We start from the raw sequence: 65,203 nt of genomic DNA on the forward strand, positions 1-65,203 counted from the left end.
TCAAATGCACTAAGTGAATATTTGATGTGTGTTGGGAAATAAATTTAATTGAATTGGTAAAAGCCCAATCCAATTAAATTTTAGAGGGGGAGGTGAGCATTTGCTTACTACACCCCATTGCCACATCATATAGTCACACTTTGTGCACGTCCTTCATGCTTTACATGTCTCATGACACCTAAGCACACTTAGTGGAGAATCTTGGAATTGATCTTGGATTAGTGGGCTGAACCATAACTGAAATTCACTAATCATAATTAGTGAAATTTTGGCTCCAAAATTTGGTTCCACAAATTCAATTTCAAATTCAATTTGGTGAATTCTCTTTAATTCCTTATTCTTCATCTTATTCTCCATGTATATCCTCCATTGTCTTGTGGTTTGGTGTTGTTTACAGTAGATTCAAAAAAAATAAACCGATTAAATCTTATATCTACACTTGTTCTTGCATTTCTATGATTCAAATTTTGTAGATCTATTCTTGAATCATGTTTTTTGTGTTGATTTTAGGTTCTATCATTTTTCATTCATAATATTCTTGTGTTGAACCTTTAGATCTTAATTTTATTCCAAAATATTGATTATAAAAAAATACACAAAAATCTAAGTGTAAATCACTTAATCCATGTTGTCTTAGAGTCATGTTTAGTCATAGTAATTGTCACATTATGTTCTAAGTTTGTGTTGAATTTTTATTTTGTTGATTGAATTCTAGCTATATTTTTTCATGTATTCATGTCATTCTTTGCCTATCTTTTGAATTTTGAGTCTAACTCATGCATGTTATTTAGTTCATAACATGTTCTAAATCATCTCCTAGAAGTAGTCTTGTTGTTGAACTCTTTTTTTTGTTTTCTAAGTTTCCTACATGATGCCTATGATGAAGTTGAGTTGTGGTGCTGAGTTGTAGCTGGATTTCTGAATCAAAATAAGTCTTAAGCTCTCTTGAATTATGTTATTCAAGATAATTGAGCATAAGTAAACACAAATTGTAACTATCCAAGCTTTAAGCAACATAAACACTACTCTTGATTTCTAGGTTGAAATCGTTGGTGCTGGCAGCTTGAACATATGAACTTGTATAAATTACTAGGAATTGGTCACTACTTTTCAGCTGAACCTTTTACTGAATTTTCTAGACATCTGGACCAAAATTATGAAAAAATAACCAAGCGATTTGGATTAAAGGAAAAAAATAAGAAAAATCACACAAGTTGGAAGAAAAATCAGTGTCCAGGAAAAAAAAAGTGAAAAGGAAGTGTGCTTGTTGTTTTGGCTCAAATTTTGTTCTATAATTGGTGCCTATTTTATACCAATCCTAGTTCTAAAATTTCAATTGAAAATTAGTGTGAAAAAAAGTTCCAAAACTAGTGGTTTCTTGAGTCTTTTTATTTTAGTTCTTTTACTCTACTCTAGAGTCATTCTAAGTTTCTCTTTGAGTCCTAGCTTGCTTTTATGTGCTTTTCATTGCTTTAATTGTTGAAAAATCCCTGAAAATTTGTCTTGTTAAAACTCTATTGGTTTAGCTTTCATTTGATTTTTTGGGTCTTTGGTTATTGCTTGCTCTTTGTTTCCTTGTTTGTGAGTTGCCATATAGGGAATTGGAAAGGGGGAATGGTGTCATCCCTTGAAGAATTTGAGTCAAGAAGCAAGGGAAAAACCACCTCAAGAGCTATTGGACTAAGAAGCACTCCAAATTGGGTGAATCACCAAAGAGAGAACAACCACCAAAATTGAGGACCTTTTTATTATTTTGTAGTTGACAATTTACTTACTTTTATTGCTTTCAAATTTTATAACAAAAAAGCTTTTCATTCAAAGTAAGTTGGGAGCCTCCAATAGGCCACCCTACTTCCATTTGTGTGTAATAATTTTTAGGCAATTTTCCCTTAGGATTGTGAGTGTTTTGTTGGGAACCTTAAATGTGGCCATCCAAACACTCTTAGGATTCGCCTAGTTTACATTTCTTGCTTACTTTCATAGCTTATTTCCTTTACCTTCCATTATCAAACCACCTAGATAGCTTGCATTTTACCAATTAGTTTCTACCTTATTTTTCACACCTCTTTTAGTGTTTATTTTGGCTAGTTTCAACCATAGTTTCTTTTACCTTTTGTTTTCAAACCCTCAATAAGAAAGAACCATAATTTAGGAACCAACATGAGTCTTCATTCTTCATCTAGTGTTAATGGTGAGGGTTCTACTCCTAAGGACCCCTTGTGTAAGATATTAGATGAGTTGAGATCCCTTAAGTTGTGGAAAGAAAAACAAGAGAGAAAATAAAAAGGTAAAAAAAGAGTGGAAGAAATAAGTCAAGATGAAAGAGAGAAAATAAAAGAGGAAGAAAGAAGAAAAATAATGAAAGAAATGAAGAGAAAAGCATGCCTCCTATAGTAGTCATGACTCTTGCAAGAGTTTAAGTGAAGAACTTAGTGACAATTATAGAGGGCACCATATTCACATACTAAACATCACTCTCAAAGAAGAGAAAAGGATAGAATGCCTCAAGAGGTTAACATTAGCCTCCCATATTTCCATGGAAAAGATAATGTTGAGGCCTACTTAGATTGGGAAATGAAGGTTGAACAACTCTTTGTTTGTCATCATATTAGCGAAGAGAGAAAAGTTCCATTGGCTACCTTTAGCTTTGTAAAAGCAAGCTTCATGATGAAGAACCAAGCAATTTTGATGATTCCAAAAGCCCAAGTGATTGCTTCAAGACTTCAAGATCAAGCATCAAGAATCCAATCCAAGATTCAAGATTCAAGAGAAGAAATCAAGAAGCAACAAGTTAAGACTTCATATAGGATAAGTATTGAAAGATTTTTTCAAAAACCAAATAGCACAGTTTTGTTTTACAAAAGAATTTTCTCAAATTTTCTAAGTTACTAGAGTGGGTACTCTCTGGTAATCGATTACCAGTTGGCAGTAATCGATTACCAGTGACCAGATTGGTTTTCAAAATATTTTTCAAATGGTTTGAAATGTTTCAAAATGATTTTCAAATAGTGTAATCAACTACACTATATTAGTAATCAATTACAAGTGAATCTGAACGTTGGAATTCAAATCCAATTGTGAAGAGTCACAACTTTTCATAAAATATATTGTGTAATCGATTACACCATTATGGTAATCGATTACCAGCGAATAGTTTTGAAGAAAAAAGTTAAGAGTTATAACTCTTAACATGGTTTTCTCAAAAGGTATCAAGATTCTATAAATATAAGACCTTGGCACGCATTTGAAAGACACATATCTCAGGGAAAAAAAAACAATCTTTTATGACCATTACCCATTGGTTTTCTTTGCCAAAAAGCTTTCAAAACTTCTATTTCAAAACTTTGTTTTTCTGCAAGTGGAAATTCTGCAGAAAACAAAAGTGTGTTACCTTTTCTTCCTCCTCCCTCTATACAAAAGATTTCAAAGGACTAACCGCCTGAGATATCTTTGTCTTAACACATTGGACCGTACATCCTTTGTGGTACAAGTAGAGCGTACATCTACTTGGGTTGTAATACTGAGAACAAGAGAGGGTACATCTCTTGTGGATCAGTTCAAGTGGAGCGTACATCCACTTGGTGTTAAACTGAGCACAAAGGAGGGGACATCCTTTGGGGCTCATTGCTTGTAAAGGATTTTACAAGGTTAAAGGAAATCTCAAGAATCGGTGGTTGCTTAGGGACTCGATGTAGGCACGGGTTGTTGCCGAACCAGTATAAAAACTTGTGTTTGTTTCCTTCTTCCCTACGCTCTTTAATTTCCGTTGTGCACTTTTTATTTACGCTTTACTTTTGTCTAAGTTATTGTTTCGGTTCCTTACTTTCTAATAACTTAGTAGTAAAGCCTAATTGAATCTAGTAACATTAAGAAGGATAAGTTTTTTAATTAGTCAAGACACGTTCATAATAAATTCAACCCCCCCTCTTCTTAATTATTTCGAGGCCACTTGTTCCAACAAGTGGTATCAGAGCAGGTTTCTTGAGAAAAGTTTCACAACTTCAAGATCAATGGCCTCTTTAAATTCTCTTTTTTCAAAAGTAATTTCAGGTATAGATCAAATCTGAAATCATTTCAAGATTATGATGAAGACCAAAGCCAACTTATGTCTCATGACAAAATATCATGAGAACAAAGAGGAAGAATTTGTAAGGAAAAAGTGGTACATCGACAGTGGATGTTCCAAGCATATGACGGAAGATGTATCCAAATTTACAACCATTTCCCCCAAGAAAAGTGGACATGTTACATACGACGACAATAACAAAGGCAAAATTATTGGAGTCGGAAAAATAGGTACGAGTTCCTCTACTTCCATTGAAAATGTGTTACTTGTAGAAAGTTTTAAAGCATAGTCTATTAAGTGTTAGCCAATTATGTGATAAAGGATATAAAGTATCTTTTGATTTTGGAAAATGTGTTATCAAGCACAAGCATGACAAAGATATTGAGCATATAGGTTTCAGAGAAAATAATATTTACACGATTGATTTGAAACAAAAATATGAAAAAGATAAATGCTTTCTAAGTAAAGATAGTGATCCTTGGTTATGGGATAAGAGAATTGCTGACATTAACATGGATAATCTAAATAGATTAGTCTCAAAAGACTTAGTTGTTGGTTTACCAAAATTAAAGTTTGAAAAAGATAAACTATGTGATGCATGCCAAAAAGGTAAACAAACAAGAGCATCTTTTAAATCTAAAAATATTGTCTCTACCACTTAACCATTACAATTAATGCACATGGATTTTTTTGGACCCTCTAGGGTCATGAGTTTTGGTGGTAGTTACTATGCATTAGTAATTGTTGATGACTATTCTAGGTATACTTGGACTTTATTTCTTACTCACAAAAATGATGCATTTCATGCATTTAGGAGACTTGCCAAAGTCATTCAAAACAAGAAAAGTCTCAAAATCATATCCATTAGGAGTGGTCATGGAGATGAATTTGAAAACAAGGATTTTGAAATATTTTGTGATGAACTAGGCATAGAACATAACTTTTCTGCACCTAGGACACCCCAACAAAAAGGTGTAGTAGAAAGGAAAAATAGGTCTTTAGAAGAAATAGCTAGAACTCTCTTAAATGACACTCCACTCCCAAAATATTTTTGGGCTGAAACTGTCAACACCGCATGTTATATTATGAATAGAGCCTTAATAAGACCCATTCTTAAGAAAACCCCATATGAACTATTTAACAATAGAAAACCAAACATTGCTCATTTACATGTTTTTGGATGTAAATGTTTTGTCCTAAACAATGGTAAAGAAAGCCTAGGTAAATTTAATGCTAAGGCGGATGAGGGAATCTACCTTGGTTATTCCCTACATAGCAAAGCCTTTAGGATATACAACAAAAGAACCATGACAATTGAGGAATCAATACATGTTTCTTTTGATGAAACTAATATTACCTCTTCGAGAGAGGAGTTTCTTGATGATATTGCAGATTCTTTGGAAGATATGTACAATCAAGAAAGGAATCTAAAAAGGAAGAGAAATGAAGAAAATAAGAATGTTCAAGATGGCATAGCCCAAGAAAATGATGATCTTCCCAAAGAATGGAAAACCTCAAGAAATCATCCTCTTGACAATATCATCGGAGATATCTCAAAAGGGGTAACTACTAGACTTTCTCTTAAAGACTTATGCAATAATATGGCTTTTGTTTCTTTAATAGAACCCAAAAACCTTAAGGAAGCCATTATAGATGATCATTGGATAGTAGCCATGCAAGAGGAACTAAACCAATTCGAAAGAAATGATGTATGGAAATTAGTAGAGAAACCTTCAAACTATCCAATCATAGGAACTAAGTGGGTATTTAGAAATAAACTAGATGAAAATGGTATAGTAATTATAAATAAAAGCTAGACTAGTTGCAAAAGGGTACAACCAAGAAGAAGGTATAGAGTATGAAGAAACCTTTGCACCCGTAGCTAGATTAGAAGCCATTAGGATGCTTTTAGCCTATGCATCTATTATGAACTTTAAACTATATCAAATGGATGTCAAAAGTGCCTTCTTAAATGGTCTAATTCAAGAGGAGGTATATGTAGAACAACCTCCCGGGTTTGAAGACTCACAAAAACTAGAACATGTCTATAGATCAAAGAAAGCACTTTATGGGTTAAAACAAGCACCTAGGGCTTGGTATGAAAGATTAAGTAAATTCCTATTAGAAAAGAATTTCACTCGAGGGAAGGTAGACACCACCTTATTCATAAAGAAGAAGGATAATGATATCTTATTGGTACAAATTTATGTTGATGATATAGTCTTTGGATCTACTAATGAATCTATGTGCAAGGAGTTTTCTATTGACATGTAAAGTGAGTTTGAGATGTCCATGATGGGTGAGTTAAATTACTTTCTTGGATTATAAATCAAACAAACAAATGATGGGTTCTTTTTCAACCAAGAAAAATATTGCAAGGAACTCATCAAGAGATTCGGAATGGAAAACTATAAACACATGGCTACTCCTATGAGCACTAGTTGCTACCTAGAGGTATGATTGGATCTCTACTTTACTTATCTGCAAGTAGGCCAAATATTATGTTTATTGTGTGCATGTGTGCTAGATTCCAATCAAATCCAAAGTTTTCACATCTAACTGCAGTAAAAAGAATCATAAGATATCTATTAGGAATAGTTAACTTAGGATTATGGTACCCTAAGAATTCCTTATGCAATTTAATAGAATACTCAGATTCGGATTTTGCCGGATCTAAAACAGATAGGAAGAGCACTAGTGGCACATGTTAGTTCATAGGGTCTGCTCTTGTCTCTTGGAATAGCAAGAAGCAAAATAGTGTAGCATTATCCACAGCCGAAGCAGAGTACATCTCTGCTGGTAGTTGTTGTGCACAAATCCTATGGATGAAACAACAACTATCTGATTATGGGATTGTATTAGACCATATTCCCATAAAATGTGACAGTACAAGCGCCATAAATCTATCTAAGAACCCAGTCTTTCACTCTAGAACCAAGTACATAGAAATTAGGCATCATTTTCTTAGAGATCATGTCCTAAAAGGTGACTATGTTTTAGAATTTGTAGATACCAAAAACCAACTCGCAGACATCTTCACAAAACCACTACCCAAAGATTCTTTCTACACCATTAGAAGAGAATTAGGACTTCTAGATGCTAGTGACTTAAACAAATGATTTATTTTATGATGACTTATGACTTATTTGTTATTTATGCACATATGCTTCTATTATAATGTATGAATTATTGTCTTCCTTGCTTGTTGTATGGAGTAAATGCTTGGATGATTATGAGTGAATGTATGATTTTATGTCTCTATACGCACTTTGGCTTTTTGTTGATGCCAAAGGGGGAGAGAAAATTGGGATTAAATCAAGAACTCATATAATTAAATAACTTAACTTCAAGTGAAGCTTAAACTCAAAAATAAAGGGGGAGAATTAAGTGAATGATTGATTAGAAGATAGAGCTTGTATGCGTTTCTTGATTTCAAGTTTGTCATCATCAAAAAGGGGGAGATTGTAGAAGCAAGCTTCATGATGATGAACCAAGCAATTTTGATGATGCCAAAAGCCCAAGTGATTGCTTCAAGACTTCAAGATCAAGCATCAAGAATCCAATCCAAGATTCAAGATTCAAGAGAAGAAATCAAGAAGCAACAAGTCAAGACTTCATATAGGATAAGTATTGAAAGATTTTTTCAAAAACCAAATAGCACAGCTTTGTTTTACAAAAGAATTTTCTCAAATTTTCTAAGTTACCGGAGTGATTACTCTCTGGTAATCGATTACCAGTTGGCAGTAATCGATTACCAGTTGGCAGTAATCGATTACCAGTGACCAAATTGGTTTTCAAAATATTTTTCAAATGGTTTGAAATGTTTCAAAATGATTTTCAAATAGTGTAATTGATTACACTATATAACTTTTGATTTTCAAATAGTGTAATCGATTACACTATATTAGTAATCGATTACAAGTGAATCTGAACGTTGGAATTCAAATCCAATTGTGAAGAGTCACAACTTTTCATAAAATACATTGTGTAATCGATTACACCATTATGGTAATCGATTACCAATGAATAGTTTTGAAGAAAAAAGTTAAGAGTTATAACTCTTAACATGGTTTTCTCAAAAGGTATCAAGGTTCTATAAATATAAGACATTGGCACGCATTTGAAAGACACATATCTCTGGGGAAAAAAAACAATCTTTTCTGACCATTACCCATTGGTTTTCTTTGCCAAAACTCTTGCCAAAAAGCTTTCAAAACTTCTGTTTCAAAACTTTGTTTTTCTGCAAGTGGAAATTCTGCAGAAAACAAAAGTGTGCTATATTTTCTTCCTCCTCCCTCTATACAAAATATTTCAAAGGACTAACCACCTGAGATATCTTTGTCTTAACACATTGGAGTGTACATCCTTTGTGGTACAAGTAGATCGTACATCTACTTGGGTTGTAATACTGAGAACAAGAGAGGGTACATCTCTTGTGGATCAGTTCAAGTGGAGCGTACATCCACTTGGTGTTACACTGAGCACAAAGGAGGGGACATCCTTTGGGGCTCATTGCTTGTAAAGGATTTTACAAGGTTAAAGGAAATCTCAAGAACCGGTGGTTTCTTGGGACTGAATGTAGGCACGGGTTGTTGCCGAACCAGTATAAAAACTTGTGTTTGTTTCCTTCTTCCCTACGCTCTTTAATTTCCGCTGTGCACTTTTTATTTATGCTTTACTTTTGTCTAAGTTATTGTTTCGGTTCTTTACTTTCTCATAACTTAGTAGTAAAGCCTAATTGAATCTAGTAACATTAAGAAGGATAAGTTTTTTAATTAGTCAAGACACGTTCATAATAAATTCAACCCCCCCCCCCCTCTTCTTAATTATTTCGAGGCCACTTGTTCCAACAAGCTTTCAAGGGTATGCCCTCTATTGGTGGACTTCCCTTGTTAAGGAACGAAGGATTCATGGGGATCCTCCAGTAGAGTATTGGAATGATCTTAAGAGTGCCTTAAGGATGAGGCACATTCCCTCCTACTATGAAAGGGAGCTTTTGGACAAGCTCCAAAGGCTTAGACAAGGGAGTATGAGTGTTGAAGAATATAGACAACAAATGGAACTACTCCTTTTAAGAGCTGGACTTAGGGAGGAGGAAAGAACAAGCATAGCTAGGTTCATTAGTGGGCTTAATATGGAAGTTAGGGAAAAAGTTGAACTTCTTCCATATAGGGACCTAGATGAACTAGTCCAACTTTGTATAAGAGTGGAGCAACAACTTAAAAGAAAGCCTTCTTCAAAATCTTATGGCTCTCACTCTTATCCAAGGAAGGACCAAGCCCATGGAATTTTGGGGGCTGCACCTTCAAAACCCAAGGAAGATAAAGGTGAGACCATAGAGAAATACACCCCTAAGAGTAGTTCCCAAGAAAGGACTAGCAACATTAAATGCTTCAAATGTCTAGGGAGAGGTCACATTGCCTCTCAATGCCCCACAAAGAAAACCATGATCATGAGGGGTCAAGACATTTATAGTAGTCAAGAGGAGACTACTTCTTGCCCTTCCTCTAGTGGAAGTGAAGATTAAGTAAGGGGTGAAGAGTCTAGTGAGGAAGTCTACCCTCATGAAGAAGGTGGCCTTTTAATGGTTAGAAGGCTCCTTGGAGGTCAATCTTGTGATCTATCTCAATCCCAAAGAGAGAACATCTTTCATACAAGATGCGAAATTTTAGATAAAACTTGTTCTCTCATTGTGGATAGTGGATCTTGTTGCAATTGTTGTAGTACAAGATTAATTTCCAAGTTGAACCTCACTATCATTCCCCACCCAAAACCTTATAAACTTCAATGGCTCAATGAGCAAGGGGAAATGATAATTAACCAACAAGTGAAGGTACCTTTCTCCATTGGGACATATAAGGATGAAGTTAATTGTGATATAGTTCCCATGGAGGCAGGACATATTCTTTTAGGAAGGCCGTGGAAATTTGATAGGAAGATCATTTACAATGGCCTAACTAATGAGATTACCCTCTCCCGTCTTGGCACTAAATTTGTGTTGCATCCTCAAACACCTTCACAAGTGGCCAAAGATTAACTATGAAAGATAAGAGGGATGAGGAAGAAAAACTAGAAAAACAAAAGAAAAAGAAGGATAGTAAGGCCTTGTCTTCAAAGGCCAAGGGGAAGCAAAAAGAGGAAAAAGATTCGTCCAAGAAGATTGTTAAGAAGGAAAATCATTTTACAACAAAAGGTGATATTAAAATAGCACTTCTTCTTAAATAGTCTTTCTACCTTCTCCTATCAAGGGAAACATCCCTTAGCACTGCCACAATTCCTACATTTGAGACCTTACCCCCAAAGGTCCAAGAACTCTTACATGAATTTGCTGATATATTTCCCAAAGAGATACCCCTTGGGCTACCTCCTTTAAGGGGAATAGAACACCAAATAGATTTAGTCCCAGGAGCAAACCTTCCTAGTAGGCTAGCCTATAGGACAAACCCTCAAGAGACTAAGGAGATAGAGTCTCAGGTTAAAGAATTGTTGGAGAAGGGTTGGGTCCAAGAGAGCCTAAGCCCATGTGTTGTGCCAGTGTTGTTGGTGCCCAAAAAGGATGGTACGTGGAGAATATGTACAGATTGCAGGGCCATCAACAACATCACTATAAAGTATAGGCACCTCATTCCTAGACTTGATGATTTGCTTGATGAGTTGCATGGTGCCAATATCTTTTCAAAAATTGATCTTAAAAGTGGTTATCACCAAATCAGGATGAAAAAGGGTGATGAGTGGAAAACTACTTTCAAGACCAAGTTTGGTTTGTATGAATGGCTAGTGATGCCTTTTGGGCTCACTAATGCACCAAGCACCTTTATGAGGCTTATGCATCATGTCTTAAGTGATTTCATAGGTAGATTTATAGTTGTTTATTTTGATGATATTTTAGTGTATAGTAGGATCCTAGATGATCACTTAGGATATCTCAAGCAAGTTCTTTTAGTCCTTAGGAAAAACACCCTCTATGCAAATATAGAGAAGTGTACCTTTTGTGTAGATAATATAGTTTTCTTAGGGTTTGTAGTTGGTAGAAATGGGGTCCAAGTGGACCCTGAGAAAATCAAGGCCATCCAAGAATGGCCCACCCCAAAAAGTGTGGGAGATATTAGGAGCTTCCATGGGTTAGCAAGCTTCTATAGAAGGTTCGTTCCTAATTTCTCTACAATTGCATCACCTTTCAATGAGCTGGTGAAGAAGAATGTGGCATTTACCTGGGGTGAAAAACAAGAGCAAGCCTTTGCTTTGCTCAAAGAAAAGCTTACTAAGGCACTTGTTCTAGCTCTTCCTGACTTTTCTAAAACTTTTGAGCTAGAATGTGATGCCTCTGGAGTGGGAGTTGAAGCTGTATTGTTACAAGGTGGGCACCCTATTGCTTATTTTAGTGAAAAACTTCATAGTGCCACCCTCAACTACCCCACCTATGATAAAGAGCTTTATGCCTTAATAAGAGCCCTCAAAACTTGGGAACATTACCTTGTTTCCAAGGAATTTGTCATTCATAGTGATCATCAATCACTTAAGTACATTAGAGGGCAAAGCAAATTAAACAAAAGGCATGCAAAATGGGTAGAGTACCTAGAGCAATTTCCATATGTTATCAAATACAAAAAGGGAAAAACAAATGTGGTAGTTGATACCCTCTCTAGGAGACACACATTGTTTTGCTCCCTAGGAGCTCAAATTTTAGGATTTGATAACATTAAGGACTTGTATGCTTTATATGAACATTTTTCTCCCATTTATGAGAGTTGTGGAAAAAAGGCCCAAGATGGATTTTATTTGGCTGATGGGTATTTGTTCAAAGAGGGAAAGCTTTGCATACCCCAAGGATCCATCAGGAAATTACTTGTGAAAGAGAGCCATGAGGGTGGGCTCATGGGCCACTTTGGGATAGACAAGACCCTTGTCTTACTCAAAGAAAAGTTTTATTGGCCCCATATGAAGAAAGATGTTCATAAGCATTGCACTAGGTGTGTGGCTTGTTTACAGGCCAAGTCTAGGGTGATGCCTCGTGGGCTATACACACCCTTACCCATCCCATCTGCACCTTGGGTAGACATTAGTATGAACTTTGTCCTTGGGCTTCCTAGAACCCAAAGAGGTGTAGACTCTATCTTTGTGGTGGTGGATAGGTTTAGCAAGATGGCACACTTTATACCATGCCACAAGGTGGATGATGCTTCCCACATCTCAAAACTCTTTTTCAGGAAAGTTGTGAGACTCCATGGTTTGCCTAGGACCATTGTGTCAGATAGAGATGCTAAGTTCCTTAGCCACTTCTAGAAAACCTTATGGGCTAAGCTAGGAACTAAACTTTTTTCTATACCACTTGCCATCCACAAACTAATGGGCAAACAGAGGTAGTGAATAGGTCTTTATCCACCTTTTTAAGGGCTCTTTTGAAAGGAAACCATAAGTCTTGGGATGAGTATCTTCCTCATGCAGAATTTACCTACAACAGGGGGGTTCATAGAACCACCAAGTAGTCCCCTTTTGAGGTTGTCTATGGGTTCAATCCCCTAACACCGTTAGACCTCATTCCCATCCCACTGGACACTTCTTTTATACATAAAGAAGGGGAATCTCGATTAGAGTTTGTAAAGAAGTTGCATGAGAGGGTTAAGAACCAAATAGAGAATCAAACAAAGGTGTATTCAACTAAATGCAATAGAGGAAGAAAAGAGCTAATTCTTAATGACGGACTGGGTTTGGCTCCATCTTAGGAAGGATAGATTCCCTACTAAAAGGAAATCCAAGATTAGCCCTAGAGGGGATGGACCTTTTCAGGTTTTAGAGAGGATCAATAACAATGTCTATAGGTTGGACCTCCCAGAAGAGTATGGAGTCAGCACCACTTTTAACATTTCTAATTTAATTCCTTTTACAGGTGGAGCTGATATTGAGGAGGAGGAACTAACAGATTTGAGGTTAAATCCTCTTCAAGGGGGAGGGGATGATGCAATCCTCCCTAGGAAGGGACCAGTCACTAGAGCTATGAGCAAGAGGCTCCAAGAGGATTGGGCTAGAGCTACTGAAGAAGGCCCTAGGGTTCTCATGAACCTCAGGGTAGATTTCTGAGCCCATGGGCCAAGGTTGGGTCTAATTATCTTTGTACATATTAGATTAGGATGTCATTATATTTGGTCCTTGTATTTAGGGCTCCATAATGTATGTAGGGTACCCTAGAAATATAAGATTTTTCGACCCTTGTATTTTAGGGTACCTAGACTAGTTTTTGTATTAGGGGTAGTTTTGTAATTTCAAATGCACTAAGTGAATATTTGATGTGTGTGTTGGGAAATAAATTTAATTGAATTGGTAGAAGCCCAATCCAATTAAATTTTAGAGGGGGAGGTGAGCATTTGCTTACTACACCCCATTGCCACATCATATAGTCACACTTTGTGCATGTCTTTCATGCTTTACATGCCTCATGACACCTAAGTACACTTAGTGGAGAATCTTGAAATTGATCTTGGATTAGTGGGCTGAACCATAAATGAAATTCACTAATCATAATTAGTGAAATTTTGGCTCCAAAATTTGGCTCCACAAATTCAAGTGAAATTTGAATTGAAATTCAAATTTTCCTCCAATTTTGTGTGACGCTTAGGCTATAAATAGAGGTCATGTGTATGAATTTTTTCAACTTTGATCATTTGAGAATTAGACTTCAAAGTTCAGACCTCTTTTGAAGCACTAAATTTTGTGCTCCTTCTCTCCCTCTCCCTCCATTCATCTTTTCTTACCTTCGAGCTCTTATCCATGGCTTCTTATGGTGGTGAGCTTCTTCTAGACTCATCTTCTCCTTGAATTGGCGTCTCCAATCATCCTTCTCCTTCTCCATTCCGCTGCCATCAGACTTTAAGAAGCAAAGGACTCCATTGATGAAGAAGATCCAAGGCTTACAAGCTCCACATGGAGCTACATCAAGTCTTATACTGGAAATAATGAAAATATCCAACAACTCACATCTTGCAACAGAAAAAATAGAAGGATGGTCTGAAGAAGAAATAGTGACAGCTGCCATGTTAATCACTGACAAAGGCAACCTTTGCAATTACACAATGCAAAAGGAATTTGTGAATTGAGTTTTAAAAACCAATCATGTTTAATTGAATTTAGAAAATATATCTTCTCTCCATAGACAAGATTTGTTTTTCTAGCTTACTATATTTTTATTTTGCATTAGGTGGTTTACTGTAAACTTAGTATCATTGAACTAACTAATTTTAAGTTGTTAGTTTTGATGTTTGTCTTTGAATGATGTGGACTCTTTGTTAGCTTTTGAGCGATATATATATAGAGAGAGAGAGAGAGAGAGAGCAAATCAAATTATACTAATGTAATTTTGATAACTATTACATCATACTATAACTTTGAGCTGAATAATGTTTTCTTGAAACTCACTGTTGGATTGAAAGTTCCTTTCACATAGATCACATATGCAAAATTTCATATTAATCCAAAAGCATTTGATACCTTGTTCATATATATTAAAATCGACATAATATAAACATTTCAAAATGTACTAAAATATGGATCATTTGATTGTCTTCTTATTATTGTTTAGATTTTATAAAATTTGACGCAAATGATCTTGGTAATATTTATATATAATTTAACAATTGTAAAAGTTATAAAAATTATATTTTATATCAAGTTATAAAAATAGTGTAATAGTTGTCAAAGTTATACCGGTGTAATTTGATCTCACTTCATATATACATACATATGTGTGTGTATTTTCTATTCTTAGCTTCCAATATAGTATACCTATATGCTAGGGAAGAGGGTATTTGAATCTTGAGCTTGAATTGCATAACAGAACAAATGAAGGAAATGTTGGTCCATAGAGAATAAATCCAACACATACATACATGTTTTTCTTTTGATCATGATCTTCAATTTTCATGAGCTTCATCTTCAATGATAAGCAAAACTTGTAAGTTAAACTTATGGACAAATATTTGACAAAAAAAAAATGGGACAAGACTTGTTGATTGAAATAGAAAACAAAATAAACATATTAGTATTATTATTAATAAGAAAAATGTGTATAGAAATATTGTATATATTCATGTTATCATAAACTGCTTCTTAGATATTTGTAAATTCTAGTTTTATCCTTCATCACACTTTGTGTTTTGACAAGTTAATATAAAAGGTTTATTTGGCTTATTAAGGAAAAGAAATTTTTTAGTAAAAATGTTGGGGTTTTCCTCACAAATGATTATATTATAGAAAACATCTCACTCTTAAAGGTCAATGAAGCTATAATAATCAGTTACGAGATCATGCCCATGTTTAATTTGCTAAATCAAAAATAAGATATAAGATTTTTTTGTATAAACTAAAAGGAACCATAAGTGTTAACTGTTAAAAAAGGATATTAATAATTTTAAAAATATAGATGATCTTAAATCTTAGTTATAATTTTTTTATAAAATAATTTATAAATATAAAGGAGTATTAATTATAAAATATCTATAGTTGTAATATTTTATTTTATTTTTTATTTATGGTAGTAAAATTTAATATCTTTTATATAATAAGTGCATTTTGATAAGTAAAATATTTATTTATAGGAAAATATATTTTGAGCCAAACACTTGTTCATTGATTCCTGAGAATATAAAAAAGATTTCCATGAACTTATGAAACATGTTTTATTACATAACTCTATAATGTTATTCCTAGGAATGTTATTCGGGAATAAAAATAGACAACTTGAAACAAATGTAAGTGCATAATTGAAATTCAAATATTCGATCAATCTTAAAATTAAAAAAATACTCAATCAATCTTTACAAGATAGAGGCAATTACTATATTGCGAGGTTAAAAACAATTTTTTTAAAATATAAATACTAAACAAAATTAGTATTTACACAGTTTTTTAACTTGTTTTTAGTTCTTACTATTTAGTAAAAAGACAGGTGTTGTCACGCCTGTGTGGCTGTACTTTTATTTTCCTATCGCCTTTCTTTGAGTTAAAATTGATATATTTTTACAACTTATTTCATTATATCTAAATATTAATAGTATTTTAATATTTTTTATATTGCGCGCATGTGAAGGAGCTCAATGATGAAAATAAAATTTAAAAAAAAAATGAAAGAAGGTAAAATCCACCAAGTGGCCACTTTGAATGACTTAAAATATTAGTAACTAAAAATAGTAAAAACAGGTACTACTCAAAGGATAGAAATATAATTTTGAATAGCTTTTTTAAATTTTATTATTTTGATTTTTTAAAAATTTTATTCAAATATAATTTTGAGATAACTAGTTATCCACATGTGAAATTTATGTATTTGATCATTATTATTTAAATTTTTATTAATTTTCTTATTGTTTCATCTTAACTTTATTATTTCGTCCTATTATTGTTGTTCATCTAAACTTTATTGATTTTCTTATTGTTTCTATCTAGTGTTGTACACATTTATATTTAATCATTACCTATTTACACAATAGTTAAATTAGTAAACCATAAATCAATGCCTTCAACTTATGATTATCATTGATGTGATTTATAAAACGATGATTGCATTTGGTTGCATTTTCTAGTTTATATTACTTACTGAGTTTAATATTTAAAAGTATCCTTAATTCCCTTGATAAAAATAATTGCTCCATAATTTAAGTGCTGAGTTTTTGTCAAAAACAAAAAATCAAGTGTAGTGTTAACATGTAGTCTTGCCACTAAAGAAAAAATTAAAAAATTAAAAAGTGAGATTGTTCTCAAGCAAACAGAGGGCATGTATTATAATCATGATTTGAATGGAAGTAATGATAGAAGAGATTTTAGGAAGGAGATTTCTCTTCACCAATACAATACACATCAATACACCAACTACAACCATACAAAAAATGAGAAAGAAAAGAAAAAAGTAAGATGAAAACAACAAACTTGCGGAATATATTCCACTCAATTTGTTGCAACAAGAATGAAAAAAAGTGAGGTTGAATTAACCCCATTGATGTAAAAGTGTCGGAACATGTTGCAATGTTCATTTCCTACATGATAATCGCACAACATAAAAAAAAAAAAAAAAAAAAGAGAGAGAAAGCCAAAGACAAGAATTTATGTGGGTGAAAAGAACAAACCCAATGAGATAACACTTCCTGCATAAAAAAAAAGGCAAAGACGAATTAGAACACAAAAATACAACAAAATATATTAACATTAGGCATAAAACTTCTCTTTCATGCATAAATTAATTAAAAAAAGTGATGTAAAAAAGTTAAGTAGAAATAAAAGGATTTTCCCTTTATAAAGAGAAGCCAATGAAACAGAGAAAACAAAAATAACTAAAGAAAGAAAGAAGATAGTAAAAATGAAAAAATAGAAGATGGAAGAATCGAGAATGAAATGAAGGAAAATATCCTATCAATCATCACTCCCCTAATTGACACCTTTTCATTTTTACTCTCCCCAAGAACATGTTGTTTAGCAACGTATCAATACTTACAAAACCACACTGTGAATGTATCAATACTTACAAAAGCCTAGACTCACAAACCAAATTGTGTCCTATTCCATAACACCCTAGGTATGCATTTTCCATTTGCAAGATATAGCCATTCAAATTAACTAAGGAAAAGATCTTTCTGAAAAAGGTAACAGACAATCAAACTAAGCATTACCTAGTGGCTGCCACACTGTTCACAAGTGGAGGTACGAAACAATAAGAACAAACATATGCGAAGGAGTATCGATTCAAAGCCACAATGTGTAGTACCTAAATCATTTAGTCCCTAGAGAAAATACACATGAATCTCGATTATTTAAAAAGAAAAGGAGAATAAAACAAAGAAGGAAATTCATGTGTCCAACACATTAGTGTTGCTAGCTTGTGTAGCACCATCCACATGGCAAGAAATTAAGAAAAAGAAGAGTTTCATAAAAATAATGAAAAGAATGCGAGTGAGGAAAGAATTTCATAGGAAGAAAGAAAATTGGCATGCGTCATCGTAGCATTTATAGAATCTTCAAAAAAACTAGTGTTTGCTTTTGATTTGAACATTTAAACCACAAATTCCCATGTTGAACAATAAGAATATACATTTGAAGTAGTTAATGGGTACACTAGGAAAAAATTGTGTACACCAAAGCTAATAGTGTTTCCTCTATTATGATGGGTTCAAACAATAAACAAATAATGAAAAAAAAAACATGAAACCCACGTTACAGAGGGTGTAGTTACATATGATTTAAAGTATTTAAAGGGTAAAATGGGACAAAAAATGTGTACACAAAAAAATACCAAAAGTGTACTCCCTTTGTATAAGGGTATCAATTAATTACAATGACTAAACCAATAATTTGTTGATCCAAATGATATTGGGTTAGGTCCCCTTAAGTAATACTTCTTATTCGAGTTTTGTGAATGGAAAAATGTGATTAGGAGGAAAGACCTCACTAAAGGTGGTCAATTAGATTTTTCAACGAAGATTAGTTATCTAAAAAAATTGGTGAACACTTTACACCAATGTCATGGTGATCCAAAAAAATTGAAAATTACAAATGATATGTATTTCATTGTCATTCTATATGATCATAATCAAAATTACCATGGCATGTATCTCATCCATCTTCAATAACCATGTTTGCAAGATAATGCATGTCAATATTAGAGCAAGCACATGATAGATAATGTATAATTGTGAATCAAGATTGGACCATACCAAATGTTTATTCCACATCCTTTCTTGTTGATTATTAACATTTTGCAATTAATTTTCTTTTTTTATCCTTGTGACATTGGGATGGTCTTAGCAAATGTGACCCACTTTAGATAAATACCACCTGCAAGATAGTACCTCATATTATATGGGATTCTATTAATTGTAAATTGCACTAGACGAACTTGTTCATGCAAAATATCATTAAACACATTAGACTTGTTTTACATGTTAGTGACATTGTTTGAACTCATAGCTCTAAAAAATACATGTCAAATCAATAAGTCTTGTGATGTGACTATTTCAAGCATGATTATGTGTTTGACATGATCACCTCAACAAAATTAATCTTTCGATGCAACTAGACATTTTTTTCACTCTTAATGCATTTAATCAATAAAACCTAACATACTTGGAAAATCACATGCCTCCCTAATTTGTAGTAGACGATTGATGTCATTGTTGTTAGGCATTCTCCAATACTCAATCCTAAATATCACGTTCATGATGGCTAATAATGTCTACAATCTAAAAGAACACATGTCTCCACATTCAAAACCTTCATCGAAACTTAGTCTTTGTGTATACAGAATTTTTTAAAAAGTAGTCATTGAACAAGTAACTATGTCATTCCTCACAAGTTTGTTGTTGCCTCTCTAAGAACCTCATGATTTATTCTTTAGTATTGTTCATCAATAATTTTTTTCCATAGTTTATCAAAGTCAACTTTTTGATCCATTAAACCAAACGTATTTCAATATTTTCAATTAAAAAAAATATATCAAGTTAAAATAAACATATTTTTTAAATCTTGACAAATTGAAAACAAGAATCTAAGCATAAAATAAAAACTTTTTTCCCTCAATCAAAACAAACACCCTTTTTTGTCACTTTTTCCTTATTCTCACAAAAGAAAAAAATAGAATAACCACATTATCATTTGATAAGAAATGTTAATAACACCTCTTCTTTTATTAATTAAAACTTATTAAAGATTTTATAAAAAAGATATGGGTCCACGTATTGTTAAAAAATATTCTGATAATCATCATAATTAGGGTCTTTGTCTCTAAATTTCAATCCTTTTGATAAATAATAAGACTAATCATCAATTTGAGATTTAATCACACTTAAACTCCTCGTCCTTCCTTAAGTATTTTCCACAAACTCACTCGACGTGTATTTTTTTTTTGGGAAAAATGTAAATTATATTAAACCCAAAATGATACAACAATAAACGGGGCATACCTCGCAGCTAGAGAAAATCAAAAGTCTTCTTAATACAAGAAGGCCTATATCAAGATGCTAAAACAAATGCAGCAGGTGCGCTTGTCTATACATAAGAAACTTAATCTTGCTAATAACCTCTATACAGAAAATTGATAATCTTCAAAAATCAGCTTGTTCCTAGACAGCCAAATGCAATAGACTGTAATTGTTATAGCCAGACAACAAAATTTTCCTTGAACACCTAATGTGGATCTGCCCCTAATTAAAGAGTCAGTAATGTGCTGCAAAGAAATGAAATGCCTGCGGAAAGGAGCCAAATCACGAATGTGAGCCCAAACTTGGAGAGATTTCCTACAAGAAAAGAACAAATGAGCATTTGACTCAGCCTCATTTGAACATAAAGGGCAGAGGGAACCTTTGTTCAAAAAAACAGCTTTGTCAAGAGTAAGCAGCCGATACCTTTTAGCAAGCCATAGAATGAAAGACATCTTAGGGAGGATTGCTGGGTTCCATATAACAGAACACCAACTAACAGTAGGCTTGACACCTCTAATGTATTCATAGACTTTGCCAACAAGCAATTGTTCATTGGTGCTCCAAGATTGAATCCTCTTTTTGGCCTCTTCCATACTTAGCTCTTTGGAGATAATAAAGTCCCTTATTTGAATGATTTTCTTTATCAAAACTGAATTTGATGAAGAAGTATTGTAATTCCACACATCGCTCCCTCTGAAATAGTAATAGTGAACCCACCGAACCCATAGAGAATCTTTCTTACAATGAAAGTCCCACAGGATACGGGAAAGAAGCGCAAGGTTCTAGTCCTTAAGATTAAAAAGGCCTAAACCCCCTTCTTTTTTCGGAGAACAAACTACTGATCAAGCAACCAAGGGCTTGTTTTTGCCAATATCCGCTTTGCCCCACAGAAAATTACGGCACGAAGCATTGATTCGGTCCAGAACAGATTGAGGCAAAGGAAAAATCCCCATCCAAAAATTCACAATTCCTTGAATAACTGCTCTGATCAACTCTAGCTTACTTGCATAAGATAAAGACTTCCTGCTCCATCCCTGAATCAGGCCAGTAATCTTGGAAATCAATGGAGCATAGTGGCATACATTTAATCTAAATGATAAAAAGGGAACACCCAAGTATCTAAAAGGGAAGCCACCCAAGCTAAATCCAGTAAGCTGCTAAATATGAGAAAGCTCATGAGGCCTAATACCGACTGAGTATATGGCAGATTTATCTGAGCTGATGGAAAGCCCTGAAACCCTACAGAAGTGCTAAAGCTTGGCAAACATAGCTGGCACAGAAAGGATATCTCCTCTAGATAGAAGCATAATATCATCTGCAAAAGCCATATGAGATAGTTGAATACCTGCACAGTTGGGATGAAATTTAAAATTGGCATCATCCTTGAGGCTGCTCATATCTCTAGAAAAGTACTCCAAACAAAGCACAAACAGATAAGGGGAGAGAGGATCCCCTTGTCTAAGACCCCGCTGCCCTTTGAAGTGGCCATAAATGGATCCATTGACTGCCACACTAAAGGAAGTGGAAGAAACACATTCCATGATCTAAGTACAGAACTGGGCTGGGAAGCCAATGGACTTAATCATCCAATCCAAGAATTCCCAGGAAATGGAATCATAAGCTTTATGCAAGTCAATTTTCAGTAGGCACTCGACGTGTATTTTCAAACAATAATAATGTGTGTTAAGAGGAGTGTGTCACTAACACAACTCCTTATGAAAAAAATGCAAGGGCATTGCTATTGGCACTACCAAACCTTATCAAATGACCATTTTACCCTTCTGGCTTTTCCTACACCACCAACCCTTCTCCTTTCCTTTCTCACTTCTCTATCATAACACCCACATCATTTCTCTTCCTCTCTCACACTATTTTCTTCCCCTCCTTTTCTAATTGTAATCAAATTATGATAATATCATAATTTGATTTGATTACTATTAATAAAGGTAAGTCAAATAATAATTAATATGGTTACGTTTATAAATGGTAACTTTCATCCAATTAATTCAATTTTAATTAAAAATATTTTGATTACCATTAAAAAGATAAATTATATTGCAATTATTTTGATTACTTTAAAAAATATAACTTGCACTTAAAGTTAAATTTTAAAAATTCGTGAAAAATACACAACGAAAATATGTTTTTGTTGTGTAAAAGGAGGTGTAAAAAAATACACAACAAAAATATGATTTGGTTATGTATTTTTTTTACACCCCTTCTTACACAAGGGGAACATGATTTCATTGTGTTTTTTGGGGGTGAAAAAATACACAAAGAAATTATGATTTCGTTGTATTTTTTTGGGGATAAAGCAAAATCACGATTTTGTTGTGTTAGGTGAAAAAATACATAATGAAAATGCAATTTCATTGTACACTTGTAGAACAAAATTGTGTTTTCACTATGCTTTATTTTTTTCACCCCCATATATGTAAAGGAGTGATTATTTCATTATGTTTATGTCAAAAGGACATTTTTGGGATACTGCTAAAAGAAACCTATGTGGGTAGTGCCAATAGCAACTTCCAAAATGCAATGGCAGATGACAATGCAGTGTTTGAGAGTGCTGCTAGGTGCACCCAGCATTATTGCTGGTGCACCCAGCACTTATTGTGAAAAGTCACAAATGCCCTTATTATTTTTTTAAAAAAAAAGGCTCTTCTTCTTCTTTCTTTCCCTCCTCCCGCGAGACTCTTCTTCTTCTTTCTTTTCTGCGAGCATCTTCTCCTTCCGCGAGACTCTTCCGTCGGCGGCCCTTTCTTCCTCCTTCCTCATTCTTCCGCGAGGTGGTTGTGCTTCTCCAACACGAGCTACTACTTCTCCCTCCTTCGAGTGCGCTTCTTCCATTCTTCCACGAGCTTCTGCTCTTCTGTTCTTCATCGAGGTAAGCTTCCATTGTTCCTTTTTTTGTTTGTTATTGCTTGCATTGTTGCTTCCATTGTTGCTTCAACTGTTGCCGGCCATGGCGTAAACGGAAAGTTGTTGTGCATACTTTACGGATCACCTGATCTGTAAGCATGTTCCGGATCAAGTTGGTCCAGAAGATGCTTACGGATCAAGTTGATCCGTAAACTATTTGTTAGTAGCTTACGCATCACTTGATCCGTACGCATTTTCCGGATCAACTTGATCCGGAAGATGCTTACAGATCAGGTGATCCGTAAAAGTCACAACTTTATTTTAATTAGGAATTTTGGTGTTTTTATTTACATATCCATGTGAAAAATTGTTTGTTTCTGTTCATTCAAGGTTAATTTAATTCCCTCAACTATTTAGGAGTTTTTATTTAGGTCTCTAAACTAAAAAAATAGTAATTGTGTCGTTGATCTTGTAAAATATTTGTAATTGATCTCTTAAGATTTTTAAAGCCACCATAAATTGTCATTTTCTGACAATTTCATGCTATTATACGGCTTCAAAATAGAAAAACATATTTTAAACAAAAATGTGGCTGCTCCCAAGTAAGGCCTATACCCAAGTGCCAAAGATATGATTTTTTTATAGTTCAATTAGTTGAGAAGTCTTGTGCCTCAAGCCCATGAGGACATGAACAAGCTTATGACCTTTGTCACTTGAGAGCCAAAGAAAAACCATACAATTCTTGTGATATAAATAAATCTTGTGATATTCAATCATCACTATCATAATTTTGTAGGAATGTAACAAAATTTGGTGGTATTCTAAAACTGTTGAGACTATCTAGCAATTTCACCCAAGATTATGACATTTTAGTATAATATATAATGTCACACCTATCTAGCAATTTCACCCAAACTGTTGAAACTTTTCTAAACTCCCATTCCTTCTTTTTTAGTGGATAGTTAAACTTTTCTTTATCCCATCACATATAATTCCTTCTCTCTTATTGAAGGTTGTCCAGACATTGGTATACTTAGTCATCTTTTCTTTCAATTCTACATAGCTTCTTTATGATAGGCTAAAAGATCTTGCTAGTTTTTCTTTTTTTTTGCTTTTATCAATTTGTTTAGATAAGGAATCTTCATCTTCAATATCACTAGTTAATTAACAAAGACCATACTTTTGAATATGTTGTTCAAATCCAAGAGGAAGAAGGAGTAGATGTTAATGTATGAAGTGCTAGTATATCTTTGAGAGGAAAGGGATTTTGCTTTTTTATTGGGATAATCTATGAGAAGTTGTCTTCTGTTTTGAATGTTGATCGGTCATTCTTTATCTAGTTGCTCCAAAAATTATAGGTTGAACCAAATGAATAAGCATAAAGCTTGACCAGTCCACATAAGTGAGGCTTCTATTTGCCAAAAGATGAGGAGTATTAATTGTTAACATTGTCTGAAAATAGTGAGAGCCTTTGAGCTTAGGATAGTAAGTATTGTCTTCAACTATCCTAAGAACTAGTTCTCGGTTAATTTCAAACCACTGAGAGCCTTTTCGCCAGTCACTCATGTTGATTTCAAATTATTTTGTTTGTTATTAGAAGCATATTCCCCCAATGAGTCAGAAAAGTGTACAAAACCTATTAAAACATGCACACCTCACTGAAAAAAGACTAAGGATAAGATCATGAACAAAGCATGAGCCAGAAACCCAAGGATCAAGAGGGAATAAAGGATCATCAAGAAACAATATGGAGTTGCTTCCATTTCAAGAAGATTGATTTCTTCTTTCTTTGGCTTTGTTCATCTAATATCAATAATATTAGGATCCATAATCAATTTCCATTCAATCATATAGTGTACTGAATAAAAACTAACCTGATAAAAGCCTAACATCTGTAGCCTTTCTTGACATGCCTTTCTTGAAAGCCTGACAGCTTGCGCGACTTTCAGTCAATGAAATTTGCGTTAGACCAATGAAATTTGAGTGAATGAAATGGGTGATTGAATTTGTGTCACTCATTTGCAGATCATGGTTAGGACCAGAGGATTAAGTCATGCCTTAGGTCAGGTTACTGGTAGAGGTGTGGGCAGAGGAGATCGTGATGATTCTGATGATGCTCCGCAGCGTCGACGGCCTACTGCATCCGCACGGAGGCAGCGAGTCGCTGTGACTGCGGATCACATCGATGAGTCAGTCATCCCTGTGCCAGATGTTCAGGATGACCTGATGGAGGCACTAGCTGCTGTAGAGGACATTCCTGCGGACGATGCGGTTCAGATGCTGGTGGACTTGTTGATGGTCTCTCCAGAGTCTGCTAGGGCTGAGACAGTCCAGTGTCGCGGACCGTACGTACGCCTGCAATGGGTACGTGATATATATCAGCGCTGATGCCAGGCAGGTCATTGGACAGCTGCGGCTCGCGCATATCTTCTTCACCTACTGGGTTGCACTCTGTTTGCTAACAAGAGTGCAACCAATGTCCATGTTGTCTACTTGGAGGCCCTTCGTGACCTTAGTATGACAGAGAGGTACGCCTGGGGAGTGGCTGCTTTGGTTCATATGTACGACCAGCTGAACGATGCATCTATGAGCCACAGTCGACAGCTTGGCGGTTACATCACACTGCTGCAGGTAACAAATATGTTTTTCATTCATTCAGGCTAAACAATGTTCAACTTTAAATTTTGTTACACTTTCATTATTAATGTTTATAATTTGAATGTTACATCTGTAGTGATGGATTTACGAGCACTTTCCCTCGGTCGCGGAGTCCACCGCAGATCAGGACTACGACGAGGCTTCTCCGCGTGCGTGTAGGTGGATTGCGATGAAGAAGACCGTGAAGAGCATTCGCACGCCGTCATACAGGGAGCGCCTGGACTGACTCCGGATTCCGGATGTCTGTTGGATCCCTTATGGGGAGCATCGGGAGGTCCGGGACTTCCACGTCAGATCATGTTATTCCGGTCTCTTGCGCTGGGGGCCTGTTGCTGTTTATTACCGACCGGAGAGGGTCGTGCGACAGTTTGGCTACACGCAGACCATTCCTGCTCCTCCTGTCGATTCATGGGTCTCGTATGATGATATACACGACAGGTGGATGCACTACGAGGATCATATCGTACCTGTAGGTGAGGTGTGCATTGTGCCAGGGGCGTGTTCCAGTGACTACATCGATTGGTTCTTCCGCATCTCCCATCCTTTCATGACACCAGGCCACGCATTAGATCCTTTGCCTCATGGTCACGCCCCGCAGCCCCGAGTCGTCCCTCAGGCCCCGCAGACGGATATCCCTCGCGTGCCGGAGCCAGAAGCATCGTCGACATCTGCGGAGGAGCCCAGACATGCAGTGGTAAGTAATACTAATAATTTTTGTCATTTACCTCAATATTTGCATAATAATTTGTGTAATTAGTTTGTTTTGTATGTAACAAGAAGTTTGTGATGACATTGCTGAGAGGTTGGAGCGCCATCTGAGTCTAGGGGTGGTCACGCCTGGCTCATCGACACATGAGGTGATCGAAGAATGCCTCAGATTGGCCAGGAGTGTGATACATGACCATCTAGTATACGTTAGGTGTAGACGCAGGCGGCGCACTGATCAGGCGTAGTTTATGTACATATTTTACATTGATATTCCTTGTATATACATATATTGTACATGAACTCATTTCATGAGTATTGTTGGTTTTATTTATTTTCATTACTAATGTTAGTTTTATTTATTTTCATTGATTGTGTATTCCATTTGTGTCTATATACACGTGTGTTATTAAAATGGTCTAGTTAACTTAGTTTACCAACTAATAAAAAATAATTTAAAATATAACTTTAAATATAATTGAAATAAAGAAGTTGAAAAGGGTGTAAAAAAAAATTAAACAAAAAATGGACATCATTCGTTATCTAAGATCTTATATAATGTACTAATATTTTTAAATTCTCTTATAATTACTATTTTCCCACTTATACTAATGATCATGTAAAAAAATGTATTATAAAGTAGTTAGTATTTTAATTTTTAATATAATACTAATTATTTTTTTTATATTCTTTATAATATTAATAATGATATGATTAATTCTTTATAATATTATCTTTTATGTATTTATTGATTTTTATTAATATGTATAAAATAACTTAACGAATAATTATAATGGGACTGAGTAAGTATTTTAATATCATCTTCTAAACAAATTTATTCTAAAAAAATATATTAAAAAGTTAATTATTTATAATAAATCAATATTTATAAATATATTATAATTAATAAAATAAAAAAATAGATTAAGTTGATTCGTAAGTCTCTTACGGATCAAGTTGATTCGTAAGTCTCTTACGGATCAACTTACGAATCAAGTTGATCCGTAGGAGGAAAACCAAGCAAGGGCAATTTTGCCATTTTTTAAGAATGTTGGGTGCACCAGCAATAATGATGGGAGCACCTAGCAACACTCAGTGTTTGATAGTTATGGGCCGCGATAAGGCCTAACCCACCAACCTCTAACTGACCCAAGAGTGTTGCTAGGTGCACCCAGCAAAGCTATTAAATGCCAAAAGTGCCCCTGCTTGTTTTTCTTCTTACGGATCACCTTGATCCGTAAGAAGAAAAACAATTTATTAATTAGTTTGTTATATATAGAAATCTATTTTTTTAGTTGAGATTTTTGTAATTGAAAACGATTATGCAATACATGAATTCAAACAGTACATTAACTTCAACATAGTTGAATGAAATTAAATTTCCATCAAATACTACAACTAACTAACTCATGCTAATTTTGCGACAAGGATAACTCGTCTTCCATTTGCGGTAAAGGTTTACTGAAAACAACTAAAATTTCTATTGGCCCAATCTTTTTCCAGTAGTTAAACTCAATGAGCACCTTCATCACGTCCTCGTTGGTTTTGAGTTCAATTATTTCAAATTTTATAACTTTTTCTGACTACTCATGGTGACTTGGTTTCCGAAAAAACAATCGCGTTACCATTTGTGTTTCATCAACACCATAAGGGGGAATCCCACGAGGCGCAACTTGTTTGATCAAATCTTTCAGTTCATCCATGGTACATCCGGTGGGAATGTCAAAGTTTTTGGGATTTTTTCCTGTGAACGAGTAACCAACAAACTCATTTTGGCGTGACATTTTCCACCTCCCATTGTAATATAGCAGGGCATCATGAGTAGGGGTCATAGTAGTTTCAAGTAAGTTTAAAATACCATATGGGGTTCTAGCAATGCTACATAATAACTCAATCGGACCAACAAACGAAAATTCATGATTACACATTAACATTGTGTTAACATCAGCATCATCTTTCAGTTGCATACATTGAAACCGAAATTGATTACCTGCATACGTGAAAGGCTGTTGGTAGTAAATTTCATCCAAAAATTGTTTGTCGGTTAGCTTAAGGGTATTGTGTATTCTGGTTTTTAACGTTTAAAAATCACACCCGTTAGGTACTCGAATGGGAACTAGAGTGGAAGCTTGGAAGGAAACACCACTGTCGTTGTGAACAATGGATCCATTTGGAAAAATAAAACCTAATGTGGAGTTCACAACTATCTAACTGCTTGTCTCTCCCAAGAATGCCATAGTTTTTTGTAAGATTTGGGTTGATACTGAAACTTGTGCTTTCTTACAAGGTTAGGTTGTGCCATAGATATAGAAGAGTTTTAATATTAGTGCTGCATTTTTTAAAGATTGAAAATACGCATGCACATGCTTTCTGTATGTGTTGTCAACTACACGAATGACATGACATGCTTTAGCTTGCATCAGATCTGCATGTGTAGTCATGCTGTGCAGGGTCCTTTCACGCGCTTTATGTTAATGCAGACAATAATTTATCATACACGGTTTTTAACAATGTATAGTCAAGTCAGACAACGATATATCATACATGTTTTTTTAGAATTAAGTAATAATTTTGTTGTGGACGTAACAAATAAATTACATGTTCAAAACGATCAGGCATTTATAAATTACATGTTCAATCATCATTTATGTCAACATAGTCTCTCTTGAACATCACGAAGCTCTTGTAATGCTGCATTCTGCTAATATATGGATTTGGCCATGACTTCGCCTGCGGATGACAATTGCTAGACCATAACAATGATACAGGCGGTAAGGGACAACGTTCTTTTAAATAAACCTGTTGTGTATGCGAAAAAAATGTTAACTCAATCCTACAAAACTCATTGCATAATCATAAAAAAAAACACTTCATATCTACAATGTACCTCAACAAAATGATTGTCATACACATGACAGATACAAATTATACGATGCAATGAAGAATTTGTCAGCGGTTGACTTCTAAGGGGAAAGAATGTCATGCTTTATTGTTTAGACAAGGATACAACGATTACGTTATACCTTGATGCAATGACATGTCCCATGTCCGTTATATCCATCCACTTATCCGTTGTCAGCTGAATAAAACAAATATACACGTCAAACTTAATTTCAAACTAAAGTCTTAAAAATCAAATTCATAAATTACATACCTTGGTTAACCCATCAACAAGTAGTGACATCCTTAATTCCTCAAATCTCTCCATTCCAAGCAGCCTCCTGTATAAGGTTTTTTGGAACACATGTCCAACGACATGTGTACTTGTTTCAAATGATGCTTTAATCTGTGTGTGCTGCAACGTAATCATGTTGTTCACGGCATCCCACACACTGCATAAGTCTCCAATACTATTTTGTAACAGTCTTTTTAAAGACGAGTGAGCAGATTCAACCCTACATTTCAAATACACAAATAAAAATAAACATATATAATAATACAATTCCATAAATTTTTCAACGTTAATAGAAATAGTTTAACAGTTTCATACCTGTTTGTTGTTGTGTTTCCTAAGTGCATCACCTTATTAGTCCAGGCGGAAACAAATTTTTCCTTGTGTGGTATTATCCATGTTTCCTTGACATAGTCAACAAATATTGGCCAAGGTGCGCAAGCTACTTCGAACTTCTTCAGGCATTCATCAAACTGTTGTTCTGAAGGACAATCAGTTAGAGATCCCCAACAATCCATGACATAATCCCAAGCATTTTTTTGCGCAATTAGTGATTTACATTTAGCCTTCACATTCTTGTTTATGTGAAAGATGCACAACAAATTTGTGCATTCAGGGAATACATCTTTCACTGCATTCATCAATGCTTGGTCTCTGTCAGTGACAATAACTCCAGGGAGGGCATCACGCTTTAAAAAAAGGCCTCGGAAGCGTTGTAAAGCCCATACCAAATTATTAACGCGTTCACCCTCCACATATGCAAAACCGGCAGAGAATGTCATCCCAGTCGGTGTCACCCCAACAAAATCGAGCAATGGAAGTCTATACCGGTTTGTTTTGTAGGTGCTGTCTATCAAAAACACCAAATTGCATGCGTTGACTAACTTCACTGAATCAGGGTGACACCAAAAGATATCACGAACCACATCTTCATTCTTTATTCTGTGCCAATAAATATATTGATCACGTTCAAGAAGCTTCATCAGATGTTGCATTTCAAGATCGCTTCCTCTTATGGAAGAACATAATGCACTTCTTGCATTGTATATCTGTTTAATAGTCGTACAACTATTGGCATTGTGTTCCTTCAGAGTTAGCAGAATGTTTCTTGGCTTCACCATGGACTTCGTCATATCAGCAATAAGTGTTTTTTCAGCTTTAGTCAATTGCCCTGCATATGGATGTCCAACTAATGACTTGGCCAATTCATGATTATGCACTCCACAAATCAACTTCACCATCCAGCCTTCTCCTCCAGCCACTGGCTTGCAACGAAGCTTGAAGGGACACCCACATTTCCTAGTCTCAGTGTCTCTTCTGATAAATTCTTTTTTCCTACACTTATACTCGCCACTCCTTTCACAGCCAATTAACACAAACGTACTCCTTCCTCTACTACCTGTGTTTGTGTCCGACCTTAAAATCATCGCCACAAATCCGTTTTCATGAGCCACGAATCGAGCCCACCGCAAAACATCCTCTCGGCACTCAAATACCTACAAAATTCACATAATTTAAGTTTTCTACCAGTATTCATTTTATTAAATATGTGACAAACATTAACATTATAACCTGAGAAGTCTTGAACGCATCCGAACAATCAACATGTAGTTCATTCGCACCACATGATTCTGCATTTTCATAATCCATATCCGCTCGTTCAGACATTATTTCATACATCCACTCATCTTCATCCATCTAACCAAATCAAACAAAAGATGGCCATACAAAAAAATTAGTAATTTAAAAGAAAAAAGGAAAATAAATGGAAAAACAGATGCAAAAACAGCAAATACAAAAAATAATACACTTACGGATCAACTTGATCCGGAAGTCATCCGTACGTCTGTGACGAACAAACACCATCTGCGTACCTTGTTTGCCGCCACCGACCACCACAAAGCTTGACGCCGGAAACTTCACCTTCACCGCTGCGCTCAACGTTGCTACCCCCACGAACCAGAGGCAATGCCGCACGAAAAAGTGAAAACAAGAAGCAAAGCTTTTTTGAAAATGGAGGTAAAAAGCTTTTCCAGAAAAAAAAATGAAATTTTTAAGGAAGAAAGGTGATAGGGACAATTTTGGCATTTCAAAAGTTTGTTGGGTGCACCTAGCAAGACTCCCGACCCAAACAAACCGTGTTACATCATTCCTATACATGAACGCCCGGATCCGACCCAAATTTTAAACCCGACTAGCGGGCCCCTTCCCCTATGAGAAGCTGTGTGTTCCCCTTTAAGGCTTTAACACATTCATAGAGAGAAGAAACAAAGCGAGAGCATTCCATTGTTGTTATATTGTATTGTAGCCGGAGAAGAAGAGAAGAGATAGCGGCGAAGAAAGAAAGATGACGGAGGCATATATAAGGAAGAAGCCCGGGATGGCGAGCGTGAAGGACATGCCGGTTCTCCAGGACGGTCCACCACCAGGCGGGTTCGCTCCGGTCCGGTTCGCCCGGCGCATCCCCAACAAGGGCCCCAGCGCCGTTGCCATCTTCCTCACTGCTTTCGGCGCTTTCTCTTGGGGCATGTACCAGGTCGGCCAGGGCAACAAGATCCGAAGGTAGATACCTTCTTCTCTTTTTCTTCATCACTCCTCTTTCTTCAGGATCGTACTAGAAATTCAAGTTTATACATTCTGTAGTAGGAGGAGTGAATTCCATTTTGAAATTGAACAGTTTGTCATCGAATCGAGGAATCAAATCAGTCTTAGGTTTCCTCATTCTGATTTCGTTATGTTATTTAATTAATTAATTGTGGTTGTTAGTCCCATTGATAGAAGGATTGGGCTTGTGCTACTGCTCGACCTGATTCTTAAAATTAATAGGTGTGTTAAGTTTTAGTAGTTTTTCTATCACTTTACTCACTGATGTTATTTTCGGTAATATACTCACTATTCAGTGTGTTGGCTGTGGTGTTGTTGTTAGCCGTCTTTCCCTCTTTTCTGTGTCTATCCTATATCTATTATTCTTTATGAGGAGTGCTATGAATACAGTCTCTAACACTCGCACTCTTCTATTGGTTGAAATTTATTGAAAACTACAAAATCAGAAGATTTATTAAATATGAAGTTAGAGTGATTTTCCCACACAATTTTGTATAACTAGTTATTTTGGTTTTTTTCTAGTGGTTTTAATTATAACCTCATCTCTATTTGTTGGTATGAGTAAAATATAACTTATTTGACTTTGTAATTTTGAGAGGAATAGTAAATTTTGGGATAAGACATTCTATAGTTCCTTACTGTGTGAATTTACAATTCTTGGTCGTTGAGATTCGTGATTGATACAGATTAATGGTTAAGGATAGATATTACCTTTCAAACAAATAAAAATGATTGAATTTTTTTTATTTGAAATCAAGTTAGGCTTAATTTCAACCAATAAAAGAAATTGTCTACAAAAGAATGTCTGAGAGTGTGAACTTAGAAATGTGTATTTTTAAATCTTATATTTGAAGTGTTGTTGAAATTTTTTTGGGATTGAATTGAACGTTTTGAGCTCCTAATTTGTTAATCAAGGATCATAGGCATGAAAGGTTTTCCGTGGCAGTGACTTGTACATTTAATTTTGGTGATTAATTGGTACTGTGGGAATCTGCTTCTCTCCTTGATTTCAAAATGACTACCTTGGAATCTGCATTTCTTTACTACATTTGAATTTGAATGAAATTCTAATTGGAGTTTGTACCCTCTGTAAGAGTGAGTTCCTCTTTGCATTGAACAGTTAGTCATCTAATCAAGGAATCAATCTTAGGTTTCCTGATTATGTTATATTATTTATTTAATTTAATTATTTGCGGTTGTTAGTCCTATTGCTAGAATTAATAGGTGTTTTAAGTTTTTGTGTTTTTTGCATTACTACACCAATACTATTATCAGTAATAGATTCACTATTCTGTGATGGTGGTGGAGTTAGCCGATTTTTCTCTCTTTTCCTTGTTCGTCCTACATCCGTAATTCTTTAAGTCTTCAACACATCCATTAGTTTAGGAATGTGTGTTTTTTAAATCTTGCATTTGAGTTGTCGACAATTTTTGGGATTTAATTGAATGTTTTGAGCTCCTAATTTGTTAATCTAGGCTGTCTATTAATATAGAAATGTGTATTTAAATCTTATACTTGAAGTGTTGTCAATAAATTTTTGGGATTGAACATTTTTGAGCTCCTGAGTCCTAATTTGTTAATTGAGACTGAATCATAACAGGGAGAGATTTTCATCAGTGGCTTGTATGTTTGATTATGGTGATGGATTGTTACTTTTGGAATCTGCTTCTTTCCTTGATTAGTTGATGTCAAACTGGCTGGCTACCTTGGAATCTGCATTTCTTTAATGTACATGTATTTGAATGAATATTCGGTTAACAAATGACCCTAACAGAACAATTTTGGTTTGTTTGCTTCCTCTGTGATTTGGTTGTTTTCTTGATTTCCACTTTGTATTTTCATAATAACCTGGTTTGGATATAGCTTATATGCAAACCATCTCACGAAAAAATGCTTTACTTAATCCAGTTAGTAGGAATAATCAAAGATCCATTTTTACAGAAAATAAGTTGACAGTAGAAAATGATTTCGGTAAAAATTAGCTTCTTTTGAATTAAATTATTACATGAAATACTTTCCCAAGAAATATTTTCAGGTGAAGACATAGTATGAAGGGAAAATTGAAAAGTCTTTTTCCCTTTCTTTGGTGGGTTGTAGCAGTTGGCCAGGAAAATACTACTGTGTATTCTTATTAATCTTATTTCCATAAGAAACTAGGTTGGATCAATTCTGAGTTTGTCTGGAAAGTAGAAACAAAGGAGCCTGTAGTTTCTTGGGTAAGTTAATTTGATAATGGAAAATTGCTCATCTCTTATGTGCATGTGGGAAAAAAGATATACACGAAGGACAAAACTTAGGTGCAATACTTTCAAGTGCTTTCGGTGTTGTTTTTCAAATAACATTGGAGTTTCTGTTGGGTAACAAGTGCTGACCTTTAATGGTAACCTTTTTTGTGTGAGTTATCACTTATCACTTATTACTCCAATTTTGTTTTGAAAAAAGTATAAAAAATACCCAAGGTACTACACCTAGATTTTGTCCATTAAGAAATGGATATTAGTGCATATTCACATATTCTTGTTTATTTACTTCTCACTGTGACAGTCTCTGATTTTTCTGTTCTTTATTCTCCCCTCGTGATTGGTTTTGGGGATTGCTGGGGTGTTACATTGAAAAATAGAAGTAGCTGTTTAAGGAAGAACCGGATCACATATGTTTGTTTTCAGTTCCCACTCAAAAACTAAAACTGATGTATCATATAGGGCACTGAAGGAAGAAAAGTATGCTGCCCGCCGATCCATACTGCCTGTGCTACAGGCTGAAGAGGATGAGAGGTAAATGAGATTCTCTCACCAAATCTGTATTGTAAGATAGATAAGTGCTATTGTGCTAATCGTTTAACATCTTCATTTTATCTGTTTCCTTCTCTAGATTTGTTAAAGAGTGGCATAAATATCTCGAGTATGAGGCAGAAGTGATGAAGGATGTGCCTGGTTGGAAAGTTGGTGAAAGTGTGTATCACTCTGGGAGATGGGTGCCCCCAGCAAGTGGTGAGTTGCGTCCTGATGTATGGTGATGTTATTTCAGCCATCTCTATCTGCTTCTTTCATTACATGCTGCTGGTACTTTTGTCCAGTCTCTAAATTACATGCTGGTACTTTTGTCCAGTCTCTTAAATAAATTTGTATCTGGAACATTTGTAACTGCTTTGTGAAATTTTAAAACAAGAATGCATTTTGAATTTGTACTTCATGTGACAATGGCAATCCAACCTCTGATATATACCATTGTATGAATGCGCATTCTTGGCATTGGAAATTGTACTGTATTTAAGCTCTGATTTCTAGAAGAATAAGGTGGAAACTTAATTGGGGTAAAATTCCAACATTTCTCAGACCCTCTTGACCATTAAGCGATTTGGAAAATCTTTCATGTTCCTTGTTTAATGTTTCCTAAGTCACTAGTATGCAGTGATTAAGTGAAAATGAAATGCTAGAACTTAAATTGCATATAGTCTGGTTTAACACTACTTTAAGCCGCTTGTACCTTTTTTGTCAAATCTATTCAAGCCATTAACGGACTGGTGCCTGACTCCGGATATTCAAATGTGTGATTAGAAGTTTGAGGCTGATAGTTTTGAGGAATCAGAAACCAAAGTGGCCGAGAGCCTGAATCATTTGTAGTTCTCTGTTGTTACGCTTTGGTGAACGTGGTAATAATTTGTCTTGTATGCTAACATGGTTTCAAAAGAAAAGGTGAACATGCTAGAGGCAAAAATCGGGAATTTAGAAAACAGCACACTTTGATTTTGTTGGATTTACTTGTAACCCAGATATTTCCTATATATAGATAAGAATATTTTAAAAGAGATAAATTAGATTTAAATTGAAAAAACTTAATTTTTTTTATGTCATGAACATTTTTTTTTTGAAGATGTGATGAACATTTATATTTTTTGTGATTTACAAAATTACTTTTTTTTCTTTTTTCCTCCAATCTTATATTAAAGTGTTATATTTTTTATAAGTGTACTAATTGTCACAGTTTACATAATTTGTAGTTAAGATAGTTTTCTCATAGACTTGAATTACTCAGTTCCTTGGATAATAGGAGAAAGTTCAATAATTACATACATGATATTTGATTGAGAATTAATTGGTTTGTTGCGACAAAAATAAATAGTGTAAAAGTTGCAAGCATATAATTCTATATAATTCTAAGTTATGAAGAAGGTTTTAATTCAATCAAGAAAAACATAGGATTGGATTTCATCCTTCAACTCTTTAGTATCCTAATGAAATTTACACGAATGAACCATTCTCTACCGTTGTTGATGCACATGCTAAATCATATTATATCAATTCCTCGCATACGACATTTCTAAGAGTAATTATAAAAAATTGGCTCCTCGCATATTCAATAATTATTCCAACATTAAGAACAGATGTAAGATTGCAACAATAATTATTCCTAACAAATGTAAGATTGCAATCAACAAAGGAAGTGATGAAGAACACCTCCATGATCCTTCCTCTTGATCTCAAATGATTCCCCATGTTTTTCTCTCTCTAGGAAACACTTGAAATTGAATCCCATTTTCCTAGCTTGCATCTTTTCAAGCTTTTAAACAAGTTGGTTTAATGAAATTTCTCCTAGGTGAGACATTCTCACCTAGGCGACGGGAAGACTTTAGATGAAGAAAGCTTGAGCCCCCCCCTCTCCCACGTGACTAATTTTCACTTGGACGAGTCTTTGATAGCGAGTACATTTGTCCAGACGAACCCTTGTCATAGGTTTCACTTGTCAATCTTTTTAATCTACATGAGAAAGAGTTGGATAAACCTTCAAATTATAAACAAAACATTTAAAATATTTTAACTACCAAATAACTCAAAATTAAAGGAAGTTTCTAAAAAAAAATCTTGAAATCATAAGATAAGTGACAACATTCAAATCACACACATGCAAAATTAGGTTTTTTTACCAAGGTGCACACTCTCTCACCTCCAAATTCTCAAACTATACCTATTTCAAATATAATTTCCAAACTACACCTGTTTTACTTGGTTCACGGAAGTCAGGTTTGGCCACCACCCCGACTTCCCTTGCTGATGTTTTTTTTTATATAAATTAAAATATCATTAAAATTAAATATTATATTATATAAAAATATTTTTAATTGATTTTAAAATTATTTATTTATTAAATTAATTTTTGAAGGATTATTTTATAATTTTTTAAAGAGAAATATACATATAAAGAAAAATATAAAAATTGGATAAAATTATAGTATAATTTTTTATTTACGTTATATGTAATTCTGTAGTCAAATTTATGTTTTGTTGATTTTTTTGTTATGTTCTTATAATTAAAAAATAATAAAATTAGTTAGTAATATTAACATAAATTAAAAAAATACCGTAAAAAAATAATTGATACATTTATCTTATAAAGTAGACAAAATTTCAAATTGTAGTAACTGAGATGATAGTCGACAATAATGCAACATATCAAAAATTACAATTACAACACAAATATGACAAAACTAATGATGATTTGAAATATGTTGTGCAGGATACATGTCTTCTTCTATTTGGATTACAAGTTTGCTAAAAATATCCAAAATTTCTATTATGCAGAATCGTTTCCAATAGTTGGATTGTGCTAACACCTTTAACACGTTTTCGTCATTTTTCAATTCTGTTATCTCATATTCAATTAATTTTTTTGAATACTTAACATGACCTAGTTGTTGAAAGAACAATCGTCTAACCAATTGTGATTCGTGAATTCCATTAGGGGGAACCCCTATAGGTGCAACTTGCTTGATTAAATCCTTGAGTTTGTTCATGCTACATCCCAAAGGAATGCCAAATCTTATTGCATTAGTGGTTTGCTAAAAATAGTCAAAATTTCTATTGTGCAGAATCGTTTCCAATAGTTGGATTGTGCTAACACTTTTAGCACGTCTTCATCATTTTTCAATTATGTTATCTCATATTCAATTAATTTTTTTGAATACTTAGCATGACCTGGTTGTTGAAAGAACAATCGTCTAACCAATTGTGATTCGTGAATTCCATTAGGGGGAACCTCTATAGGTTCAACTTGTTTGATTAAATCCTTGAGTTTATCCATGCTACATCCCGAAGGAATGCCAAATCTTATTGGATTAGTTCCAGTAAAGGAGTAACCCAAAAACTCTCACCTTGACGTGGTATGTTTCACTTTCTGTTGTAATACATAAGTGCATCATGAGTAGGAGTGATAGTTGATTAAAGCAGGTTGAGTATAGCATATGTTCTAATAATGGTACATGATAATTTTATAGGGCCAACACATGAGTATTGTTCATTACACATTAACATTGTGTAAACATCATCATTTTTCAATTGTAGAGATTGAAAAAAATATTGCTGACCTACATCTATGAATGGTTGTCGGTAGTAGATTTCATCCACTAATTGATCGTTGGTTAGTTGAAGGGTATTGTGCATTCTACGCTTGAGTGTATCAAGAGAACAGTTGTTAGGAACTCGCATTGGTGTTGGAGTGGGACTTTGAAAATAAACACCAGTTTGGTTGTGAGTGATTGATCCATTTGGAAAAATGAAGGCTAATCTAGAGTTAGTAATGGTCTGGCTGCTTGTTTCTCCCAAAAATGACATAGTAATAAGATTGAATTTGGTTTATGAGAGTATGTTCTGTGAGATTGTGCATTTGTATTGTGTGTTGTGTTATTTATAGTTGTACGAGTATTTTGCCGTGTTGATGTGTATTGGAATCCAATGTTTCTTTTTCCCTAGTAACTGATGTAGCAAACGTCCATTATAATTTCAGAGTGAAAAAAGAGATTGAGTTGTCCATCTCATGTCAGTTTTGCACACGTCTCTAAAAATTAAATGTCTCACCTATAAAACTGACATGAAATGGACAGCTCATAATGTAGAGTGTTGTCAATTGGGACTGTGATTTTTCCCATGTAATTAAAGCAGCAGACGTTCATGATAATTTTCAGAGTGAACAAAGAGATTATGAGTTGTCCATTTCATGTCAGTTTTGCAGGTGAGACATTTAATTTTTAGAGACGTGTGCAAATTGCAGGGTGTTGTCAATTTGGACTGTGATTTTTCCCTTGTAATTAAAGCAGCAGGCTTCCAAGATTATTTTCAGAGTGAACACAGAGATTATTAGTTGTCCATTTCATGTTAGTTTTTTCGATGAGACATTTAATTTTTAGAAACAATGTAGTGTAAATTGCAAAGTATTGTGAATTTTGACAGTTATGTTACCATGTCAACTATTGCAGTAAAAGTAGGTAAACTGAAAATTACTAATTTAAATTTAAAGGAAAAATTATTTCAATACGTAAAGTGATAACTGAAGATAGACATAAGACATTACATGAAAAAGTGTGTCATGAATATCATTAATGTGTTTGACATAATTTTAAAAAAATGCAGAACATGGGTACTTACGCATAGTTGCAAGGGTGCAAATCATAGTTTTTTTTTTATTTTGTGCTTCTATTTTGAGGTGTTATTCCATGGAACTGGTACACGATATAATTTTTTTTGGATTCTTTGAGGTTCAAACCATGAAAAAGTGTGTCACAAATATAATTAAAGTGTTGGACATAATTTGAAAAAATGCAGAACATGGGTACTTAAGCATAGTTGCAAGGGTCCAAATCATAGTTTTTTTTATTTTGTGCTTGTATTTTGAGGTGATATCCCATGGAACTGGTGCACGATATAATCTTTTTTGGATTCTTTGACGTTCAAAACATAGAAAAAGTGTGTCACGAATATCATTAATATGTTTGACATAATTTGAAAAAAATGCAGAACATGGGTACTTAAGCATAGTTGCAAGAGTCCAAATCATAGTTTTTTTGATTTTGTGCTTCTATTTTAAGGTGTTATTCCATGAAACTGGTGCACGATATAATTTTTTTTGGATTCTTTGATGTTCAAACCATGAAAAAGGTGTGTCACTAATATCATTAAAGTGTTGGACATAATTTGAAAAAAATGCAGAACATGGGTACTTAAGCATAGTTGCAAGGGTCCAAATCATAGCTTTTTTTTATTATTTTGTACTTGTATTTTGAGGTGATATCCCGTGGAACTGATGCACGATATAATTTTTTTGGATTCTTTGACGTTCAAAGCATAGAAAAAGTGTGTCACGAATATCATTAATGTGTTCGACATAATTTGAAAAAATGCAGAACATGAGTACTTAAGCATAGTTGCAATGATCCAAATTATAGTTTTTTTTTTATTTTGTGCTTCTATTTTGAGGTGTTATTCCATGGAACTAGTGCACGATATAATTTTTTTTGAATTCTTTGATGTTCAAACCATGAACAAGGTGTGTCAGGAATATCATTAAAGTATTGGATATAATTTGAAAAAAATCCAGAACATGGGTACTTAAGCATAGTTGCAAGGGTCCAAATGATAGCTTTTTTTTTATTTTGTACTTGTATTTTGAGGTGATATCCCATGGAACTGGTGCACGATATAATTTTTTTTTTGGATTCTTTGACGTTGAAAACATAGAAAAAGTGTGTCACGAATATCATTAATGTGTTCCACATAATTTAAAAAAAAATGTTGAACATGGGTACTTACGCATAGTTACAAGGGTCCAAATCATAGTTTTTTTTATTTTGTATTTCTATTTTGTGGTTTTATTCCATGGAATTGGTGCACGATATAATTTTTTTTGGATTTTTTGACATTCAAACCATGAAAAAAGTGTGTCACGAATATCATTAAAGTGTTGGACATAATTTGAAAAAAATGCAGAACATGGGTACTTAAACATAGTTGCAAGGGTCCAAATAATAGTTTTTTTTATTTTGTGCTTCTATTTTGAGGTGTTATTCCATGGAACTGGTGCATGATATAATTTTTTTTGGCATTCTTTGATGTTCAAGCCATAGAAAAAGCGAGTCACAAATATCATTAATGTGTTCAACATAATTTTAAAGAAATGTAGAACATGGGTACTTAACCATAGTTGCAAGGGTTCAAATCATAGTTTTTTTTTATTTTGTGCTTCTATTTTGAGGTATTATTCCATGGAACTAGTGCATGATATATTTTTTATTATTATTCTTTGACGTTCAAACCATGAAAAAGTGTGTGATGAATATCGTTAAAGTGTTGGACATAATTTGAAAAAAATGCAGAAGATGGGCACTTAAGCATAGTTGCAAGGGTCCAAATCATATTTGATGATGTCATCATCACAACATTTTATACTTCAATGACCAAGATGATGACCAGTCCCACAAGGTGGTGGACGCCGATTACGTCGCGAATTTCTTCTTTCCAGTATGACCGGTTCTCCCATGTCATGATGATGTTGTTGTTCTATGTTAGTATTTGCAATGTTGGTTGTTGCAGCTGAAGAACTTTGACCATGTTCTCCAAACGAATGTGGTGCATCGAACTGTTGTAAAGTAGATAAATATGATGCCGCTAAATTTGGTGTATTGAAATCGACGCCAAATAAATCGGTCATCCATTCATGGGTGGTTGCGGTGACTGACTCGCCAGTGTGGCCAAAAGTTTGATGAACAGGTGAAGGAGTAGAATACATTGACTGAGGATGTGAAATTTCAAAATGTGTTTGTTCAACACCTGGCCCTGCAACATTATGGGTAATTGTTGTGCATGGATCATGTAGTTGTTGTACAACATACAAGAACAAAGTAGTGTTTTTCCTATACAATTCCATGTACATTGGTGTATATGTCACTATTCCTTCAACCCATTGCCCAGCTAAAACATCACTGCGTTTTTTTTTCAGATATTAATCCACCCCGCATGGTACTCCATCCAATCAATGTAATGATTGTCTCGCATGTCAATTTGGTGAAGTAGATCAAGATTCATGGGATCAACAGGGATATCTTCTTGTAGTCCAAACTATAGCTTCACCCGATTTGTTTGATGTCATTCGACAATCGAGAAACAAATAATTGCAGTACATGCAGACCAAATCTCTGTCTCTATATGCATGTCTGGGTAGGTGTTATTCAAATCCTCTATAGGGGACCCAAGAAAACTGAAATATATGCCAACAAGGCAACATGTTAGTATGTTTGTACATATTTAAGGTGCAAATCATGATAGTATTATACCTCATGGCTCTCCATATGATCTATACGAGACCTATATCCGACCAAGTCACCATAAGGTGTGGCCCTATATTCTAATCTACCACCACTCCATCTGAAATGTAAAACATACAAAATCAATATTCATTGTAATGTTATAATACACGTCATTGAAATAAAAAATTTACATTTCGCTATATGTAAATAACCTTTTAGCTAGTGGAAAAGTTGTTTTGGGTCGTGGGACTCTTGGTGCAAAAAAAGGCATGCGGTACCAAGCCCATGACTGCAATAGTATGGCACAGCCACCCATAACTTTACCAACCTCCGATGATGCTTGGCATAGTTCTCTATACAGGTTTGCTAAACAAGTCGAACCATGTCATGATGATGTGCAACATCTTCGAGTGTGATGGTGCACTTTCCCCATGGCAGGTGAAAGGTATGTGTTTCAAGCCTCCATCGTTCAACCAATGCAGTGATCAATGCAGGATCAATTTTACATTGTTTGATTAGGGCAATATGTTGGAACCCGGCACATGATAATAATGGTATAATTTGTAGTTCTGGTTCAGGTATTGTATGGTAATAGGAAGTGATTAAGTCATTAATCATAGTATGTGAACGATGAACGTGTTGATGACGCGATAAAGGTTTATGATCCATGAGAATGATGTCAAATGGTAAACCGAATACAAATGATATAAAATTTGAAGTTGGGTGATGCAAATGTGGTATTGACATGCACCTCCCATCTATTTATCGTTTAAACTGTGTTCAGTTTTGCAAGCACAAATACACTTAAGGTAACTGTAATGCCTCGAGATTCCAAAGCACATTTATAATTTGTCTCGTTGTAAGGCCTCGAGATTCCAAAGCACGCTAACACGGTTATGGTACTGTGATGCATCGAGATTCTAATTCACGTGAATCAATGACATTTTCGTGCACATTATTCACCCGCATGCGTACATTAACCGCATTAACTTGGTTCTCAATAATTCGCATGTCCTCAACATTAAACTTAGGTAACTTTAATGCCTCGAGATTCCAAAGCACATTTATAATTTGTCTTGTTGTAAGGCCTCGAGATTCCAAAGCACGTTAACACGATTGTGGTACTATGACGCATCGAGATTCTAATTCACATGAACCATGGACCCGTGATTGATTGCATATATAAACGTACCATGTCACCCAACACTTTGCACAGTTGTGTCAAATCAAATTGTGAGAGAAAGCAAAGAGGGCAAGCAATGAGGTCAGAGCCTATTTATGCGTACATTTATATCAATGGTGAAATCATTCAAAGTTCAAGTGCAAATGCAATTTTTCAAAGGTGACAAGACAAAGTCGTTACTCTTGAATCCAACAATGACGCTGCCAAATATAATCACCGCAATACAGTCATCAATTGCAGATAATGGTGTTACGCCTATAATTAATGTCCTTTGGTATCGTTGTCCTGTATATCAATTCAATGGTGAAGTTCAATATAGGGCAATTCAAATTATTGACGAAGAAGGTGTTTTGTGCATGTTTCATACATTTCTCAATATGACAAGTGTAATATGTATGGAACTTAAAGTTGATGTTCATAACTCATTATCACCTACTCAAGTTAATGACCTACGTTGGGTCAACATGGAGCAAAAGTTGGAGAATACCCTGAAATTAGAATGAATAATTTAACATATTTTGTTGTTGTATTGTGTTGAAGTTTTTCTCCGTCTTTATTATCTAGTTGTAGTTGTTGCATGCTTTGAAGTTGTTATTTTCAATTTACTTTAGTAATAATAGTCTACATATGCATAATTTCAGAGATGCGGAACAATGTCAGACATAACCCTCACATGCACTGATACCCCATTAAAGTGTGGTGTTACACACTGTTCACTCACATGCGTATGTTTATCCCATTAACATGTTTTTGAACAATCCGTGTGACCTTGGCATGCGATGCGGAACACTGCGGTCAACAATCATGATGAAACGAACAGTCTGTCATGTATATTAATGTGTGGGGTTGCACATTGTTCACTCACATTTGTACACTGTTCCGCAGTTGCACAATATTTACTCACATGCACTTAATGTCCTACCTAACCCTCCCACCTAACCCTCATAACTAACTTTGCTGCCTAACCCTCCCACCTAACCTTCCGATCTAACTCTCTTACCTAACCTTCCAATCTAACACGCCCACCTAACCCTCAACCTCACCCTCATAACTAACTTTGCCACCTAACCCTCCCATCTAACCCTCGTAACTAACTCTCTCACCTAACCTTCCAATCTAACTCTCGCAGTAAACTTTCTCAGCCTATATATAACATTACCAATTGACAACAACATATCACATGCAATAACTTTCTCACAAAACAAAACTCGATTTGTAACTCTCACACTATTTCCACTCATATCCCATAAGCACCACCATGACTCCACCTAAAAAAATTGTGACCATCATTTACCACAATGGTCACATTGTAGATGATCCAGTTCAAGGATCGATGTACACATCTGCGAACCCAATATTTGTTTACATCAGTCGTTCTATTACGTTTACACAAATCATTCAAAAAATTAACAATCGTCTCCCTGCTCGAGCAACTGAACAAGTTGCTCAATTGTTATTTTGTGTCCCTATTTCATTTCATATGGGTCAGACACGTTTTATTTCAGCACAACTATTCGACAATGATGATCTCAAAGGCGCAATGGAAACAATTGTCCAGAATCCACAATTGAATTCTGCCAAATTCTATGTTGTTACTGGCCTTATTCCTCAACCACAACCATCATCTCCACAACCCTCATGTCCACAACTACAACTATCGCCTCCACAACAGTTACTGTACAACAACATAAACCTCAATAATCCAATATCTTCATACAACAACCTTGAATCACAAGATCCCTTTGACATTTATATTTCATACACACAACTATTATCCAAAAATGATTCTTTTTTTCATGCCCAACAAACCTCCTTTGACCAACAAAACCATCATTCATCCCCCTTTACGCCACCTTCACAGCTACCACAAATGCAAACATCAAACCGAGATTAACATCTCATTGCTAACGAAGATCCCATTATATGATTTCATGATGAAAACATGGATGATTTTAGTAAGGATGAGGATCAACAGTTCTTTGATCACATCAATCACCAAAGCGATGACCAAAGTGATGACCAAACCGATGACGAGGGTGTTGGCAGACCAACGACACCTTCGTCACCTCCGTTGCAATATCACCAACCTAAGTGTCCAGTAGACTTGGACTTTGACCACCTAGCACACTACATTGATCGACACCATTTTGTTCATCAGGAACACAATGTACAACCACCAATCGGTATACTCGAGGTTGGCATGACCTTTGATGACAAAGTACAATGTATTCGAGCAGTCAAAGAATACAACGTCAGAAATCATTTTGATTGCAGAACAATTTACTCTGACTAGAGAAGGCTAAACTTCGTTTGTAAGTTACATGAAAATGGTTGTACATGGAGCTTGGGCGCATGCAATTCAAAGAGGCATAACAAATAGATTATCAAGAGTATCAGAGGTCATCACACGTATCTCGTGCGATGCTCAGACAAGATCATCGCCAACTCGATAAACACATCATAGCACAGATCATCCAACCAATTGTCAAAACAAACCCAACCGTCTCCATCAAGACGTTGATTGCAGAAATCAAAACGTTCATGAATTATACCCCATCCTACAAGAAGATATGGTTAGCAAAGCAAAGAGCGTTGGAGATGATTCATGGAAACTGGGAAGAATCATATGCCAAACTGCCAAAACTTTTCAGATTTTTGCAATCTTGTGTTTCTGGGATTGTGGTCGCTGCTCAAACAGAATCCTTGTATGAGGGGGGAGAAATAGTATCAGGCAAAAGATTGTTTAAACGTGTCTTTTGGTCATTTGGTCCATGCATTAATGGTTTTGCATATTGCAAACCCATAGTACAAGTAGATGGTACATGGCTTTACGGGAAGTATACTGGCACACTGTTGATAGCTACCGCATAAGATGGAGCTAATCATATCTTCCCGATTGCCTACGCCATTGTAGAAGGGGAGACAACTTCAGCTTGGGATTTTTTCTAAAGAATTTGAGAATACATGTTACTCCGTAAATTAACATTTCTCTTATTTCAGACCGACACCCCTCAATTATAAGTGCCTACAACAACCCAAGTAACTTATGGGTCTAGAACACATCTCATTTCTTTTGCCTGCACCACATTGCACAAAACTTTATTCGCGGTAACTCAAACTACAAACATTTAAAGAAACCACTCATGTTGGCTGATGAGTATCTATTTTATTTATTCGTTAAAATTTTCTTTCAATCAAATTTTATAACATAATAGATTGATTGAATATTTACAGGATACACATACACGGAGAAGATGCACTGGCGACATCTTGGGGATATCCGTACGAATAAGCCAAGTGCATCTAAATGGCTTGATCAATTACCCAAACAAAAAATGGGTACGATGCTTCGATGAGGGAAAATGTTGGGGACATATGACTACCAATTTTTCGGAGTCTGTTAATTCCATGTTCAAAAACACAAGACATTTGTCGGTGTCATCGTTGGTTGAGGAGACGTATTTCAAGACCGCACAACTCTTAGCTAATAGAGGTCGACAAACTTAGGCAATGATCAACTCTGGCTCACAGTATTATGAAGTTGTCTTCAATGCAATGAATAGCGATCAACAAGAATCTAATACACACATTGTAAATGAATTCGACAGACACAATCACACTTTTATTATAACAGAGACTCAATCCCCACTTTAAACACCCAGACCACCTGGAAGGTTTAGAGTAATGTTACAATCTCAAAAGTGTGATTGTGGTGAATATCAGGCTAAACTCTTACCGTGTTCTCACGTCATGACTGCTTGTAAATCTGTCAATGTTGATCTCATGACCTATGTGCCGATGTTATTCATTTTACAACACATTTTGCACATCTATGACAACTCCTTTGGTTTATTGTCACACGAATCAATGTGGCAAGAATACGAAGGAGATCAGTGGGGTCCTGATCCAAGGAGAAAGAGGACTGCAAAGGGACGTCCCGTTTCAACTCACATTCCTAATGAGATGGACGAAGACGAAAATGAACGAGCAAGTAGAAAAAAATGTGGACTTTGCTGGTAACATGGTCATAGCAGAAACAATTGTCCTAATATATCCTAATCTTAAGTTTTTTCTTAGCCAAATGTCATTGTTTAAATATTTTATTGATAATGCAATATAATGTTCTTCTATAAATAAATTGTTAAAAGCTTTGGTTTTATCATTTTTAATTAAATCTAATGACATAAACAAACTAATTATATTTAGTAAAATAATTAAATTAAAATTTTTAAATTTATAGTAAAATAAATATATATTATTATACAAAATTCAGATTTTAAAACAAATATTCAACCAAAAATATCTTAAATAAATTAAATAATGTAACAAAAATAATTAAATTTAATAATATCATTTTCTTAATAATAAAATTAATTTAATCAATCCTTCAAAAATTAATTTGATAAATAAATAATTTTAAAATCAATTAAAAATAATTTTATATAATATAATATTTAATTTTAATAATATTTTAATTTGTAAAAAAAAAAATTAAAAAAAACATTAGTGAGGGAAGTCGGGGTAACCAAACCCAACTTCCTTGAACCAAGCAAAACAGGTGTAATTTGAGAATTATATTTGAAACAGGGCTGACACTAGGGTGCGTAAGTAAACTTCTTACACACCATGCCAAAGTTATTATGGTGATTTTTTAACCGTTAGATTTGATTAATTTTAAATCAACGATCCAAATTTTTTTTCTGTTTTCTTTCTATTTTTTTTCTTTTTCTTACTTTTCCAAATTTACCCTTTCTGTCTTCTCTCTTCCCCTTCTCTGCCGTTCTTCTCCTCTCCTTTTCCATGACCGGCGACAGGTGAAGCTAGACAGGGCGGTTGATGTCACAGTGGTGGGTTTCATAGAGGAAGAGTCCATGACGAGGAAGGCAACTCAGATCTAAGTGGAAGAAGAAGAGATGAGAGAGAAAATAAACGAGGGACAAGTCTGGAAATGGAGGAGATGCGCGAGGCGGCGGTGCGGTTGTACTCGTTGATCATGTTCTCGAGGTCCTCATCGATGGTGACAGAGATGAGGGAATCGAGGTCCTCGTTGGGGAGCTGGTACTTAAGCGTGAAGGGTCTTCCGTTCAGGAAAGTTTTCGAGAGGCGCGTGGAGAGGGTTGCGAGTGACGTGGCGTGTTCAGACACAATGATGCACGTGTCACCACCCACGTAGCAGAGGGACTTGTCGTGGGGGCAGGGGACGATGTGCCCACCGTAGCTGCACATGAGACGGAGCTTGGTGGATGTCGACACAAAGGGCTTGTCCCAGGAGTCGGTGTTGCGGGAACGAGGCGAGGATTCCACGGAGTCGGGGTAGCTGAGGTGCGACGGCAGAGGCGACGGCTTCCTCGCTGTCTCTGTTGTATTGAGGGAAGTTGTTTAAATTGGAATGTGAGAGAAAGATTAGGGACAAATCTGGAAAGACAGAAAAGAAGAAAAGAAAAAAATGCAAAAAGGAAAAAATAATCTAAATTGTCCATTTAATCTAACGGTATATATTGATCCTTTCGCATGGTGCGTAAGAAGTTTACTTAAGCACCCTAGTCTTGGCCTTGAAATAGATGTAGTTTGAGAATTTGGAGGTGAGAGAGTGTGCACCTTGGTAAAAATAAAAAAGACTTGCAAAATTACATACCACGTGATTTCAAATCAAGTAGTCTTTGAAGAAATTAGATGGGACGGAGGTTAGGGGGCCTCCCACAGTGGATATGAATTGTTAGATGGCGTTTTCAAGCATGGGAGAGGTTGTTAGGTCTCTCACGCTGGGAAAATTTTGTCAGCCATTCGATCTGGCTTTCTCTTAAATCGTGTGGTGACTTTTCTAAAAGGCATACCATTTATGAGGAGAACATAGGGAGAATTATTTTAAAACAATGTAGTCATCGTCGATGTGACATGTGTACTTTCCTATCTGAAAAACGTTTAATTTTGCAGGCCCTTTTGGCACCGTAACAAGAAAGAAATAAGAAATGAGTCAGTTTTTTGGGCAGAGGTCAACCTTGTTTCCTGTTGGAGAGCAAGAGGTAGTATGTAGCTTTGCGGTTCGTTAGTTGAAAGGGGGTTTGTTCTCTATTTGTTCCAACCATTCTTCCCCCTTTTTTTTCAACCCTTTGATTTCCGGTTGTGGACTTGTTGAGTGCTTGCCAATTGTTGTCGCCAGCCTAGTTAGGAAGAAGATACCCAACGCAAATAATTTTTGGTCATGAAGTCTGGTGAGTTAAGTATTTTTCTTTTTGTAAGAACTTAAGACATTGTTCATTTATTTTTATAGAGTATTTATTAATTTGTTTGTTTTTAAATGTTAACGGGAGGGTTTGGAGAATGAATCGGTTACTGGTAGTTCTGATTAAGAAAATTATGGTGACAATGAATTTGAGAATTTTGAAGAGGATGGATATGAGGGCTTCGAGTATGGATCTGATGATTTGGTAGAGAATGGATCCGAGGGTTTCAAATATGATGGGTTTGAGGATTTTGGAGGTCTAAATGGGTATTTGTTTGAAGATGTTGTGGATTCAAGCAGTGTAGAAGATCCTGTAATGATAAATGACAAGAATGACATCTTGGAGGTTGATTTGGCCAATATTGACTGTGTTGTTGTTGAGAGGCTGAATTTTGTGGATCTTGAAAGTTGAAACTGCACATATGTTCTACCCCAATTATTCAAGAGTAATTGGTTTTTCTATCTGTAGAAGCCATGTTATTAGAAACAAGTTAGGGAAAACTATCCAGCAAACTTTTTAATGCTCCAGGGTGGTTATAAAAAAGATAGAGGCGAGTAAGTGACGGGACCAAAACCAAAAGCCAAAAATGGCACGAGATGTGATTGCAAAGCTTTGATGCGGGAACACTTGAGGACCCCATCTCATCGATGGGAGGTGAGTGTATTCAACTTTGCCTATAGCCATATGTTGTTGGAGCCACATTTGTCTGGTTTGATACCAGGTCATAAAAAATTAGTGAAGTTGATATGTTGTAAATTCAGAACTATCAGAAGGCTGGCATTTGACCTCTACAAATGTTTGGGGAACTTGCAAATTTAGTAGCAGGTGGTTATGAGAAGGTAGGATTTGTTATGAAATATATATATATAATCAATTCGGCCGAGAGAGGTGAGCACAATCATCTGATGTAGCCAGGGCACTAAAATATTTGGGTGAGTTGTCTATGAATGACCATTGTTTGTTGTTGCATATGTTGTGGATGATAGTAACAAGCTTCAACATCTTTTTTGGTGTGATGGTGAAAGTCGGGTAAACTTTGTTATTCGGTGATGTATTGGCATTTGATGCCACTTATAAGAAGAATAAGTATCATCTACCTGTTGTGGGTTTTTCTGGTGTTAATCACAACAATCAAACCATAGTTTATGACACAATCCTTGTAACAAATGCAACCGAAGAGACGTATGTTTGGTTATTAGAACAATTTGTGCAAGCCATGAATAGTAAGAAACTATCAACAACGATTACTGATGGTGATATTGCAATGAGAAATGCATAAGAAAGATACTTTTCAAAACATGCCTAGGTTATGTGCTTGGCACTTGATACGTAATGCAAAAGCCAATGTAAACAATCCTGCATTTTTGCCAATGTTTCAAAGATGTATGATAGGTGACTTACAAGTGAAAGATTTTGAACATACATGGTTGAAGATGGTTGAGACTCTTGGTTTGTAGGAAAATAAATGGGTTACTGAAATGTATGAAAAGAGGAAGATGTGGTCAACTGCTCATATTCGTGGCAATTTCTTTGTTGTTATCAGGACAACAAGTCGCTGTGAAGCTTTTCATAGTCACATGGGAAATTATGTTAATCCAAGAATTAATTTGACAGACTTTGTAGAGCAATCTCAAAGATGTCAGTCATATTTTCATTTTAAGGAACTTTAAGCAGATTATTACTCTTTATACTGATTGCTTGGAGACATCCGTAGCAACACATTTCTCAAAGGAGATTTTTCTTATGGTTCAATCGTATTTCAAAAAAGCCACGCTTTTAAGGGTGACAGAGTGCCTAGAGATGGCAATGTACTCAGTTTTCCCTGTTGTTAGGTATCAATCTGAGAGGACATGCCATGTGTCGTATTGTCCTTTGCTTGGTGAATTTAAATGTGAATGCCTACGGATGGAATCTACTTGGTTACCTTGCCATCATATCATAATTGTGTTATTGGCTTTACACTTCACTGAGTTTCCTGAGTCGTTGTTATTAGATAGGTGGAACAAGTATGCCAAGGAACAAATTTGTGGAACTTATGTAGACGGTTCTTCTTTTTGGAATTCCCAGTTGCATGCCAAATATGCCACACTTGTTCCAATATCTAGATAGGCTTGTGAATATTCTTATCGTGACAATGAAGAGTTCCATCACTTAGTGAATCTGATGACAAGTGAAGCAAACTGAATGAAGTTGAAATTTGTCGCTGAAAGTCAACCTAATGTAGTTTAAAATGAAACAGTTGATGAATTTGATGATGTTCAAGATCCTCCTCTTATCAGAACAAAGGGATGTGGACCTAGTACAAACCTACTTCAGGAGACAACGAAGGACACAAAATTGTTGCAAATGGGGGTCAACAGGACACAACAAAAGATCATAACATATCAAAATCTTTTTCACCAGTTGCAATTTAGTTATTTATGAAGGTTGAATATACATTTGTTTCTTCTATTGTGTGGTGTTGCCAATTCGGACTGCAAATGCCCTTAATTATGTCCAATTCTTGTGTGATGTTTATATTTATGTTACTTGTTAGAATTGGATTATTATTAGCAACGTCCTATTATTGTGTTGATGGTATTCGTAAATATATATAGCATAGTTGTCAATACCGGCGTAGCGGAGCGGAGCGGCCGACCCCAAAAATGAGATAACGGGATAGTGGATAACAGGATGACCGCTATTCTAATGTTTTTTATATATGTTAAATAATTAATATATATATATATATATATATATATATATATATATATATATATATATATAAGTTCAAAATCAGAAAAATAACTCAAAACATAGTTACTTAAACAAAAGTTACAAAACATAAAGTAGAAAAATTTAATGAAAATGATAAAATACCCTCCAAAACAAATTAAATAATTATGCTTAGAGGAACTGAGTTTGTAGCACTTGCACCAACGGTTACATATAAGTTTTTAGTTTTCCTACTAAATAATATATAAGAAAAAACAACGTACTTAAATATAAATTATTTTATTTTATTTTATGTTATTTAAAATATTATTTATTTATTTTTATTTTTAATGATTTTTTATTTATGATATCAAATTTTAATTTTTTTAAAAAATAATTATATTTTTTATTTGAGATTAATAAAATTAAATAACATTAATTAATTTTTTTATCAATGTATACTCGTCTTATCTTTCAAAATATTTTTACTCAAGTCATATGACAATTAAGCTTACAAGAGATTTTTTTTTTGTGCTGAATAGCTTACAATAGATGTTATCTAACTAAAATTATTTTTTTTTGCTGGCGTTGGTACACTTTCCCCCACCCCAAAATATATATTAATCTTCATATAATATGCAATTAAGTATTATTATTTTTTTCCTCATAAATTTAAAAACTTGAATATATATCTTATAAAAAGTGATGATCATCAACAAGTGATAGTCCTAGTCTCGTGGCACCTAAAAAAGCATGGAGATCCTTTACTCCTTATCCTACTTTCTCCTATGTTTTTTTCTCTTTCTCCTCTTAAAGCTTCTCCTCCAAGCCAGAAAGTTCCAAAACCTCCCACCAGGTCCACCATTTCTCCCCATAATCAGCAACCTCCACCACGTCAAGTGCCCCCTCCATCGCACCTTCAGAGCCCTCTCCGACAAGTACGACCACGTCATCTCCCTATGGCGCCTTGCCGCGCTAAGCACCATTTTCTTCACGCGCTAAGCTCTCGAGCTCTTGCTTGCGATAAGCGCATTGACCCCTGATTGTTGGCTGAACGTTCTCGCTAAGCGCATTTGTTGTGCTAAGCCCAAAAACTTCTCAGGAATTTAATTTTTGGAATTGGGCTAAGCGCACAGACTCGCTAAGCGCAAAAATCTCTCTGGATTTTAATTCTTTCGAATTGCGCTAGGCGAGCCCACTCGCGCTAAGCGCATCTATCACTGCATTTAATGAGCATTTTATTCGCTAAGTGCACCTCGACCTGTTAAGCGAGAGTTGCAGGACCAATCAAAGCTGCAGAATGCGCTAAGCGCGTATCTTCGCGCTAAGCCCATAAACTTCTCTGGGTTTTTTTATATTTTGAATTGGGCTTAGCGAGCAGACGCGCTAAGCACATGGGCCTTTAAAACTCAAATGTCATATGGACTCGCTAAGCGCGACTGTGCGCTAAGCGAGCCCTACGAAACTGAAAAAATAATAAGGCATAATTGCCTTAGGCAATTACCATTTCACTCTTGCAAAGCATCTTTCTCACTCTTTGTATTCATCTGCATTTTGCTCATATTTCTGTAGTGCCTGCATCTGCTTCCTTTTCACAACCACTTTCAACAATCCAAATGGCTTCTCATAAGAGAAAAGCAACAGCTTTAGTGTCCCAGGCTAGGTATGATAGATCAAGATTTGTATCCCAAAATGCTTGGGACCGCTATGCAGACAATGTCCTTGGCCGGAAGATCCTTTTAGAAAGGAATGTGAATCTATTCTTTGCTGAATTTGATGATTTTAGAAGAGAATTGGAGAGGAGAAACTGGCATAAAGAGCTCACCAACTTCTGAGGCAATTGTGCCTTAGTGAGTGAATTGAAGGGAGCATTGGCGTGGCATTAGTGAAGGAATTCTATGCCAACCTTTATGACCCTGAAGATAAATCACCAAAGCAGGTGAGGGTGCGAGGGCACCTAATTAAATTTGATGCTGACACCCTCAACACCTTTTTGAAGACATCAGTGATCATCGAGGAAGGGGAGAGCTTTCCCTCTTACTCTAGGTTCTGCATGCTAAGGCCAGATCCTCAAAAGCTTGCAGCCCGTCTATGTATCCTTGGGAGGAGATTTGAGCTGAATGCAAATGGGCTACCTCTAAAGATTTTGAGGAAGAATCTTACCACTCTAGCCCAGACCTGGAGTGTTCTATCTTTTTCTAACTTAGCCCCGACATCTCATATTTCAAATATTACTTTGGATGGGGCTAAGTTAATCTACGGGCTTGTAATGAAGATGAATATGAACTTGGGATCCCTCATCTCAGGTCAGATTTCTCTCATCGCACAGCATGACTCCTCGAGGCTAGGTTTCCCAACCCTTATTACTGCTTTATGCAAGGCCCGAGGAGTCACATCTGATTCTCTGACCTTTGAGTCCATGAGCCCAACCATTAATTTGGCTTATATTAAAAAGAATTGCTGGAACCTGGATGACCCTTCAGTCACTTTTCCGGGAACTAGCAAATCTAGGGCCAGAAGATTTGAGGCACCATCTACTTTAGCTCCCCATACCTCAGCTCCTTCTACATCAGCTCCAGCTATCTCTCATCTCCCTCCAGCACCAGCAGCTCCAGTTCTTCTGAATCCTTCTTTTCAAAGCTCTGAGCCATTCTTTTTTATGCTGCAAAGCCTGCATCAGGGCCAACTCCTGATCATGCAGAGCTTGCAAAATGTGGTCCACCAACGGCCAATTATGAGCGTTGAAGAATTATTCAATAGGTGGCCTGGCCAAGAGTCCAACCTTCTCCTTTGGGAGGGGGTGAGAGCCTCAACAGGATCAGCAGGAGAACATTCTAGAGGTTGTAGAGCCTACACCTCCTGAGCCATTCACTTTAGAGTCTGATCCAGTTGTTGTACAGGTTCAGGAGGATGTTACAGCATCAGAGCCCTCTCCACCAGAGCCCTTTATTTTTTAGGCTAATCCAGCTATATCTCCTCAGCCTGAGCCATCTGCACCAGTACCAGACCTGCCTCTTTTTCAGGATCCATCATCTGCACCAGCACTGGACCTGAATGAGCATGCACAGGATCATTGACAAGATTAGGACTTTTATTTCCTTGCTTTCTGAACACTTTTATTATTATTATTATGTCTTTAGTACATTTTATAATTTAGAGTTATGTTTCAGCTTTTAAATTTCAGTTCAGTTTTCAGTTTATGATTTTTGATTGTTTGGTAGCTTGTATAAAGCGTGATTGAATAGTGCATTGATATTATCCAGTGGTTTGATAATTTGTTTTGAAATTCAGTGTTTGTGATTGGTTTGAAGTGATCAATTGTATGATGTGGGTGAATTGAAATGCGCAGATGAGAGAAAGAACATGGAATTAGGATCATGACTGGAAATGTTAGATGGTTTGTCAGATTGATTGTGAAGGAACACATTAGCCGCAACCTGGTGAGAGTGTGATCTTTAATTGTGAGAGAACGACTAGCACTAAGTAATGATTTTTGCATGAATCTCTGAGTATGGAATGAATGCATGAGTTTGAAGAGGATGAAGGCCATGTTTTGATTGAAGATAGCCACTTAGCCAAAAAGCTTACCTTGTGCATGATTGATTTTTCTGTTGCACCCATTTTGAACTGAAAGTATGACTATTTGATTGAACCTTGAGCCTATACAGTTATCTCTTTCTACCTTGTCTTAGGTTGTAGGAGAGCATCATGCATAAAAGGATATTATGGTTCAAGGAAAATTTGCCCCAAATTTAGGGGAGTTCACTGGGTAAAAGCTTCCAATGGTAAGGAAATAATAACACACACACAAATAATAATAATAATAATAATTCTGTAAGTATTTTAAATAAACGTGTGTGCTGTTAAATGAGAAAAAGAAAAGCTAAGTACTTAAAGGAATGTTATAGAAGTTGGGAATAATTATAAGAAAGGTTAATCTATGGATGAATGCTCTCCTAGAACCTAAGTTTTTGCATCCTAGAAAAACCATGATTTGTTGCAGCCTAGCCTCATTACAAGCCTAGTAAATTCCTTCGGATTTAGTTTGTGTGTTCTTGACTGTATGATATGAGATGAAGTGCAAAGATTGAGACTTATGTTGGTTGTTGATTGATAGATAACCTAAACACTTGTGCTTGAGTGAAATAGTGACCGTGAGACTTTGGGTGATGATCCTTCCTTGATATTTGTCATTCTTACTAGCTTATTTCAGTTGTATTTCTTAATAATCATGTTCACGTCTTTGAAAAGTTGCATGTCTTGTGAGAAGTTGTTGATTGAAGCATTGATTGCCATTCATGTCATATGATTGAATTCTTTGGAACAAACATTGTTTTTGAATAACCATTGTGAGCTTGTTACTTGAGGACAAGTGATTTGTTCTTTCTTTGCTTGAGGACAAGAAAAACTATAAATTTGGGGGAGTTTGTTAGTTGTCTTTTACGACTAACTTTTGTAAAGAAAAGTTTCCAAAATGTAAATAAATCTCCCAATTTATGGTTATTTTTTGGTAGGATTGTAAATATTTCTAGTTTACATTTGTGCTCAGTAGAAGCCTTCCTATTGAATTTAATGTAAATTTCACTTCAATTTTAGGTAAAAAGGAGAAAATTATGAAGGTTCAAAACGTGTTTTCTCACTAAGCCTAAACCATGCACTTAGCAAGACCAAGCCGCTAAGCGAGACAACAGTGGCTTAGCGCATATGGATAAGCCTGAAGAGAGTTCTTCCATGCCAGCACGCGCTCAACGCGTATGCAGCTCGCTAAGCGAGGCAGTTGTCTTTTCTGCGCTAGGCGCAAGATTGACACTAAGCCAAATATCACTTACTCACGCTAAGCGCGAGAATGGCGCTAAGCACACCTTCGAGGTCAGAAAGCCCTTTTTAAGCCTGATTTGTGCAAAATGAAAAGAGAGAGTGGAACGACGTGAAAAAGGACTGAATTGACGATGAATTGTGTGCAGAGAACAGAGAAAAAGCCGAGCAAGAAAGAAAAGGCCCAAACTTTTAGGTAGATTCTAGGTTTTAGAGTTATTTTCTAGGTTCCTAGAGGTGGAGGAGACATCCCTACTGCTTTCTAATCTGGTATTTTCTCTGAAACCCTTCTCCTATTTGTGAAAGTTGCTCCTTTATAATAGAGGGCTAAAATCCTTTGTTGGGAATTTCTACTAAGTACTTGATGTAAATATTTTTATTATCTATTTGAGGTTATTTTCATGTGTTCAATGTTTTTATCTAAGCTTATTGTATACATGCTTGTGGTTTGATCACCCATTGGTGTGTGCTGCTAGGAACTTTAGCATTGACAAATGTACTATTTCCTTGGAACTTGATAGAGCAGGGCTAGATAACTGTAGTGCTAGACATAGTGTGCAGGGTTCTAGTTTTTATTATGATGTGCTTATAATGCTGTTTAAATTAGGCTAAGTTCAACAAGAGACATCTACGAACAAAGCTTAGTTTAAATTAGTCCAAACTCACGAGACATCGGTGTTGGTATTTTTGTCCTTAGCATAGAACACAAGAATAATTTCAAATAGAGAAAAACCCTAATTGCATCAAGTATCTCGGTGGAAGGACCCAATGCTTTTAATTATTTGTTTTCACACTCAATTGCTCACGTTTACTGTTTCTTTTATTACAATAGAATATACCTTTGTTTTCAATTCATGAAGCTTAATTCTTTTTACAAACAATTGTATTTTGAATGATGCTTTTCCAAGTAAAACAAGTTCATTGAGTTCGATACTTGGATCATTTCGTTTTTATTATTTACTTGACGATCCGATGAACTTGCTGGTAGGTTTCACATCCACACAAACAAGTATTATTCCTAGGGGCGAAACACGTGCTGAAAGACGTGACAAATCTTGTGATCGGTGTAGAGTTGTGGGAGTGCGTCACAGGTGCAAGGGGTTGTCTTTTGTGCACCAATCAATAAAATTTATTGATTGTGCAGATTTTATTATTTTATTTTATGATATTGTGTAAATAAGATTTTGTTTGTTTGGGCTTTTGTAGTAGTTTGCCCAAATATGGTAAGTTTGATGTAAGGAAATTGAATTTTGCCTTTCCCTTCTTGCATTCTGCACCTCCCAGTTTTTTGAAAAATCCCAACCTACCTCTTCTATCTTCTTTTGATCCTATGCTTCCCTTCTTCCTTTTTTTTTCTCTCACAGCCAGTGCAAGTCCAGACCCTCCCCTTTCTTGTTCTTCTTCTTCAACTCAACTATTCTTCTCCACTCAACTCAACTCTTCTTCCTAGAATTGACATTCCTATTTTGGGTTTTGGATTTGTTTCCGGAACAAGCATTCCATAAGGGTATAAATACTCTTACGAATGGCCCTTCTGGAAGGAAAATTTTTATAGAACACCTTTTTCCGTAAGCAAAAATAGTGCTTCTGAAATGATCATTACAAAATATACAAAATTCACTTTTGGAAAGGCTATTTTGGATTGCAATTTTTGCTTCTAGAATGATTCTTCCATAAGCTAAAGTAATGCTTTTTTGGAACACCCTTTCTAGAAGATACAAAATACGCTTTTGGAAAGGCTACTCTAAATTGTAGTTGTTGCTTCTGGAATGGGCTTTCTATACGCACAATAATGATTTCTAGTATCCCCTTTCTGGAATATACAAAATATACTTTTGGAAAGACTACTTCAGATTTAAAAAAGTTGTTTTCGAAATAGGCTTTTTGCAAGCACAATAATGATTTTCGGAATCCCCTTTCTGGAATATACAAAATACACTTCTGGAAAGGCTGCTTCAGATTTAAAAATGCTGCTTCCGGAATGGCCTTTCTGTAAGCAAAAATGCTTTTAGAACAACCGTTGCATAAGCTAAAATTATGCAATGGTTGTTCTGGAAGCATTTTTGCTTATAGAAAGACCATTCCAAAAGCATTTTGGCTTATGGAAAGGCTATTTTGGATGTTTTTTATAGTTAATTAAATTTGATAAAGGGAGAAGGGGGAAGAAAAAGGAAGGGAGAAGGAGTTGTTTACTTTCACGGAAGGAGGAAGAGGGACCGCGAGAATGAGAGGGTGAGGGGAAGGAGGAGTTGTCGCAAGAGGGAGGGGTGTCGTCGAAACAACAATTGATTATGTTATTGTTGGGCAACTTACATTATACCACTAACTAGATGTCTAGGATAAGAGGTGACATGAAGCGTGGGAGAGGTTGATATGTCTCTCACACTGAGAAAGTTATTGCATGCATTATATTTTGTGTCTTTTGATTGGTGTTGGTACAATTTTTATAGGCAATTTTTGGCATTTGCAATCGATGGGTCGATGTGAAGGTATAATTTTTGTGTAATGACTTTTAGAATCTATAAATTCTACATGTCATTTTTCCATTTCAGTTTCCCAAAACAAACAGAAAACATAATCTAAAGACATAGAACTTGCAGAAAAAATAATCATTGTTTTTTAAAATATACTCTTTAATATAATGACAAAGAAAATTAAATAAAATGAAGAAACAATGTCAACATGAAAAAACAAATCCAAACAACAAATATCAACTTAAACACTTTATAAATATAAAGTGCTACTCCAAAATATATTAATAACAATAAAAAGGTATAAACTAGACCTTACTACAAAAATTATTCCACAACAATACAATTGCTAATATTAAGGTTATGTCATTAATGTTTGTTTAATGTTATAACTAACCTTTCTAATTTCGATCCAAGCATCAAAACTTCTTAAGATATAGCATGATACAACATCAAGCTAACCCTTCTTCCAATAAGTGCGGTGTAATACAATGTGGCGAGATCAAGTAATAAAACTCTGAAATTAACAATCCATCACTTCAAAATCGCAGGTACTCTTTGCCTTGCATTCAACTCCACTCAAATTATTTCTCATAGGATCTCTAATCGTTTTTATTCCATTTCTCATGTACTCACCCCAATATTCAATAAAATTCTCTTCAAGATCAATCACATCCTACATTGACCCAAAAAATAAATGAACATCAATTGATAATTTAATATCAAAACATAAAACAAAATAAAAGGGAAAAAATATTAGAAAAAACAATGTGCACTATTGTACCAAAAAATTAGTAGTACTAAAAACCTTAATCTATAGTCGAACCTAGGCCAAAGTAACTAACAATACCCTCTCACTTTTTTTATTTATTATTATATCCAAGTCTTTGGAAGAACGACAGAAGTAACTATAATCAGTAAAAATTATCTAAATATGATAAAACAACAAAACAACAATAACAAAAAATACCTCTTCCAAATTAATTCTACTCATAAAGGCAATGTTAAAAAAAAGACATTTTGGTAAAGTTAATATATAAGTTTTCAACTTCTATATGTCATTTTCGATAATGTTGGGCCAAAAAAAATTACAAAAAATGAATATCAACAACTCTAAATTTAGTGTAACAACAAAAAACAAAATAAGAAAAAAAATTACTCAAAAAGGCAAGGTCACAACAAACAGGAATTCGTATATGTAGTATACATTACCTCTTCTAAACATATAGTACTAAGAAAGACAAGTTTACATGTAGCTACCAATTGGTAAAGTGAAACAAATTACTTAATGCGGCTCCAATATCATCAACAAAGTTCAGAACCTAGAATTAATACCTTCGGGTTCCATATTTTAATCGAAAAAACCTAAAACAACTTCAAATCATCACTAAAAATATGAATCAATAGGTTTAGGGTTTAGTTGTGGCTATTCAAATCATACCAAGCTTTAGAAGTGAAGCATTGACATAGATAAGTAGTTGCTCGAAACAAGCAAAGACACAGTTGCAACGAGGAAGAGAAATAGGGTTGTGGTAGACTTGAGTAGGAAAGCACGGTGAGAGTAAGAGGAATAGGTTTAGGGACGAGTGAGATAAGAAAGCATGGAGTGAAAAAGCCATATACAATCATAGGCATGGGAAATGAATCAATGAGAGACACACTTGAAAAGAGGTTTTTCGAATTCCAACGCTCTATTCATAAAGATAGTTGTCATATATTAAGTGATTGGTTGACTTTCAAAAGAGAAAACTAAACTAGGAAACTTAATATTTCTTATTTACTATAATATTACACTTCTTTTTTCATAGTGTTTTACCTTTCCACCATACAATAACTTATTAATAAATTATATAGTCACTTATATATATTATTACAAATTTATTAAATAATTAATTTTTACTATTTATTATATAATCAAAAACTCAAAACAAACTAAAATATATACCAATTTCATAAACATTTTAAAAAAGTAACCAATGCTTTAATCGACCATGAAATCCACAAATAATATAATATCTTATATATTTCATGCATACTTTCTATTCAAATCTAATATCAAAATTTTCTCTATATTTATTAGTAATACTTTAAATTTACAATTTCATTTGCTTAAATTAAAAACTACAATTATCTTTAAATTATTGTTTATTTCCAAAATTCATTTGATTAAAGAAATTCCATTATTTAAGTAATATTAATACAATCACATGTCTCATGATCAGCCCCACACAATCTATGTGTATTCTATCCCGAGGTGACCCATGTGTATGCATATATTAATTACTAGTGTTAAAGAAATACGAAACATTTCTACACTCTCTTATAATGACAAGATTTTTTTTTCTTTTGTGGCTAATAGTGAAGGCATGTTAAAAAATTTATGTGAGGGAGAGTTGCTCAAGAATAGATGGTATGTAAAGCATAAAGAAAATTTTCATGGCTATTAAAAGGAGTTCAACTTGTGTCCTACTACCCTTGTCTATAGGAAATTAAGATTTTGGAGAATGGATCCACCAACGGAAAGTCTTATTGGTCAAGCCTTTGTTGGAAAAAAAAGTTGACTCTAAGTTATAGAAAGCATGATACTTTGCAATTGGGCTAAGCCAGGAGAGGCTTGTATCATAGATATGTCTCAAGACCATTATCACATCATTTTTACAAAACACTTTGTTTTATGTCTTTGGCTCATCATTAATTACTGCCTTCTAGTCCAATGTTGAAGGTTTTTCTTCTTAACCAATGTGGATGAAGCTCATAAGGTGGTAGTTTGGATGTGAATACTAAATCATTTTATTGAAATCTATTACTTTAAGGACTATGCTTAAGATGGATAAACTCATTTCAATGAATTATAGGGGCGAACTTTCTAGAATATACATTAAAAATTGGTGTATGCTTTCAAAAGTTTTAGGTCATACTTCATTTGGAGTATAAAGTCATGCACCAAATATGATTTCAGTGATATTGCTATGGCCACAAAGTAGAAGCTTTTCATAGAAAGTATGGAAGCAAATGTTGTGGGGCAAGCTCCTGGAGAAAAAAAACAAAGGTGGATGACAAGGTAATTAGGATTGACGTTAGTCATATTGGTGAAGCAACACATGAGTGGGAACATAATTAACAAGTACAAACCAAGAATAAAAGTGTAGATTTTCCTAGCCACACTCATGATTTGAATCCTTTAGAGTCTAATGATAGATGCCAATTTGACCCTTGGATGTTGGTTCTTAAACAACAAAGGTACAAAGCACTATTAAGATGAAAAAGCATGCATCAAGATATGCCTTTATGCAATCAGAAAAAGAGAAAGATTATTCTACATATTTCAATTTGTTCAAGGATGTACATGAGGATGTTAACAATCCTCATCATGTGGTGACAAATAAGGTGAAGCATAAAGTTTCATCATATATGACTTGGCCTCAAAGTTTATGTGAAGCAAAAGGCACAAAAGCTTCCATGGAGCAAAGTTTTCAAGACACTACCTATTTTGCTAGGGAGAACAATGTTGATTGTGCTAAGAAAGGGACAATGTACGAAAGAAATGAAAATAATTGCCTTATAATGTTAGGCACAAAGTGCTACTAAACTTAAGACATCAGATAACCAATACATGCAATTACTCTTTAGCAAATGAAAGCATTAAATAAGCGATATTAAAGTTTGGTACATGAGTCTATGGAGTAGGTTGGGGTAAGACACACCGATCAAGAATCAACTAGTCAAGGGGATGTCAAACAAGTTATAGGCAATAAACTAAAAGAAGGTTATGATAAGTCCCTCAATCTTTCTTCTCTTATAAAGAAGTGATAAGGGTAAATGTTGATATGGTGGACGTTTCTACCTTGAGGAATAGAAAATTTGACTTGTTAGCCAACATGATAGTCTTACATCCAACAAATCTCTTTTTGTTGGAATTGTTATGGAATTGCAAAATGAGGTTGGTCTCCTTGTTAATGAGAGTGCACTTTATATATGTATGTAAATGGAACTCATGATTCTAGTATTATTAAACACTTTAAGTTGAAAAGTCAGTTTTATCCAAGAGGCTTAAGGCACAATAGGGCATATGGTGCTATGGTGACAAAAATTTGTGTTGGGTGAATATTTTGAAGAATTGTTGTCAACTTGTCCATGTGAAGGTCCAATGAAGGGGACATCAACCTATGTTCTACTCGTATTTTGTGGAAACCTTGGTTATTAGCTTAGTTAAAGCTCAAAGACGTTCATGCTTAAATTAATGGGCCTTGGTGCATTATGAGTAATGTCCAATTATAATATCTATGAGTTTATTTAGGGTGAATATCTATGGATTTTAGGTGTAAAGTACATTTGGCATTAGTCTTTGTCTCCTTAATAAGCATGGTCAATTCATCATGACAAAAGCATCTTGGCAACAAGGAGTTCCTAATCCATTTGTGGCAGAGGCCTGAGCATTATTATATCATGCAATCTTATGTATGTTTGACCTTGATTGCAAACAATGTTATGAAAATCAGTCCAGCCATTGATCTGATTGAGACACTGGGCTAGGGGGCCAAAGGTCAAACTAGTGAGTCGCTTGTTGATTCAGTATATATTAAACAATTAAAAAACATATATAATAAGATTACAGAATGTTATCAATCTATATCTTTATATTCCAAAATTAAATTAATTATCATGATCAAACTATAAATATTATATAATAATTTATTATTACAAATTATTTTGTTGGATATTATCATTAAATATAAAAGTTATCAAATGATCATAAGCAAGTCTAGTGAAGATGTATAGAACACATAAATATTAAATTATATAATAATCAAGACCCTGAGTTTCAATTAAAGTGGTTTGATTGATTGGACCAGTTTGGATTTTATAACCATGATTGCAAGGCTATTGTTGATACTTTGTGGATAGTAACTAAAGGGCACCCCGAGCTTCAATTTGTTTAATCTAATTGCAGAAATAATCTTAAATGTAGAAGCAAGTTTCATGATAAATCAAGATTGATTCAAGGAGTTTTGATGATAACAAAGATGATGACAAAAAGCTCAAAAGTCAAGAACACTTCATGTTAACAAAGATGATGAGTTCAAGAATCAAAGAATGAGTTCAAGATTAAATCAAGAACACTTCAAGGTTCAAAAGGAAATTTGATTTCAAGAATCAAGAATCAAGTTTCAAGATTCAAGTTCCAAGAATCAAGATCAAGATTCAAGACTCAAGATTCAAGAATCAAGAGAAGACTCAATCAAGATAAGTATTAAAAAGTTTTTTCAAAAACTGAGTAGCACATGAATTTTTCTCAAAACCTTTTACCAAAGAGTTTTTACTCTCTGGTAATCGATTACCAGATTATTGTAATCGATTACCAGTAGCAAAATGGTTTTCAAAAAGCTTTCAACTGAATTTACAACGTTCCAATTGATTTCAAAATGTTGTAATCGATTACAATGATTTGGTAATCGATTACCAGTGTGTTTGAACGTTGAAATTCAAATTCAAATGTAAAGAGTCACATCCTTTCACAAAAAAGCTTTGTGTAATCGATTACCAGTGATAGTTTCTGAACAAAATCAAAAGATGTAACTCTTCCAATAGTTTTCAAGTTTTTCTAAAAGTTGTAACTTTTCCAAATGGTTTTTAAGTTTTTCTAAAGGTTATAACTCTTCTAATGGTTCTCTTGACGAGACATGAAGAGTCTATAAAAGCAACACTTTAACTTGCATTTTC

At 34.9% G+C, this 65,203-nt stretch overlaps 1 protein-coding gene and 1 long non-coding RNA gene across 2 annotated transcripts; both read left to right on the top strand.

Annotated features, from left to right (window-relative positions):
- The first annotated feature begins 31,634 nt into the window (after window positions 1–31,634).
- LOC100812908 (GRIM-19-like protein) lies at window positions 31,635–35,273 on the top strand. The gene is made up of 3 exons (NM_001361195.1): window positions 31,635–31,981; window positions 34,726–34,797; window positions 34,895–35,273. The coding sequence occupies exons 1-3, from the start codon at window positions 31,767–31,769 to the stop codon at window positions 35,037–35,039; spliced, it is 432 nt and encodes a 143-aa protein (NP_001348124.1). The 5' UTR covers window positions 31,635–31,766; the 3' UTR covers window positions 35,040–35,273.
- A 12,437-nt stretch (window positions 35,274–47,710) lies between these two features.
- Window positions 47,711–52,054, top strand: LOC121174372 (uncharacterized). The gene is made up of 2 exons (XR_005890398.1): window positions 47,711–49,490; window positions 49,590–52,054. It is a non-coding gene; the product is annotated as an uncharacterized lncRNA (long non-coding RNA).
- The last annotated feature ends 13,149 nt before the right edge of the window (window positions 52,055–65,203 follow it).

Source organism: Glycine max, chromosome 20, assembly GCF_000004515.6.
Source record: "Glycine max cultivar Williams 82 chromosome 20, Glycine_max_v4.0, whole genome shotgun sequence".
Lineage (NCBI taxonomy): Eukaryota > Viridiplantae > Streptophyta > Magnoliopsida > Fabales > Fabaceae > Glycine > Glycine max.

Bases quoted from the DNA above. Each gene is read 5' to 3' on its own strand.
- LOC100812908 (NM_001361195.1), top strand. From the start codon at position 31,767: ATGACGGAGGCATATATAAGGAAGAAGCCCGGGATGGCGAGCGTGAAG. The intron at 31,982-34,725 runs GTAGATACCTTC...TGTATCATATAG, and splicing joins CAGGGCAACAAGATCCGAAG to GGCACTGAAGGAAGAAAAGT. The intron at 34,798-34,894 runs GTAAATGAGATT...TTCCTTCTCTAG, and splicing joins CAGGCTGAAGAGGATGAGAG to ATTTGTTAAAGAGTGGCATA.